We start from the raw sequence: 53,798 nt of genomic DNA, 5'->3' as shown, positions 1-53,798 counted from the left end.
TGGCAAGTCCCGCGTCGAGGCCCGCACCGGGCCGCGCCCCACCGGCCGGCCGCCCGGACCACCCCTTCCCGTCGGATGCGCACACGGTACGTTTTCATTTGCTTCTCAGTGACGCCGGCAGCAGCACCGGGCAGGCCAGAGGCGCGATGCCAACCCCTCCCAGCCCCGGCAGCATCTCCTCTCTCGGTAGCAGTCCCCAGCCGCCCCGGGCGCTCTTGGCATCCTCTCTCGGGGGTCCTTTCCAAGAGGTTTTCACGTGCAGTCGATTCAAGCTAGGATCTTGCTAAGATGATGGTACCGCATTGATTGATCCATCTCTGAAGTCTCTTCATCCATAACAATCCCTTCGCCCTCTTTTGCGCCCCCGTCTTGGCTGGGGAGCGGGGTTGTCTGTCCAATGGGATGTTTTCATGGTATTTTGTAATATGCCCGTTTTGCCCCGTCCCATCCGTCACCTGGTCTTTGGGTCTGAGGCTAGGTTTGCTTTAGTCCAGTGGTTCAGGCAGGCCTGCTAACAGAGCGCTGTGGGCTTCCTCCGCCGCCCCTCAGGAGGCCCAGAAGGTCAAGTCAATCACTTTGGGTGATGCCCAGCCCCACTCAGGGGCTTGAGGGCTACCTGCTCTCCTTCTCAGGGTCACGAGCCATCTCTTCTTTCCTTAGGACTGTACAGCATGGTTCCCTTCTTTCATCATTTCTTTTGTACTTATTTTCTGTGGTTCTATCAACAATGACTTTCCCTTACTCGGTTCTCCTAAAATACTGCCAACCTAGGACACAAAGGCAGGTGGGTTGGTGCTTCATTCTTTGCCTTCAATTGTTGGTTTACAGAAAAATGAATCCATACCTTAACTACCTCCAAAGGGACTGGTAAGGGTTTTTCTCCTTCTTCTTTTGAAAGTCATTATGCACACATGGAATATTACAATTTTACAGTCATTCTTTTTGATGTTCAAGTTGTCCTAGATTTGGCCAGTGGGAGCCTCAGGACAGGTTTCTACATCCTTCCAACCTTCTCTCAGACTTTTAGCACTTCCTTCATTTCTGAGACTAAAGAAAGAGGCCCAGGTCTGGATTTGGGGAGATGGAATGTTCTTGAGTATATGAGTTCTGGGAAGACAACATCAGCTGTGCTCTGGTTATCTGTTAGCTTGTGTTGTTATTCCTCCCGTTTTTCACCTTTTAATTTGTGATCCCTCCCCCCCCCTCTTTGAGACCACGACTTGAACTTGCTGTCACTTACTTTCACTTATTGACTAGCACTCTACCACCTGAGCCTTGCCTCAAACCCAGCATCATACACATATTGCAAATCATTTATCCTCTCTTCTCCATAGAAAATCAAGACCTACAAGGCCTTGCTTTTGTTCTTAGCTGTATCTCTGGGCTGACACACAGAAGGTGCTTAATATGTCTGAATGAGTAAATAGCCTGTGCTGTACCTCCACCTAACAGGAAATATAACAGTGCCCCCTCTCCCTTCCCCCACTCCCCCCGCAATCCCCAGTCCTGATCTTCAGAGACAGCCTTGAAAGCCTGGGTCTCATTTAGATCAGTAGCACCGGGCAGCAGAAATGTCATATTGGGCCCATAGTGGGAAGCAAAGGCTAGGAAGATTAAAGGAAAAGGATCTTTAATGAGATGCTAATTTGTTTCAGGAAGCAGGTGGGGGTAGCAGCAACCCAGAGCCCCTGGAGGCTGCATGAGGCTAAGACAGGAATGGAAGAAAGAGAATCATGGAGGCTTCCCTGGACCTCTTGAGATTGTTTTCCTTGTTTCAACCCATCTTGTGGCTCTGTACAGCTCTTCCGTGTGTGTGTGTGTGTGTGTGTGTGTGTGTGTGTGTTTGTGTTTCTGGGCCTCAAACTAAGGGCCTGTACTTGCTAAACAGGTATTCTATCATTCCAGCCCCTCTTTATACTGACTGTTTTTTGATAGGATCTCATTTTATGCCCTGGTCAGCCTGACTGTGAGCCTTTATTTTGGGTCTGTTGTAGGGCTTGAACTCAGTGCCTGGGTGCTGTACCTGAGCCCTTTGGCTAAAGGCTAGCACCCTGCTACTTTGAGCCCCAGCTCCACTTCAGTTTTCTGAAGGTAATTGGAGATGAGTCTCACGGACTTTGCTGCCCAGTCTGGCTTTGAACCATGATCCTCAGATATCAGCCTCCTGAGAGCTAGAATTACTGGTGGGAGCCATTGGCACTGGGCTGGTGAGTCTTTTATTTGTGGCTGGGATGACAGGCATAGACCAGTGGCACAGCCATTGGTTGAGATGGAGTCTTCAGAACTTTTATGCCTGGGCTGGCCTCGAACCATGATCCTCTGATCTCTACCTCCAAGTACCTAGGATTGTAGGCTTGATCTACCATGCTCCACTTGTGGCTCATTTTTAAGGGGAATCACATGGCCCTGTGTTTGAATCCTTATTTGATTGTGTGATCTCAGACAACAGGAAGAGCACCTCTAGGCCTCAGGACACAGGAAATAAGAATATGATCGGGCATATAAATGCTGCTTAGTGATCTCAGTGTACAGCCATTGCAGCCAGAGAACAGCAAATACTTTCTTGAAACCACACCTCTGGCTGGGCCCTGAACTCCAGCAAGACCGGGCTTATCTGCTCCTGCTTTAGCCCAGCTGGTCAGCCTGCAGTATCTCAGGGCCTCATCTCCCTTGAGAGATTCCCTGCTCCCTCCTACGCTCACTGGGGCTGCCTTCTCTGCAGAAAGAAGGCTGCATAAACCTATGGAGCCTGGGGGCCTGGCGTGGGGGACCAGCAGGCCTGCGATAGCTGGAAGGCAGAGCCCCAAGTCCTCCTCCTGTGCTGACTCTGCTTCTGCAGGGTCTGCTGCTGCCACTGCAGAGTCAGGGCTTCTGCGCCAGCAGCAAATCATTGGGGGCTCTGGCCTCCTCCCACCCAGGTGGAGAAGGAAGGAGTTGTCGAAGTCTGCTTTTCATTCATTCACCCACTCTTTCATTCATTCATTCATTTTGTCTTTGCTGAGGTCTGTGCTGTGCACAGAAATCTGGGACTGTGGGACAAGGACAATGCTAGATTTGTACGAAAGAAAGCAACCTGAAGCCAGGAACTGGTGGCATACACCTGTCATCTTGGCTACTCAGGAAGCTGAGATCTAAGGATCGAGACTCTTATCTCCAGTTAGCCACCAAAAAGCCAGAAGTAGAGCTCCCTGTGGCTCAAGCAGTAGAGTGCTAGCCTCAAATGAAAAAGCTAAAGGACCACACTCACGTCCCGATTTCAAAGCCTTGTACCACACAAAAAAGAAAAAGGAAAGAAGGGAGGGAGGGAAGAAGGAAGGAAGGAAGGAAGGAAGGGAAAGAAAGGAAAGGGAAGGAAGGGAAAGAAAGGAAAGGGAAGAGAAGGCAAGGGAAAACCCAACTTGAACTAAGTTAAGCAAAACAGGGAATGTATTGGTTTGAAAACCTGAAAAGAAAAAAGAAAATGGAGGGACAAAGGGTGAACAAAGGCAGCAGTGGTACTCAGCAGATACTGTGTGGAAAATGAACTGTACAACTTGTGGGTAGGGACAGGAGGGAAAAACTGGAAGAGAGCAAAGGAAGGGGCAGCATTGCCCAGAAAGAAATGTACTCATTACCTGACTTAAGAAATTGTAACCCAGGCCAGGCACTGGCAGCTCATGCCTGTCATCCTAGCTGCTCAGGAGGCTAAGATCTGAGGATCAAGGTTCAAAGCCACCCCAGGCAAGAAAGCCCATGAGACTCATCTCCAATTAACCACCAGAAAACTGGAAGTGGTGCTGTGGTTCAAGAGGTAGAGCTCTCACCTTGAGCTGAAGAGCTCAGGGACAGCGGCCAGGCCTGGAATTTAAGCCCCACAACCGACAAAAAGAGAGAGAGAGAGAGAGAAAGAGAAGAGAGGGAGGGACGGAGGGAGGGATGGAGGGAGAGAGGAGGGAAGGAAGGAAGAAAGGAAGGGAGGGAGGGAAGGAGGGAGGAAAAGAAAAGACAGACCCCTGTGTACATCACCTTCATAATAACAATAAAGAATATTTTTAAATAATTAAAAAGGGACGCAGGAATATGTGGCCCCAGCTCTGCCCTTAGTCAGCGGTCACCGTGAACAAGGCAGGCTGTGCTCCGGGCTGAGCTGGCAGGACACACGGCACAGGAGGACATCCACAGGGCTTGCTCCCCTGGGTCAGGTCTGGCCGTGTCTGAGAGACTTTGCTCTGCCGCATTTGAGCTGTGTGGCCCTGGTGGAATCCCGCACCTCTCATTTGTAAAGTGAGGATGCCTGAGGACCACTGGGGACGGCAGGAGGATGCGGTGGGGTCGTCACTGGTGGGGTCGTCGCTGGTGGGGTCGTCGCTGGTGAGGTCATTGTGGAAAGCAGCAGCGTCCTGGTGTTCCAGCCCCCACCTGCCATTCCCATTCACACATACGGAGTGGGCTTCATGAATGGCCACCGCAGGAGCAGCCGTTACCTGCCAGGTGCAGGAAGTTTGCTCACCTTACTCATGGGTGGATTGCACAAGACTTTTTTTTTTTTTTTTTTTGTCGGCCGTGGGGCTTGAACTCTGGGCCTGGGCACTGTCCCTCAGCTCTTCAGCTCAAGGCGAGCACTCTACCACTTGAGCTACAGCGCCACTTCCGGTTTTTCTGGTGGTTTATTGGAGATAGGAGTCTCACGGTCTCTCCTGCCCGGGCTGGTTTTGAACCGCGATCCTCAGATCTCAGCCTCCTGAGTAGCTAGGATTACAGGCATGAGCCACCAGCACCCAGCTGATTGCACAAGATTTTGGCCAAGCATGATCTACAATTTCAGAACAAATTTATGTATGTATTTGGTGTCAGTCCTAGGGCTTGAGCTCAGGGCCTGGAAGTCGTCCCTGAGCTTTTTGCTTTCGGCTGGTGCTCTACCATTTGAGCCAAAGCTCCATGAATGGCTTCTCTTTTTTTGGTGGTTAATTAGAGATTAAGAGTCTCATGGACTTTCCTACCTGGGCTAAGCTTGAATGCCATCCTCAGATCTGAGCCTCTTGAGTAGCTAGGATTACAGGCACTTGGCTCAGAACAAATACTCTAAAGTACAGCGTGTGGCTATGTTGCTCAGGTGATGTCAAGAATCTGCCTGTCGGTCAGTCAGTCGGTCGGTCCTGCACTGTAATGAGCTGCGTTAAAATGGTGTCATCTGCCCTTCGTTTTGTGAAAATACAGCCTGCATCCCCAAAAAGCAAAGGGTGCTCCCCCAAATCAAGGTCAAGGAGGATGTGCTTAATCAAAATGGTAAATGCTGGGCTCCAGTGGTTCACACCTGTAAGCCAGCTACTCAGGAGAGAGAAAATCTGCGCTTGGTTGAAAGGTGGCATGTCTAGCGGAAGCCAGATGATGTTAAGACAAAGGTGGATCACACATGCGCACTACAGTGCTGAACTCTGCACCCCAAGCCCCTGCCACCTCCCCCACAGCAGCCTCCTTGGGACCACATACCCACAGACCTACAGACCCGCCATCCTGAGCATCTACTGCGTGCCAGACTCAACCAAGTGCACCACACACCACTCATCCTGCTCTGGCCACGTCACACACAGGAAGGAACTGCCAGCCCCTCAAACCGACGAGGAAACTGAGGCTGAGACTAGCCAAACTGAGATTTGAACTCAGGCCTGCCCGTCCCCTAAGACCTTTGTTCCGTGATCTGTCCTCTCGACTTGCGAGGCTAAGCCAGTCAAAGGCCAGCGGGAGGCCAGAGCCTCTGCTCCTCTGGGGGTGGCCGGGGCGGGGGCCGCAGGGCCGCTGCCTGTCCCCACATGTCCGGAGTGAGACGGGCGGTCTGGAGCCAGTGCCCAACTCCAGCCAGGTGGCAAGGCTCTGCCAGCCGCGCCTCCTCCCACAGAGGAAAGGACAGCATGCCCTGGAGGAGTGAGGATGGAGGCGCTAGCAGCGTGGAGGCTGTGGCTGGATTCCCATAGAAGTCATTGGGGGGGTCTCCCTGAACCCCAGAGTCTGCCGCAAGGACCTATGACAGGTATCCACTTGCCTGGGACCTGCTCTCTTATTGCATGGTGGGGTGGGGAATCATTACCTCAGGGAGGCATTAAAGGCTAGAGAGCCAAAGGGAAGCCCTGCCTGGGCTGAACGGGGCAGGAAGTCCCCTGGGAAGATGGGGGTGTTCCCCCGTTGCTCTGCACCCCACTGTAGTAGGAATCCCGCACCTTGCAGAGCACGGTGTGAGGGCTGGCAGGAGGGCTGCATGCGGGGGACCCCTGGTTGCATTTCCCCGAGAAGCCCCCTGCTGCGAAAGTCTCATTTCTGGGGCAGCTGTCTGTGACTCCCCAGGGCTGTGGGCCTGGTCTTCCCGGCGAGCATGTGTTCAGTGCCCAGATCAGGCCCAGGGCTTAGCGGTTTGGGGAGAGGCTGGAAGGAGCAAGGGTCTCAGGCCACAGCCTGCTCTGCTAGCAGAGAAGGTGGCTGCCCCTCTGCCTCAGTCTCCCAAGGACAGCACTGCACGCCCTGCCAGGCTCAGGAGCCAGAGTGGAACATTAGACAGGAGGTAACAGAGTGAGACAGCATGGCAGTGTGTGTGTGTGTGTGTGTGTGTGTGTGATTAATGGATTCTCACTGCAAAGCTGGATCTTACATACAGCCCTGGCAGGGTGTGTGTGTGCGTGTCTGTGTGTGTGTGTGTGTGTCTGTGTGTGTGTGTGTCTATGTGTGATTAACAGGTTCTCACTGCAAAGCTGGATCTTACAGCCCTAGCAGTGTGTGTGTGTGTGTGTGTGTGTGTCTGTCTGTCTGTGTGTGTCTGTGTCTGTGTGTGTGTGATTAACGGGTTCTCGCTGCGAAGCTGGATCTTACATACAGCCCTGCAGATTCCACCCAGTATCTAAATGTGACAAGCAAGAGCATTTGTGGAGATAAGGACTAGAGCTGGGTCTTCCGTGTCATCCTTCTACTTTGCCAACCCCACTAGATACCCAGCCCTGTGCTATCTGCTTGAGGACACCGGACTAGGGCCTCTGACTTTGTCCCAACAAGTCTTGGGGGCAGTCAGACAATCTCAACTTAGTATGAGCTGCATTACAGCAGTGCCTTCTCGTCTGTGGTTTGTCTAGAGATTTTCCCCTCTGTGGTCACCTGTGGTCTGAAATTATTAAATGGAAAGAAATATCATGTATTGATAGTTTTGGGGGAGTTGGAGGCATAGCTCAGGTCATGGAGCACCAGCCAATGAGCAAAAGCAAGATAATGAATTTGAGTCCCAGTGTTGTGCCAAAAAAAAAAAAATTAAGGAAAGCAAAAAAGAAGAAATTTCAGGGGTGCCAGTGGCTCACACCTGCAATCCTAGCTACTCAGAAGGCTGAGATCTGAGAATCAAGGTTTAAAGCCAATCTTGGCTGTCCCCACCCCCCCCCAAAAAAAAAGAGCCAGAAGCTATGGCTCAACTGATACAGCACTAGCCTTGAGCAAAAAAAAAAAAAAAATGTTCAGGATCAGCACTCTGGCCCATAGTTCAAACCCCAGAACCAGCATTTTGAAAACATTCACACTTGTGTTATCTGTTTATTGTGGAAATAATTTACAAGTTCTGTAGTGCACTCGGCGTGGCATCGTGCGATCTCATAATGCTTGGTTCCATTCTTCTCAGAGCTGAGATCCAACAGATCCACTCTGTGTACGTGGTGTGCCTGTCCGCAGCTTCGTAGCCGTCTTGGTTATCAGATCCACTGTCTGGGGTTACAGTAACTAAGATGACCGACTAATCAATGCTGCATGTCAGGAAAGTGTGGGGCAAGGAGTCCTAGTCTGCCTGGTCATTAGATAAGGTAGGATCAGCAGGCAGATGGGCCGGCAACTCTGGGAAGTTCTCATGGAGCCCATTCCAGGTTGGCGGGGCCTGCTGGCCAGTGCCAAGATCCAGGGGTCACCTGGCAGGCTTTGGGAGGTGGACTGAGGGGAGTTCTTTGTGGGAAAGGAGCTTGCAGGGTAGGGGATGCCCAGTGAAAGCTCGTCACTCCAGGGTGCTGGGGCTGAGCTTTGCCAGTGCTGGTGACGGCTTGCTGCCTCCGTGCCACCACACGCGGGCTCTGGGGAGGATTATCTATTTTAGCAACTCTGGGAGGGAGGGAGGAGGAGGCAGGGAGCGCCCGGCCTCTGCCAGCCAGGCAGCTCTGCGCGGTGGAAAGCAGCGGGACTCCAGGCTGCGGTGGGGCTGCACGGTCCCCGGTGCCCCAGGGTGCGATGCTGGCTGTGTCACTCAAGTGGCGGCTGGGTGTGGTGAGGCGACGGCCCAAAGGTACCTGCGGGGCGAGGACGCGGGTGGACCGGGTGGGCTCGGGGTGCTGCTTGGAGGAGACGGCCGGGGCTTTCCCTGCTGCGTTTGCAGGGATCTGGGTCTCTTCTCCCACATCTCCCTGTGCCCCACCCGCCCCTTGCTCCTCTCCCCACCCCTCCCCTCTGCACCCTTCTCTCTCTTTCCATCTCTTGTCTGAGGCTGACACTCTGCCGTCTCCTCTCCATCTCCACCCAGCTCTCTCTCTCTTTGTCCGGTCCTCCTCTAGGTCTCCCTGTCTCCCTGCCTGCTGTGTGGCCCTTCGTGCCCCAGCTCTGCTCTTCCCTCTCTTCCCATCGTCCTCCTCCAGGGCCTGGTCCCCGTGCAGGTCCCTCCCCCGCCTTCCCCCCTCCCCCGGCTCTTCTAGGGTCCCACTGTCTTGGGGCATGTCTCTTTCTCCCCGCTGCTTACCCCCAGGGGCAGGCTGGCGGGGCCCAGGTATGGAGGCGCTGGGTGGGGAACTTTGGGGTGACAAGCCCACCCAGGACAGGGCTGCTGTGTCTCCTTGGGTGGTCCCATCCCTGGGCAAACACCCAAGAAGAACAGAGGAAGGGGCCCAGTGCGGGCAGGGTTGGAGTGGGGGTGGGGAGGGGAGGAGCTGGGCCTTACCCTCCCCCTCCCAGACTTTACCTCTCCATGTGCAACACACCGGTGACGGGGCAGGGGTAGGGGGTGTTCACAGTGGTCAGACTGCAGCAGGCATTAATTCAGTGCTGCTGAGTACCAGGGAGTGCATGTGCTCTTTTGTTCTTCAGTGTGCCCGCCAACACTGTGCCCATTGCTGTCCAGACTATGCAGAGGGAAACTGAGGCACGGAAAGGGTAAAGTGCTGGCCCAAGGCCACACAGCCGCTGTGGGAGCTCTGTCCAGCTGGCTCTCCTACCTGCTATGAGCATGTTCTAGCCTCGGAGGGCTCTACAGACAGGGGAGGGCAAGGAGGGGGCCTCTGTGGGGCGGCAGAGCGCTCTCGGCCCCTCCGCTAGCTAGATGGCTGGAGTCTGATGCCCCAGCCATCTCCGGTAGCCCATGCTTTAGGACTTGAGTGGCCACTGGTGGGACAGGGGGTCAAAAACAGGGTTTCCCCTGGGGCTGTCCAGGGGTTCCTGTGTTGGGACACACCAGAGGAGATGCCAGCTCCTCCCTGGGGAGCCATGGGACAGTCCCGGCTTGGGGAACAGGGGGACGCATCCTGGGGCTGCTCTAAATTGGAGCTCCCCTGGCAGGTGGAGCTGAACAGCAGCTGATGATGAGCGTTGGGTTCTGTGCCTTGGAGCGTCCCGGTCGGCAACAAAACAGGTGCTCCGCGGCGCCCCTTTCTTTGCTGAGGGGTCTCAGGAACTTATCTGCCCAGGCTGGCCTTGCTCCTCTCTGGTAGCTAACATTACCCATGGGAGCCACCAGCTCCTGGCTCGAGGTACGTTTTGCTTGTGAATGCAGGCTCTCAGAATCTAAAGGAGAAGCAGACGTTTGTCAGGTAGAGAAGGGCCCTGTTTGTGCAGGTGTCTGAGGCTGGCCAGATGTTCCCTAGAGGACTGGGAGAATCTGGGGAGGGGGGAGCACGGTGAGGAGGGGAGTCAGTGGAGGAGGGAGAGAGAGGAGGGTTGGTCTGGGAGACAGAAGGTTCCGGTAGAGGACGGCTTTGAGTGTGGAAGTAGATTTCGGTCTATAGATCACCAAGTAGGCCGCGGGGAGGGCGCTGAGGTGGGGTCCAGGCAAACGTGAGGGACCCCAGGACACAGCCAGCCGAAGGAGTTGCGGCAGAATCCACCGTGCCGTTCTCTCATTCAAAAATGAGTTATGAAGATGTGTATTGTGCCGGGCACTGTTCTAGGTCATGGGGTACAACATGGAATAAGACAGACAAAAATCAAACCTCTCCACGCCATCCGGAGCCACGTCCGGCTGTGCCCCTCCTCGCCACCCGTCTTCGTGAGTCACTGTGTCCCTCCTGGTCCTCTGGAGGGAGGCTTCCCCTGAGCCCCCACCCAATTCCAGCTCCAGGCATCTCGCACCCTGGGGGCAGCAGCAGCAGCAGGAGCTGAGCTCTGCCTTTCTCCCTCCAGGGCGTTCAGTGCCCGCTCCTGGGTCTCCCTCTGCCTCCCAGCTCTGGGCACCAGGACTGCAGAGGGAGGAGTCTGCCCAGCCTTCCCAGGGCCGACCTGATGTCGGGGGCGCTTCCCTCACCAAAGTGCCCGCGATCGCCGAGTTGCACTGGGCAACATCCGGTCCTGGATCCTGAGGCACTGCTCTGGTCTGCTTCTTTGTTCTCCTGAGCAATTCTTGGGTGCCGACCGCATGCCAGGTGCTCTGAAAGGCACTTCACATGCCATCTCAGAATTGTGAATCAAATGGCTGACCAGGCAGCTGGGGAAACTGAGACTCCAGAGGAGGAAGTAGCTTTTCAAGGCCACACCCCTAGAAGGAAGTGATGGAGCCAGAGCCCTAGCAAGTCCCCTCCCTGGTGGTGGGAAGGACGGACGGTCCTCACTGGTCAGTTTACCCAGCATCCCTTGCTCACAGGGACTTGCACTCTGCTGTGCGTGCTCAGCATGTGCTCCTGGCCTGGCTCCCCCAGCCCTTCCCTTCCCCCCACCCCATGCCCCCCTCTCTCTGGTCCTCTGGCATAGCCTGACAGTGACAGCAATGGGCCCCCCAGGAGCCTCTGCTCCAGGCAGAGTGGCCCCCTCAGCCCCTCCACACCCAGCCACCATGGCTGCCCGTGGTCCTTTATCAGAGCAGTTGGAACTAAAGTCTGAGCCGGCGAAGCGGGCAGAGCAGCCCAAGCCCCCTGCTTGTCCGGACACACTGGGTGTGAGCCTGCGCATCCGCTCGCCGGAACCTGGGCCGATCTTGTCAGCGAACACGCCAGTGCCTTCCCGGTTGTCGGCTTGAATGCCCAGCCTGCAGGACCATCTGCCCACCCTAATTGCCCTGATCATGGTGAAGGCTGCCTGCGCAGCCCAGCTGCCCGCCTGGGAAGACAGCCTGGTGGGGCAGAAAGAACACCCATCCATCAGGCCGGGACCTGGGCCGACCCCGACTCCTGGTGGGAGTAGATCCTGCTCCCCCCAGCCTCCGTTTCCCCTCTGTGCCCCAGCCCTGCTTTCCTAGGGCTCAGAACCTCCTATTCACCACCCTCTGCCCTTGGGGTGACCTTGTCTCTGCAGCCCCCGCATCTTGCCGTCTTGGCCGAGGTGTTGGTGACTCACGAGCAGATGTGGTGGGCAGGTGGGCGGATGCAACCGGGCCCGGAGCCAGAGCCCTACCCGCCGCATCACTGGCGGCTGGGGCCCTGCGGGGTGACCTTGAGCAAGGTCTCTGCACCAGGCCCCCCAGCCTCAAAGCCCTGCCAGACTGTGTGTGTGAGGGACGTTCGGTTCCCTCCCCTAAAATGGGGGTCTCGGAGCAGCCTCATGGGGTCAGGTGAAGGCTGCTGGAGGTGGGGGCAGTCTGAGGTCTGGGGGGCCCTGCAGAGGCCAGCTGGGGTGGTCACCCAGCTGGGGTGGTCTCGAGGACTGGCTGTGCCTACTGTCACAGCGTGGCTTTTCCCCGTGGACCACGAGGCACTGCGGAGGCGAGGGGGAGGTCTGCCCCGCACAGTAAGCTGCTGTGGTTAGGGAAGATGGTTTGTCCCAGGGAGAGGGTAGCTCCTCAGGAGGAAGCCCCGGACATAGATCAAAGGCCCCCCACCCCATCCAGCCACGTACCGGGTCCTCACCAAAGCCACATGCAGGGTCTGAGCCATGGCTTCTGCTCGGGTTCAGAAGTCATGGAGTTGGGGGGACGCGTAACCAGGGCTGTGGCATGACACCCCTCCGCGCCTGCTCCTCACAGTTGCTGAGGAACAAGTGTGGTGTTTGCAGCTTGGGGGGCTAGCTCCCCATCTGCAGCGGTGAGCAAGTGGAAGCAAGCGGCCGCAGGCGGGACTCCTGGTCCAGCAGGATGAGCGGCTTCCTTCTGATTCAGGAACTTCATCATTTCTCAGTCACTCAGCCAATGCACGGCTTGCCATACACACAGGGCTGCGAGACGTAGCCAAGTGAGAGAGTACAGGGCGACACTTGAAGGAGAGGCTGGGGGTGAGGACGGCTTGCAGGCAGGCAGGGGGAGGAGGTGGAGACTGGGCGCCAAGGGCAAATGGGGACCAAGGGTGAGGATGGAGAGAGGATCCTGTGCACAGGATCAAAGGGCTCACCCGACGCAGCCTGGGACACATCCCTTTCTCTCTCTGGGCAGCAATTTTTCCTCTTTTGCAAAAGGGGCTACAGTGCCCACCTCCTGAGACTCCTGAAAGAATCTTCACAAAAAGCACAAGGTGCTGACTAGGTGCTCAGTACATGGCTATGCCGTCCCCCCGCCTCGGGCATTTGCATTCGGACAGAAGGGAGCACTTGTTCCTGGGTGGGAGGTGGGATCCAGGCTGACTCAGCCTGAAATAGGAAGCATCGTCCCGACTCTTCCCCTGCCCTCCTGTGTGGACCTGCACCTCAGCTGCTCTGACTCCTGCCTGTCCCCAGACTGCCCTCATATAGTCTGCCATCTGCCTAGAACCTCTCCCCTTGTTCCTCCTTCTTTGTCTCAGCTCAAAGGTCGCCTCCTCCCAGGGGCTCTCGCTGCTTCCAGCGCTGTCCTGTGTCTCCTTCATCTCCAAGCTCATATTTGCCTCTGTATGGGTCCCTGGTTTCCTCTCTGCCCTTCTCCTGGCTGGGAAGTTGCAGGAGAGCTGGGTCTGTTTGCTTTCTTCGATGCTTAGTTCCTGGCAGGTACTGAGAGAGAATGAGTGACCAGAGAGGGAGGAGGGCCTTGGACCCGCTAACCACATCTGGGTGTCTGTGCTCCGTCTCCATCATTGAGCTTCTCAACAAACACCCCACAGGAGCAAACTGCTTCCTGGTGTAAATCTTTAAGTTATTATTATTTTTAACTATGATTTTTGTTTTTTCTTTTTTGGTACTGGGTCTGAACTCAGGACTTGCCTAGCAAGTGCTGTGCCAGTGAGCTCCCTCCCAGCCCTCATTGTGTGTATTTTAGAGGAGGGGCTTGAGGCCTGTGATTGATTGGTTTTCCACAAGTGCACCTGCTCTGGCCGGGGTGGCAATGGTGGCGGAGTCGTGGTGGTGGAAAGGGTGGTGCTGGAAAGGGCAGAGCTGAGCTGTTGGAAACGACCGCGGCTGGGACGGTGCCTTCCCGAGCCGGAGCTCTGCTCGGCAGCGAGCAGCTGTGGTTGCCGCGCAGCCTCCTCGGGGTCTCCGGAGGTTCGGGGAGGCCGGGCTGCGGTGAGGCGTCCACCGCGGGGCGCCGGGCCTCAGTCCTCCGCTGGAGGCAGCAGGAAAAGTCTAACTGCTGTCAGTGAGGGCACAAATCGCTGCCCTCACAGCTCAGCTTCTTTAAAGGAAAAATGAACATTGAAAGGGACGCTGGGCCCTAAGGGCCTTTGAACTATGCGGAACATTAGGAGTACTTAACTGTACTTAACTGTGCCCCAGGGAAGGTGGGTCCCTGTCCTCCACCTCAGCCTCCTGAGGCCGAGGCCGAGGCTCTGCATCTAGTCCTGGAATGGCAGCTCTGTGGTCTTCAGGTGGCACTCTGCCTGAAGTGATTCCCAGGGGATGGGAAAGACATGGGGTGAGAACAAGACCACCAGCTCGCCCGTGCCTCCCCTGTGACTGGTGGAATCGCAGACGGAGCCTCAGTTTCTCCATCTGTACAGTGAGGATCGGTCATGCCAACTATATGGAAATGTTCAACATGGATATACAAGCTCTGAGGAGGTCCACGCAGGAGGGAGCCAGGGTCTAGGCCTGGCCCTTGGGCTGGGGGAGGGGACGGAGGGAGGAAGGTGGCCGGCAGCCCACAGCATGAGGGGGTTTCTCTTGCACTTCCTGAGGTCGCGTTGCCTCTGCCCTGCTCCCTGCCAGCCTCCATGCCCGGCTGCCACACTCAGCCGGACACGGCTGTCTGGGGCGGTGACGGGCTCTGCTCTAGAGGCCTGGGTCCGGGCCCGGCTCTGTGCTGTCCGCGTCTCTGGCATAGCATCTCTGAGCCTCAGGCTCCCTCGGGGTACTGTGGCACTGGCTCCCAGCTGCTGCGGTCCCAGTGCGGCCCAGGACACCCCAACCGCAGGGCCAGGCACCCCATCTGCAGCAGGGCCCGCCCATCCTCAGGGCCTTTCCACACAGGAGGGAACCGCACAGATCGCGGTGACTGGCCCAACGTGCGCTCTCGCCAGAGGCTGCTCCCCTCCTGCGCTCCCACTTCCCTTTGGAACCCTTGAACCCTGAGTGCTGGAGCACAGGCATCTGGGGTACAAACTTGGCTTCACTATCACAGGCTGGGTGACCTCAGGCAAGTTGCTTCACCTCCCTGGGCCCAAGGATGTATGTCCTGCATTGTTACAAAATGGACCAACAGCCATTTCAAGCTCACACTTCCATAAAAGCAAGTAAAGATGTGCTTTGTGGGGCTCATGGTGAACCAGAGCTTTAGACCCCAGGCTGAAACTCCTGGGCTTCTACAACTCCTGTTTGGTGCCTCTGCCCTGGATGACAGATGACCAAAGGCTGTGGTGGAGGCGGGGGAGGATTTATCCTGTGGCTCTGACATCCAGGCCAAGTCAGAGCTTGAGTTCATCCTCGGCTGTCTTCTGGGTTCAGACATGAGCTGTAGGTTCAAATAGACAAAGGATCGGGGGGCCGTGGCGTGCGGTGTGCAGATTGTTTAGGAGTCCGGGTGAAAACTCGGCTTGCTTGCTCATTATCCCGTCGTTCTTGGTGTTTTGGGGGAAGGGGCTCTGGAGAAGTTGCTTGTCATCCCTGTGTCCTGAGGGGGTGCTACGGTTCCCTGGGGTCCTTCCCATCTCTTGTCATAAAGATATTCTGGATCAGCCCTGTCCTTCCCGGAACCCAAGGTGACTGCAGAGTGACTGCGGTGAGGATGGTTTACACGAAGACAGAGGCAAAATGGAGACAGGGCTGCCAGCTCTCTCGTTCATCCGTGGGTCCGAGAATTAGGGAGTGGGTGCTTCTCAGCAATGGCGTCTCTGAGACACCTGTTCCGACGGGGGCGGAGGACAGGCGCAAGGCCCTGTTTTCCTCCCAGTCTCGCCCGGGTCCCCCAGGGCCTGGCGGTGGAGGCGTCTGGAGAAAGGCTGAGCGGAAGCCTTGCGGTAATCCACGGCATGACCTTTCCAGGGCTTCGCATCCACAAAGGTAAATTCCAAAGGCCGAGTGAGAGAGAGACGGAAACGCGGCCGCTCGCACGCACCTGTGCAGAGCAAATGTTTCCCTAGCAGAAAGGGCAGGTGTCTGGGAGAGAGCGAGGAAAGGGGCGACGTGGTCCAAAAAGAAATGACTTTCGTCACTGGAACCCCTGTGTACATCACCTTTGTAATAACGATTGAACAACCTAAATAAGAAAGGGTGGACGTGAAGCTGAAGACACACACACACACACACACTGTCCTCTGGTGGGGGCGCAGGCAGGAGGCTGGAGCAGTTGGGTGCCCCCCCTTCCTGTCTGATGAGCTGATGAGCCAGGGCTCTGGGCCCCCCCTCTTCCTGGCAAAGATCAAAGTCTTCTTTGCCAGCACTGCCCCCCCCCATGGCCACAGGGAGCCCTCCTCCCCGCGGCGCTCTCCTGAGAGCCGCTGGCTGCACCAGTGCCTGTGGCTCGGGTCTTTGGCCTCCCTGGTGGTTGGGGGAACCATGCCTAGCAGCCAGCCCCAGCCCCCCGGACACACACGACGTCACCAAGGAAAGAAGGCCGCGGGGAGGGGCCGCCGGGGAGGGGCTGCCGGGGGAGACTTGGACCCGCAGATTCCTGAGGGCTGGCCACGCGTGGGAGGCGGGGTGTGGCAGCTGAGCTCCGCGGCGGCCCTCACCGCTCTGGAAGGTCCCTAGCCACAGGCGTGCTCTCTGAGGACCCTCGGGACACGAGGACGTGGGCCTGACTCGCTCACAGGCAGCACACCGCGCGTCAGGCCTCACCGCGTCTGGCTGGGCGCCCCGCACGCGCGCACCGCTTGCGGACACCCCCATTCTCAGCACCTTGTGGCAACTCTCACTCTGCCCTTCTCCCTGGCACCCGCCCAGGCGGTGATTGCCCTGGGGTGGCGGGGTGGGATGTGAGTACAGCCGGCACTCCTCTCATGGACAGATGGCGGGGTGTCCATGAGCACCTGCCTGGTCAGCCCTGAGCCGCCATGGTGGGGGGGGGGGCAGGGAGGCGGGCGCCCAGCCAGGGCAGGCCGGGGGCAGCCTGCCATCTGTGCCCGGAGCCTGGGACCAGCTGCGCCCGCCCGTCAAGCCCAGGGGTGGGCGGACTCCCTCCTCGCACGGCACGAGGGCCTTCCCAAAGTACTGGTGAGAGTCCACGCCGCAAACGGGGCCATGTTCCCCAGTCCTGACGCGAGGGGACAGAGCCTCACTACCGGGAGGGGGTGGGGGGCGCTGCTGTGAGCCTCCGGGCCCCCGGGCCCTGCCTGGCCGGGACCCTGCATTCCGTGCCACCTTGCTGAGATCTGGGGTTGTTCAGTGATAGGGGATTTGAACTCAGGGCCTCACTCAGGACAAGGCAGCCACTCTGCTGCTGAACCACACCTCCAGCCCTGTTTTTCCCTGGCCATTCCGGGAGCCACTGTCTCATCTCCCTCGGGTGTGTGTATCTGGGCCGCATTCCGCCTATTTTAGACTTCCTGTCCTTGTTGGCATGAGGAGCTGCCGCCACTGTGGCCAGCTTCCCTCGGTGGAGACGGAGGCTTGCTGGCTTTTCCGCTTGGGCTGGCCTTGAACTGCCATCCTCCCTTCTCAGCCTCCCAGCTGGGATTCTAGGTGTGAGCCACCGGTGCCAAAGTAACCTTAGACTTAAGCACTATTTCCAGACTGAAACCAAAGGTCTAGGAGGGCAATGGGTCTGAGTCCCAGGGCAGCCAGGAGCAGCCCTGGGTGTAGGCTGTGTGTCTGTAGGCGCCCCGGGGAGGGCTGAGCAGAGAAGCCACCCTCTGAGAGCCCTGTCCAGCCACAGACTACGGGGCTGGGGCCTTGGACCTCGTGTGGAGCCAACAGCCAGCGCCAGCTGTGTCTCCTTTAAGTGCAGAGCCCTGGGCAGCACAGGGCGGCGGTGCCGGCCAGTGGGTGGGGGCTCACCTCTGGCTCCTCCCAGGGAGCCAGGCGGGCCGTGGAGTGGCTCCAGTTGGTGGGCAGCCGGCAGGACAGCGGCCACATGCTGTGCGGGCTCAGCCCTGGAGAAGCAGGTATGGCCGGGCTGGGGGCTGTGCCCACTGGACAGAGAGGTGGGGGGGGGCATTGAGGATCAGGACGGCCACGGCATCGCTGTGGGTCTGGGGAGCAGGAGTGGGAAGGGGCCAGGGCACCCGGGCCAGGCGGACGCTCTGTGCCCCCGCCTCTGGAAGGTTGTAGCCTGGGCCACAGGAGGGCTTGGGGCTTGCGGGGCTGCGCCGTGCCGGGCTCAGCCCCCTCCTCCCTCCGGCATGGATAGGCCAGTCCCGGCCCCACACCGGGCAGGAGGCCTGGAGATCCAGGAATTCAGCGGAGGGGTGGGGAGCTAAGGCCAGGCCAGGGCAGAGGTGGTTATTATGGGGTGATTCCCCGCCCTGTGCATCTGGCTGCTCATCCGTCTGTCCATCTCCCCAGCCTCAGCCTTCTGGAGCAGCCTGCCTGTCTTTGGGAGAGGCTGTTTTCTAAGTTCTCTCTGTGTATTTTTTTCACTTTCTCCTTACAATGGCACTGTGTGTGTATGGGGGGGGGGACCAGAATCCTCATTTTACCGTTGGGGAAACTGAGGCACTGTGCTGGGTGAGTGGCGTGCATGGTTACACAGTACACACAGGGACTGCCGCCGTCCCCTCTCCTGTCCAAATCCACCGTCCAGCCCGAGTCCAGCGGGGGTCACGGTGGCCGCGTCTGTGGAGCCGGGCCTCCGCCGGGGCCCATGGAGGGAGCGGCCCACACTCCCGGCCCGGCACCCAGGACCTTTCCCCACCTCCTCGCTGGGTGCCCCTGCAGCCCCCGGGTCTCCTCCCTAACACCTGCCTCCGCGGGCATCAGCTCCCGAGACTGCTTTTTATTTCAGTCCACACATGGAGCTCGGGGGCAGCAGGCCCCGGGTGCTCACCCAGCAGGAGGAATCGGGGGCTCCGCCGGCCTTCATTTCCAGGCGGCTCCTCAAGCGCGGGGTGGTCAAGGCCGCCAGCCCGGAGGGAAGAGCTCGGTGCTTACACTTACTCGCGGGGGCTGGCTGCCATTGGCTCGGCGTGAGACACGCACACCCGTCATTGGCCGGGCCTGTGTCCTCCCCTAGGGCTGGGGAGGACGGCGGCCCTGTCAGGTGCCCACTGCCCACCTCCACGCCACACCCAGGAAGACAGGCCGGGAGAAGTGGGCCACCCGCGTGTTCCTCCGTGAGGCCTGGGGTCTGTCCGCGCTGTCTTTCTGCCCGGGCTGGATGTGGCCAGGCCCCTCCTGGGAGCTCACTCACCTCTGCTGCGCAGGGGCATTGTGGGACAGGACGGTGATCCTCCTGGTTGGCTGGGGCTGGGACCTGCACGGTGGGCAGGAAGTCCCACCCCACCCTCCGCTCTCCTGCCCCTGGCGGGCCGGGCCTCCTCCCACTCCCCAGTCACAAGGATGTCTTTGTCCCCTCCCCCCCCCCTCAGGCCGCTGAGCCATCAGGCAGCGAGGACCTAGGGAGCTCAGACAGGGTGTGTCCCCCCAAATCCGCCCCTCCTCCACCCACAGCACCTGCCCAGGTCTGGGCCGCCCCGGGATCCCTCAGAGGCCACACACTCAGGGCTTAACAGCCGGGAGCCCAGGACCAGGGAGGTGTGGGTTCAAATCCAGGCTGTGCCTCTTCCTATTGTTTGGATTTGGAGCACCCCATTCCAGCGCCCGGATCCCCGTCCTGCTCATCTGTAATGGGAATTGAGTCCAAGAAAGATTTGCTGGGCACTTGCTGTGTGCCACCAATGTTCTGGGTGCTCACGTCGGTGGGAGCAGACGGACCACTCCGCCCCTCTGACGTCCTAGAAGCACAGGCGGATAGAACATAAGATCAGGGAGAGTGCAGAGGTGTGGGGTGCTGATGGATGGTGAGTCCATTCACACAGTCACCCCCAGTGCAAAGGCCCTGGGGCAGGCACGTAGAAGGGTCCAGAGTAGAAGTGGGAAGCGGGCATCTGGAGTGGCACAGGAGGGGGGAGAGCGCGGTGAGGGGTGAGGTGGGATCATGAGGCGGGACGCCATTCTGTCCCATGGGGACTTCTGCTCTCCTCCCCCTGCTGCGGGCCGCCACCTTGGAAAACAGTAATTGCCTGTTTTAGGGAGAGGCGAGAGAGCGCGGACCCAGCACGCAGCCTGTCCGGCCTGTGCCCCTCCTGTGAGGTGTGGGCCGCCCTGGCCCTGGTGAGGAGAGGGTGTTGGCAGGGTAGGGGCTCCGGGCTGCCAGGCAGGCCCCACTGCAGCGGCTGGGAGGGAGGGACGCTCTAGGGGTAGAGGAGAGGAGGAGCAGGAGCAGGCCTCCATTTTCCTCAGCCCCCAGAGCCCTGTGTGCTGCTTGGACTGAGGCAGAAGCTGTGTGTCCCTAGGTAGTTCCCTTAACCTCTCTGTGCCTCCATTTCTGCATCTGTTGCATGGGGATGCTGATGGCAGGCGCCATCATAAGGTTATCATAAGGATTAAGTGGTCTAGTATTAGGTTCTTAGAACAACCTCTGCCCCTTACCATGGGCTATTACTTAGCCTGTCTGTGTCAGCTTCTTCTGTACCTCTCAGAATGCCAGGTTGTCCTGGCTCTCTTTGCTGATGACCAGTGACAGCTGCCACCCCAGGGGAGGTGGCACAGGCTCCCCTGGGAATCTCAATGCCCACCCATGCCCGGGAAGGGCGGGGTGGGGCTGAGGGCGGGTCAGCACCCGGTCCTGGGGCGGCCCTCCTCGCAGGCCAGGGGTCCCATGCAGCCTGTCCACGCTGGGCTGCGGACCCCTGTGAACTCTGTGGGCTCTCTCATGCGCTGAGAGCCCCTCTTCAGTCCCACCCAGCGCCTCGCCGCTTTTCCCGGGCACCCGGCTCAGGCGGGGGCTTGGCAAAGCAGCCTGGCAGGGGACTGACTTCCTTCCTCTTTGTCAAAGCTCAATGGCTTCCCAGGGCTGCTGCAGGAGCGGGGAGGAGGGTGCAAGTTAGCGAGAATCTCAAGAGAATTCAGATGGGGAGCGACCCCTCCCCGGCCCAGCCGTCCACAGCGGGCAGGGCCGGCCTGCAGGCCCAGTGGTGTGGGTCCTGTGCCCTCCAACCCCGCGTCCTGACGCTGTCTGGAATGGCTGCAGAAGCAAATTCCCCTCTGAAGCGAGTTCTTTCGGCACGGGGTGAATGAAGACAGCGTGTACCATTGCCCATTACAGGAAGGAGGAGACCAAAAAAAAAAGAACTGGATAAAAATATCTCTGTTTTTGGTGCACGTTTCCAGCTGAAAATTGGGGGAAAGATGTTTTTGAAAAGCCTTCATCTCTAAGCATGTAATTACTAAGTCCCAGAACAAAAACCGAGAGTGGGAGAGGGCTCATATTTGCTGAGGGGGGCCCTGGGGTCTGCACCCCACAGGGATTACATACAAGCCAAGTGTCCCCCCCCAAGCTCCAGCCACCTGTCCTCAGCGAGAGGAGAGACCCCTCCATCTTACAGAGAGAGGAACAGAGACGCAGGTCACACAGGCAGCCATGCAACTAGGTGAGGATTGAATGTGGAAAAATGGGGGCCACCATCCGATGCCCAGGGAAGGGGTGTCGTCCTTCAACAGCCGTTTGTCCAGCCTCAGTGGCCAGCCTTGGGGGGGTCCCATCGCCTCGGTCTAGGTTTACAGTTCCTTTGTGTTCATTATCGGGAGCAGAAGTCCGCCTCCACGCGCCTGCCCAGTCACACTGCACTCTGTTCTTTGCTCTCTGCATTTGGCCAGTGGGGTCCTCAGTTCCTTGACCTTTCCCTGGAAGTTAGCCCCCAAGCCCCCCTCCCTTATCCGCACCTCTTCCGGGGCCCATCCCGGGCTGGTCTGGGGTGGGAGGGATTTGCCTGTGGCAGAAGCTCATTTACATGGTAGAAGATGTTTAATTTCCGAGTGGCCCTCGGAAACGCGGTCACGCAGCCTTTCTCATTTTATTGGCTCAGAATCATCTTGTTGAATCTGGAGGAAGGGCGTATTAAGGAACTGTGATGGGAGCATTATACTTAATAGGGTGTTGCCTGAATTGGCAGCTGATCAGAACCAGGATCTGGAAAAAGGACCCTACCCCAGGGGGCCTGGAAAGGATTCTGAGCTCAACTGCTATTTGTTTGGCTATTTAGCAGCTCAGGACGGGCAAAGGGAGCCAGTGACTGGCTGTGGCAGAGCGGCTGGGGAGCTGGGGGCCGCAGGCAGTGGTCAAAGGGAAATTCTCATAGCCCCTGGCTGAGCCACGCCCATTCTCAGGCCAAGCCACGCCCATTTCCCCAGGCCCAAAAGGAGCCCTTCCCCAGGCAGGCCCTGCCCCTGGCTCACAGTCCAGGCAGTGCTCCCCAGGGAGCACTTGGCAATGTCTGGGGCCACTGGGGTTTAGAAGCCGGGGCACTGCCTACGTTCCCACCATGAAGAGAACCGTCAGCCCTCAGAGCAAGGAATCGGCCAGCAAAAAAACCCACAAAAACCCTCGGTAGCTGGCATTGGGGGCTCACACCTGAGATCCTAGCTACTCAGGAGGCTGAGATCTGAGGATCAAGGTTCAAAGTCAGCCCAGGCAGGAAAGTCTGAGACTCTTATCTCCAATTAACCAGGAAAAATGAGAAAGCCAAAGCCAGAAGTGGAAGCGCTCAGGGACAGCACCCAGATGCTGCCTTCCAGTTTCAGGTCCAGCAAAAAAGTAAAAGTAAAAATAAAACATAATCATAACTGCACTTGCAGTGGAGCAGCCTGCTGTGGACAGAGCCCCGTCCTGAGGGTGGCCGAGCCCCAGCGGTGACCCTCAGCCCTAACCGATCCCACCCCTCATGGACAGGCCTGGCCTCTGCCACCTGCCAGCTGGGGCAGTCCTAGCGGCCAGTGGGCCTCGGGGTTGGGATGGACAGAGCAATGGGCCAGACGGCAGACCTCCACAGCTGGCCCAGCCCACGTGTGGTCCATCTCTGAGCCACAGCCTTGTATCTGTGAAGTGCAGTGATACCACCCCTGATTAATGATGTCACACTCACGGCAATGGAGCTGCCCAGCCGCCGGGCGCCGGTGGCCCACGCCTGTAATCCTAGCTACTGGGGAGGCTGAGGCCTGAGGACCAAGGTTTGAAGGCAGCCTGGGCCAAAAAATCCATGGGACTGCATCTCAATTAAACAGCCAAAAGCTGGGTGGGAGGCATAACTCCGTTGGTAGAGCCCCAGCCGAGTGAGTGCAAACCCCAGGATCAGCCCAAAACAAAAAGAAAGGAGACCACCGTGTCACACAGCGCTGGCGCACGGCGGGCGCCGAGCCCGAGGGACTCTGCCCCGAGAGGCAGGGAGGACGCCGGGCAGAGGACGGGGCTGGGACCAGCCACCCCGCAGAAGCGCCCACACGGAGGCGTCGGAGGAAGGGCAGGTGGCTCAGGCCGTGCCCCTCTATCCCCACAGACGATGGGCCTTACTCCAAAGGAAGCAAGGACGCGGGAGGGGACGCGGCCCTGGCCAGCCGGCGGCAGAGCATTCCAGGTACCCAGGCCCCCTCCCTCCCTCTGGCTGTGCGGTCAGGCAGCCGGGTCCCGTGACCCCGCGCGGTCGCGGGTGACCACGGGGCAGGCAGGCTGACCGCTGGCCCTCCCTCTGTCTGCCGCAGAGGAGTTCCGGGGGGTCACCGTGGTGGAGCTGCTCAAGAGGGAGGGCAGCACGCTGGGCCTCACCATCTCGGGGGGCACGGACAAGGACGGCAAGCCCAGAGTCTCCAGCCTGAGGCCCGGGGGGCTGGCAGCCAGGTGAGAGGCGCGGGGAAGATGGGCGGTTAGGTGGTGTTTTCAGGATGCGCTTTCTAGGGCCCGGCCCCTCCCGCCCCCTTAGGCCAAGCATCTCCCCGCCCACCCTCTCCCGCTGCCCTTTCCTCAAGCCCAGCCGGCCCCAGACGCCCGTGCACCCAGAGACCCCCGCCTCGGGGAAGCCCGCGGACGCCCGTCGCAGTCGGCGTGGCGCTGTGTGCACACAGCCTCGTGGGTAGCTCTGGGGCCGCCTTCCGCAGTCCCTGCCTTTCGTTTCTGCACTTCCCTTTGCCCCCGAGGCCGGGAGCCTGGCTCTGCCCAGCACGGCCTCTCTGAGCAGCCGAACCCGGCAGAGGATTCCAGGAATGGCGGGAGGGAAGACCACAGGCCAGGCCATTCTCCAGGCTAGCCCCGGGTGCCCAGAGCCATCACTAGAAAGTGAGGGTCCCCCCCACCCCCCACCCCGGTCACCACATGTGCTCCGCTCGCTCCAGGAGCGACCTGCTGAACGTGGGCGACTACATCCGCTCGGTGAACGGGATCCACGTGACCAGGCTGAGCCACGATGACATCATCACCCTGCTCAAGAACGTGGGCGAGCGCGTGGTGCTGGAGGTGGAGTATGAGCTGCCCCCGCCCGGTGGGTGCCCGCGGACGGGGAACTGCCTCCACTGCCCGCTCCTGGGGGGACACAGCCGCCTCCCCACTGGGGTCTGGGTGACGGGACCACGCCAGCCAGGGTGGGCCGTGCCCGGCGTCCCTACCCTGCCGAGGGCACCCGGCAGGGACCCCCATCCCGGACCTCCTGTCGTCTGTGTAGTTAGAAGCCCCTCCCCCGGCCTGGGGCCCCCACACCCTACTCTGAGGACGTAGGCTGGGTTACCCTGAGCCCCGAGTTCAAAGTTAGCCTAATGTCAAGCTCTGAGTGACTCTGGAACTGATCTTGGGCCCAAGTACCCCCCACCCCCAACCCCCCCAAGCCACAAGCCCGGCCTGGGCCATCTTCTGTCTGAGTGAGGACCAGGTGGGCCCTGGGGAAGAGGGGCGCTCTGAGCCTCACCACCCGGCCGTGAAGTGGAGAGAGGGTCTCCTCCTCGGAGTCCCGGGCCCATCCCTCCGCCCTCCTGGAATGAGCTTTGGGTTCCTCGGAGTCCCGGGCCCATTCCTCCGCCCTCCTGGAATGAGCTTTGGGTTCCTCTGCGGGCTTGGACAGGCGGCAGGGGCTCAAGGGAGGCCTCCGTCTCTCCACAGCACCCGAGAACAACCCGAGGATCGTCTCCAAGACCGCGGACGTCGCCCTCCACAAGGAGGGCAGCAGCTTCGGCTTCGTCCTCAGAGGTCAGTGGGGACGCCCGTGGAACCCAAGGGCGGGAGGGAGGCGGGGGGGGGGAGGCCGGGGCTCGTTTCCTGGGTGCCTGGTTCCCACGCAAACGAGCACAGCGTAGATCTGATCACTTCTGACCTTGAAGGCCCGTGCCAGGCCACGAGCGAGGCTGCAGGGAGTGAGATGAGGAGGCCCGGAGCGACGGGGAGGAGCGGAGAGGATGGGGGGGTTCTCACTCACACAGGTGTTACTGAGGGAGGCTGCTTGGGCTGCTCGGGCTGTCGGGGGCGGGGCCGGCAGGTAGACGCGCCCCACCACCCCACCGCCCCACCACCCCACCTCTGTTGACTTCTGGCCAGGAGGCGCTCACGAAGATGTGCACAAATCCCGGCCGCTCGTCCTGACCTACGTGCGGCCAGGCGGCCCCGCAGACAGGTGAGCTGACCGCCCCCCCCCCGTGCCCCCCAGGGCAGCCATGGGCAGAGCCTGGTGAGGCCGGGCCTGGAGGACAGGATGTGGGGAAGGCATGTGTCAGAGTCCCACCCCTGACCCCTGACCCCCTGAGGGACAGTCCTCCTGGCCCAGGCTTGTCCCAGACCTAAATCTGTCCCTGGGATAGGGCCTGAGTGAGCTATTCCTAGAAGCTTCTAAAATAGCGCTGGCACCTGTCGCTGGCGTTCCGGGGCTGGGCTGGCCCACGCGGGGGAGAGGCCAGTGTGTTCCCAGGCCGGTCTCCTGGGCCCGGGAAGCAGGGAGGGGCCGGAGTGCCCTCCACCCCTCCCAGTGCTGTGTGTGGCCCCACCAGGCCGCCACCCTCTCTGGACCCTGTCCCCCGCTCGCTCTGTGCTTGGCGTGAGGTGGGTGGTCCTGAAGGAGCTCTGTCCTCCTTCGTCCTCTGAGCCCGGCCCCCGCCCCACAGGGAAGGCTCCTTGAAGGTGGGCGACAGGCTGCTCGGTGTGGACGGGACCCCCCTGCACGGGGCTAGCCACGCCGCTGCCCTGGCCGCGCTCCGCCAGTGCGGCCACGAGGCCCTCTTCCAGGTGGAGTACGACGTGGTCACCCCGGGTACGTCAGCGCCCGGAGGGGAGGGCCGAGCGGGATGAGCGGGGGCTGCGCGGCCTTGGCCCAGTCGCTCGGCCTTTCTGAGCCTCTCTAAGCCACAGACACTACGTGCTGGGCATTGTTTAAGGCCCTGGGGACCAGAGCAGGCCCCTAGTCCCCTGGAGTGGACACCTGCAGGGGAGAAGATCCCTTAGCAGAATCTATGTCCCAGGGCCGCGGGAAAGAGCAAGAAAGGCTGGGGGACAGCGGCCCTGAGGTAGATGAATGGGGAGCGCAAAGGCCCTGAGGTAGGAGACGGGCCGGCACGTCTGGTGTGCCAGCGAGGAGGCCGGCAGCAGATGGAGCGGTGGGGGGGAAATCACAGCTGAGGACAGGGCCGGCCGGGCTGCCGCCGCAAGGCGGAGACGCGGGGTGCCAACACGGAAGGCCGGGGCTGGCGGGAGCACCCCGCGTGCTGTCAGAGGGTGGAGGGTGGTGCCGGCACATGAGTGTCTGCCCATCAAAGCCCGGGGGTTCCGACCCCCATGTCCGGCCCCCTGGGCGTCTCCCGGCTGCCTCGAGACGTCCGAGCCCTGGGCATGCCCGGAGAACCAGGACGGCCGCCCTCCAACCCTCCTCCTGTCCGCGGTGCCAGACACGGTGGCGCAGGCTTCGGGGCCCTTGGTGGTGGAGATCGCCAAGACACCGGGGTCCACGCTGGGGCTCTCCCTCACCACCGGCTCCCACCGGAACAAGCCGGTCATCACCGTGGACCGCATCAAGCCGGCCAGCGTGGTGGACAGGTAAGAGGGCTCTGCGGCGGCGCGCAGGCGCGCACCGGGAAACGGCGGCGGGGGCTCGGGCTCCTCAGCCGGCCCCACCCCTGCTCGGTCCCCTGCCCGGCCAGGAGCGGTGCCCTGCACGCCGGAGACCTCATCCTGTCCATCGACGGCGCCAGCACGGAGCACTGCTCGCTGCCTGAGGCCACCAAGCTCCTGGCGGGCGTGTCTGAGAAAGTGAGGCTGGAGATCTTGCCCGCGCCCCATGGCCGGTGGCCCCCAAGGCCCCTGGAGGCAGGTGCGGCCCTCAGCTGGGTCAGGGCCCCAAGCCAAGGCCAGCGGGGGAGGGGACGAGGCCGAGCGGGCCCGAGGGACTGTGGCTACCGCTAGTACACACTGCATGGAGAAGTGGAGGCAGCAGCGGTCGGGAGGCCGGGAGGAATGGAGTCCATGTGGCCAGAAGCTGGGGCTCCTTAGATGCAAGACCCCAAGGCCGAGGCCCTGCTGTCAGCACATCGTCCTCATCCATTCAACTGGTGTTAAGTCTCGCATGACCCCGGGAGGCCACTCCTCTCTGGGTCCTATTTATGAATGAGGCACAGAGAGGTCAAGTGACTAGTGCAGGTCACACAGCAGGTCAGCAATGGCGCAGGATCTCTGCCCCAGTTGGCTCCAGAGCTGCCCACGTCCCACAGGAGGGAGAGGAGAGGGCAGGGAAGCTGAGTCCTTCTGCTGCTGTCCCAGAATGCCCTGGGCCAGACAGAGAGGAGCAGAACAGGCAGGACAGGCCTGGAGGAGGGGTGTGCAGGTCCTGGCAGGGGGAGAGAGGGGTCCCCGGAGGGCCCGGAGAGCAGACACCGGGGTGCAGCAGGGGTGCGGGCATGGAGGACGCAGCCCGGCCGGGCCTCCACCCCCTCCCGTTCCCCTGTGCACACAGTGCGGGTGCAGAGGAGCGAGTGGGGCTGGGACCCCGGCCGGCCCTCCTGCCCCAGCCCGAGGCCCGGACCCTGCCGCACACCACCGCCCTGGGCCGCGCCCCTGGGCCAGGACCACAGCCGGTGTAAGTCTCTTGCTCCCCACGGCCCCGCACCCTTCCTGGGGGAGGGGGAGGGGGAGCTGTGCCTTGGAGGACACCGGGGCTGAAAACGCCGCCCTGATACGGCACGGGGCCGGGGCAGAGGGTCCCGCTGGAGGGCACGGGGCGCCCGCTCTGTCCCGGGCCTGGGCAGGCTGGAGCTCTGTGGGGTTCACCGGCTGTGCCCCTTCCTCTCCCCAGCCTTGTCTTCCACCCCCTTTTCCTCACCCACCATGAACCACACCTTTCCCTGCGCCAATGCCAGCACCCTGGCCCGCGGGGCCCAGCCCGCCAGCCCCCGGCCGGCGGCCGCGCGGAGGAGGCCGCGGAGGAGGGAGCACAGGAGCTCGCGTAAGCGGCCGCGCCCCCCTGCACTGGCGTCGGGGGTCTCGCCTCCCCGCCCGGAACCCAAACCCCATTGTAGAGGTGGGGAAACCGAGGCAGGGAGCGCGGGGACCCGTCCATCCCCAGGCCGCACGGAGTCAGGATGCTCCAGACCGTGGCGGGCAGCTCTGTCTGTCCGTCCGCAGTGTCGCTGGCCTCCACGGTGGGGCCGGGCGGGCAGATCGTGCATGCTGAGACCACGGAGGTGGTGCTGTGCGGAGACCCCCTCAGCGGCTTCGGCCTGCAGCTGCAAGGCGGCGTCTTCACCACCGAGACCCTGTCCTCGCCACCCCTGGTCCGCTTCATCGAGCCCGACAGCCCGGCCGAGAGGTGAGCCGGCCCCACCCGCCCCGGCCAGGGAAACGCTCGCATCCCCAGCCCCGCCGCCAGCACCTCGGGGCAGCTAAGGCCCTCAGGCTTCAACCCCTTGAAGTCTGTACACCTTGTGAAGTCACCGCTCTCCCCCAGTGGGCAGACAGAGACTGAGGCAGAGTCACACCCTCGGATAGGTGTCGGGGCGGAGCTGGGCCTGCGCTGAGCCCCGCCCTGCTCTGCGGTGCGCTGGCCTCCTGACGGTGCTGCCCCGGCCTCCCTGGGGCAGGTGTGGGCTGCTGCAGGTGGGGGATCGCGTCCTGTCCATCAATGGCGTTGCCACCGAGGACGGGACCATGGAGGAAGCCAACCAGCTGCTCCGGGACGCCGCGCTGGCCCGAAAGGTGCTACTGGAGGTGGAGTTCGACGTGGCGGGTGAGTGGGAAGAGCCCTTCCCTGCTGCGGCCCCCTCTGCGCGCACCGATTGCTTCCTCCCACTCTCTCAGTTTCCCCGTCTGTGAAATAGCAGCTAGAATTCCCTACGGCCCTCAGGCCAGGCCTGGCAAACCTGCGCCGAGTTGATTTGGCGGTAGCCCTCCCCCTCCCCCCTCCCCCCACACTCGCCGCGCTGGGCAGCACATCTTGGGTCTGGGGTCCAGTGCTGACTCTGCCCTGTGGGATTCACCTCCCTCACCTGCTGGGGAGTGCTGGGCCCGGGGCGGCCATCTGGGGCCCTCTGGCCGGGCCAGCACCGCCACAGCTGTCCCTCCTTGTCCCCGCGGTCTGCAGAGTCTGTCACCCCCAGCAGCGGGACCTTCCATGTGAAGCTGCACAAGAGGCGTGGGGTGGAGCTGGGCATCACCATCAGCGGTGAGTTCCCGCCCTGGCCCCGCGGGCACTGCCCGGCTCCCGGGCCTTTCCAGGGGCCCCAACACCCGCGTGCTGGGGAGAGGCTCCAGGGAGGGAGTGGCCGCCTTTACCAGTCCTTCCACCCGTGGGGCCCTTTGGGATGTGCTCAGGCAAGCCCAGGACTCTTGATGCCTCAGTTTCCCCATTGTGCACTGTGCGGGGGAGGAGCGGAGGGAGTCTCCCGGCCTCACCCCTCCCAGGTGAGGGTAACCGGTTTGTCAGGACCAAACATGGGGCCAGGCTGGGGTCCTGTCTCCCTGAGTGCCAGAGCCAAAGGACTGACATGAAGATATGCAAAGAAATGGTGAACTCACAAGCTTTCCCACAAAGCGGGGACTGAGGGCACGCTGCGTCCTCACTGGCCAGGAAGGCTGAGGGCCTGGAGCACACCCAGCTCCTTCCTGCCCCGGGGCCTTTGTACCGGCTGCTGGCTCGGCTCGCTCCCCCTTCATTCAAGTCTTTGTTCAGATGCCACCTACAAGTCTGGAGAATGTAGTACACTGCAAGAACACTTGTCTAGTCTCAGGTTTGCACAAGCGCCCACACTCACACACACACACACTCACACACACACACACACACACACACACCCTTGATAAGGAATTTGTGCCTCAGCACAGGCCCTCTTTAAGTTATTCATGTTTCCTGCCCTGCCGGCGTCAGCCCCTGAGGAAGTGCGGATCGCACGGTGGCTGCTCATGATGCTGAGGCCCCACGCACGAATTCACCGGCTCCTCCTGCCTGTGCCCTGCCCCGCTGTGTCCTCCATGCCCGGCACACAGCAGGGCTCCGGGGCCTGGGGCCGAGCCACCAGCCCACTCCAGGCCTTGCTGGGACAGCTCGGGGAGCGGCCAGGTGGACAGGAAGGGCTGCTGGTCACCGGCCCAGAGCCCTTGTGGGGCCTGTGATGGCCACGGCCCCATCTGATGTGATCACCATCTCCATTTTTCAGAAGGGAAACTGAGGCATGGGGAGGCAAGCCACTGGCTGGCCATCCCCCCACCAGGAGGTAGGGGTCCCCTGTCCTGACTGCCGGCCTCCACCGCCCACCCCCGGGGCTGAGGCCGTCCGGGATCGGGCTCGCTCATGGCTCCTCTCTCTGCAGCGGCCAGCAGGAAGCGGGGGGACCCCCTGATCATCTCGGACATCAAGAAGGGCAGCGTGGCACACAGGTAGGTGTGCCCCAGACCACTGGCACCCTGCGGCTCGCGGCACCCCCCTACACACGTCTCCTGCCCTGCCCCGTGCACGCAGGACCGGCACCCTGGAGCCCGGTGACAAGCTGCTGGCCATCGACAACATCCGCCTGGACCACTGCCCCCTGCAGGACGCCATGCAGATGCTGCGGCAGTGCGAGGACCTGGTGAAGCTCAAGATCCAGAAAGATGAGGACAACTCGGGTGCGCCGCCCCCCACCCCCCTCCACGCCACGCCTGTCCCCCACCCCCCGTCTGGTGGACACCCAACCAATGCCTGCAGGGCCTCGGGCTCTCCCGAGCTCTCAGGGAGCTTGAGCCGCTGCCTTTGGCATGGGGCCTGGCGAAAGAGGAGCCACTGCTGAGTGGGGGTGGGGCTGTGTGTGCTGGTGAGGGCTGAGAACGCCAGCCCCTGCCCCCCCCCACAGGCGCCCCCTGTGACAGTGGAACAGGGGAGTGAAGCAGGGAACTGCAGAGGCTGGAGAGGGGCGAAGCAGGGCGGACCTGAGGTCCGGCAGCGGCCGCTCCCGCCCCCGTGGACGAGCCTCTCACGGGCAGATTCTTCTTCCTTTTTAAAAAAGCTAGAAACCTGGTTTCTTCCAACCACCATCTTCTTGTTCTTAGGGATGATGCACAAAATCAGTTGCTTTAAGCATTTCCCACACCTGTCATCCTAGCTACTCAGGGGGCTGAGATCGGAGGATCTCAGACTGAAGCCAACTCAAGCAGGAAAGTCTGTGACTCTGACCTCCAACGAACCACCAAAAAGCTGGAGGTGGAGGTGTGGTTCAAGTAGTAGAGCTCCAACCTTGAGAAAAAAAAAAGCGTCCAGGGACAGCGCCCAGGCCCTGAGTCTCTGCATTTCATCTCTTCTATGTCTTTTTTTTTCTTGTAATGGCAAGCGGGCAGCAGGCTGGGGTGGAAGGGAGACTCAGGGCCCCGGGCTGTGCGAGCGGTGGCTGTGTGTGGATGGGTGTGAATGCCACGGCTGCGCCAGGACCCCGTGACGGAGCCCAGCTCCTTCCTCGCCTGCTGACCCTCGCCGCTGTCCCTCACTGCTGTCCCCACCCTGACCCTTGCCACGACCCCTTGCAGATGACCAGGAGGGCTCGGGTGCAGTCAGCTACACGGTGGAGCTCAAACGCTATGGCGGCCCCCTGGGCATCACCATCTCTGGTACAGAGGAGCCTTTCGACCCCATTGTCATCTCCGGCCTCACCAAACGTGGCCTGGCCGAGAGGTGAGCCGGGACCCGTGGGGATGGATGGGGGGGTCTGTCCCCCCCACCCGGAACCAGATGAGGGCTTTGGGCCCAGCTAGATTCTGCCTTCTGTTCTGAGTCCATGCTGAGTGATACTGAGCAAGGCCCTGGCCCCCGGTGAGCAGCCACCCCCCATCCTTACAATGAAAATGTCAGTCCAGCCTCCCAGGGGAAGGGGCCGGTCAGGCTGGGGGGTGGAGGGGGCGGCCGGCAGACCCAGCCCAGGAAAGTGCTGGGCCACTCTGTCCCCTCCTGAAGTGAGCTTCGATGCCGCTCTGGCAGCGCCTCTGTGCTCCTGAATTTGGGGGTGGCAACGGCACCCCGGTGCTGGGACCAGCCCAGATGGGGAAATCGAGGCCTTGGGGCTTTCTTGTTAGCCTTCCCCTAGGAAGTGCCCCCCCAAAGCACGAGGGGCCGTTAAGAAGGGGACCCCACTTCCCCAGAGAGGGTGAGTCTCGGCTTTCTCCTCTGGCAGCAAGGTGTTAGGTGAGCTTTGGGGCAGGGAGGCCCTGGCTGATAAGGGGACCCCCCTCTGCCGCACCCCCCCCCCCCGCCCCCCCCCGCTCAGGGACAGGCCCCCCCCGCTCAGGGACAGGGCCCCCCTCCCCCGACAGGCCACTCCCTGGAGAAGCACTTGTCCTTGCTAGGCATTTGAAAGGAGGGTAGGATCTGCGGGAAGGCGAGGCATGGCGCCCCCTGCTGGGCTCCAGGCAGATTACGTGGCCGTGGGGGCCATCCTCCGGCAGAGGCCAGGTCAGCTGCAGCGGTACACCGGTGGTGCCGCCCAGCATGGATAGGCCAGGACGGACCCCTGCCCGTCCAGGGTGAGGCCCCAGCAGGGTCCAGATACAATGCAATGTGTCAGCTTCAAGTGGCTGCATTCTAAAAGGACAAAGAAACCAAAGGAGACTGAAATGGATTGATGTCAAACTATTAACCAAGGATCCGAACAGCCACCCAATACGCGTGGACTTTACATTACCCGCTAATCTTGGTTGGGACCAGTCAGTAACCCCTTCCTGAAGGTGTTATCCGGCCCGCCCCTTCCCCGGCCTCCAGAGCAAGGGCTTTCTGGGCAAGACCAGGGCTCTGCCCTCCTGAGCCCCCACTGAAGGTGTCCAGTGTTCAGTTCTCGCTCCTGGACCCCAGCCCTCCCCCAGCTACCCCTGCCAAAGCTCCCGGGCACTGTACCCCTGTACTTCTCCACTCCTCCCCCCTCCCCCCCCCAGATCACAGAATAGGTGGGGCACGTGGCCAGGTTTCTGCATTTTTCAAAAAGCTCTTGGGGGTAATTTGAATCAATGACCCCTTCGAAAACTGCTGGGCCAAATGGGGCCTGCTCTGTCAGCCCTCCACGAGGCTGGCCTGCCCCGGGGCTTGTGATCATGCTGCAGCCAGGGAAAGTGAGGCTCGGGAAGAAGAAAGGCTAGAGACTCTCTTCTGGGGAGAATGAATCCACTCCATATATTTCACCCCTCAATTAGAATTGGAAAATAAGCATCAGGGATTCCCCCATGGTAAAGGGGGGCCCTGCCCAGGACCCTGTACTTAGTGTTTGGCAGCTAGTGTGGGGGGCTCCATCATTCTCAGAGCACCTGCTGGACGGTCCCCTCGCGATGGGCTTGAGCCCTCTGCTCTTGGGGCCCTCGATCGTCAGCACCTCCCATTCTTTGTCTTCTCTGCGGTAGGAGGTCAGCCAGGCCTGGCCCCGGGGCGTCCCGCGCCGAGCCTCCGCCTGGCTCACCCCGTGCCCTCGTCCCTCCTCAGGACTGGCGCCATCCACATCGGCGACCGCATCCTGGCCATCAACAGCGTCAGCCTCAAGGGCCGGCCCCTGAGCGAGGCCATCCACCTCCTGCAGATGGCCGGCGAGACAGTCACGCTGAAGATCAAGAAGCAGCCAGACTGTGAGCCTCGCTCCATCCCTGGGCCGTCCCTCCACGCCTGCCCGGCCTCCGGGCCGAGCTGCGTCCTGGCCACGGGCCCTGGGAGTGGGAAAGGGAGGATGGCTCAGAAAACGGAACGGGACACTCCCGGGGGGGGGGTTCCAGAGTGTGCAGCCCCTGCGGCCCCCGTCCTTAATGCTGTGCGCTTCCGTTTCCCCTGGATTTGGAGGGTCTTCCTTCTAACTTGGGGTACCACTACTGCTCCCTGTTTGACCTTGTGCAAGTTGTTCAGCTTCCTGAGCCTCCGTTTCCCCAGCTACAAAAGAGCATTGCCCCCTTGGCTGCCCCACCCACACGGTAGCAGCCCCGGGAACTGCCAGCCACGCTTGGGTGGGGAAACTGACTGAAGCTTGCTCGAGGTCAGAGGTCATGCCCCCTCCTCCTAGGTGCCCCCTCGCCCCGCAAGTCAGGCAGTCTCAGCGAGGCCAGTGATGCGGGCGAGGATACGCCTGACGCCCTCGGTGGGGGCCTGCTGGCCGCCCGCTGCCCGCCAGCTGTGCCCGGCGTGGACAGTGCCCTGGAGTCCTGGGGCAGCGCGGCCATGGAGAGGGGCTTCAGGGGTTCAGGTAACTTGGGCTCCTGGACAGGCCTTTGTGGGGGCCGGTCCCCTCAGCTGCCCCCGCCCTGCCCCTCTCCAGCTCTACTCTCCAGGGTGCAGAGCTGAGCGGGCCCAGCCCCCATCCTGGGCCCGTGGCCGCGAGTGTGGAGCGGGGCCTGTTTGGTCCAGATTTCCTCACCATGAGCTCTCGGACTGAGCCGGCTCCTGTTCGCGCCCCTGTGTCTGGACATAGTAGGTGCTCAGTCAGTGCACTCTGCATCCACTGGAAGACGGGGGTGGGGAGGCAGAAAGCGCCCTCCCGGCCCATCCTGTAGGACAGGCCCCCATGCCACCGCCAGGCCACCCCCTCTGCCCCTGTGCGGAGGCCTGTGACCTGCGGTTGAGTCCCTGGAGCTCCCCAGCTCCTCCTCCAGTAGCAAGGCCAGTTCTCCCTGGAGGCCCTTGCCTGCTAGGTGTCTGCTTCCCCAAGCCCAGCTCTAGATGGTTCAAGGCAGGAGCATCAGAGCAGGACCACCAGAGGCTGAAAGAGGAGGCATCAGTATAGGGCCTCCCTTCCTGGCTGGAGCCCCAGCAAGAGCTCTCTGTTAGACGGGCAGCATAGCTGTGGAGGATGCTGGCTGACATGCACAGAGAGCGGCCGCTACGGTCCTGGTCCCTTGAGGTGGCTGGGCATGAGTCGGGACGGGGGCGTGGCGGGGATGGACGGGACCGACGCGGCTGCCCCCCTCTCCGCTCGCCAGCGCGCGCCCCGCAGGCAGCAGGCCGGGCTGGGATCCCTCAGGCGTGGCAGCAGCCTGGCAGGCTGAGGAGCCCCCCACCCGTCGAGCCCCGCAGGGCCAGCTATCCCCGGGCGTCCTGTGAGTTCCCCGAAGAGGAGGAGGAGGAGGAGGACGGGGCCTGGAATCCTCCCACGAGGTCTGTAGTGGGACACCATGGCCGGGGCGGGGGGGGGGGGGATGGGGGGTGGAGGGGGTACATGGGCAGATCTGGCAGCCAGGCCAGAGGAAAGGCCCAGGAGAAGGTGAGGGGTGGCGGAAGGGACTCAAGGGCAGAGGTGGGGGTGGGGGGTGGCCTGGCCGGCTCTCCTGTTCTGGCAAGTTCCTGTGCTCACGGGAGCCGTGGTAGACCAGAACTCACACCCGTGCCTGGTCCCTGTCAGGCCCAGGCCCCTGGGCTTCAGGCATGCGGCCTTCGGGCTTAGTGGAGGCGAGCGCTGGCAGGCCCCGGTGCCCAGGGCCATGGGGGCTTTGCACGTGACCTCCCTGCGGCTGACCGCTTCCTGGGGCAGTCCTCCTGTCCCCTCCATCTGTCTGTGTCCTGACGGACTCCAGCTCTGCCCCACCCCCATCCTACAGCACCCCATGTCTAGGGAGGGGGCAGCCCGCGGCCCTTCCTCTGGGCTGTTCCACAGATCTCCTCTGTCTTTCTGTCCATCTCTCTGTCGGTCTGTCTCTCTTCCCAGGCGTCCTGTGTCAGCGTTCTCCACCCCATCCCAGCTGCCCCTGTTCTAATTGGTCACCAACAGTCCTGGTCCTCCCTAACTGCGTCCCTCCCATTCTGTGTCACCCACCACTGCCCTGGGGTCCCAGCACTGCCACCAAAGACACACGCCTGCCCGCCTGCCCGCCCCATGGCCCACGAGCCAGCCCTGAAGACTGAGGCCCAGCCCGCAGTCCACCCACCGGCCGGCCAGGAGCTGATGCTGTGGTTCCTACGTTACAGCCCAGGCCCCGGCCCTGCCCGAGACGAGGGGCTGTGGAGAGTGCTGGGGGAGGCATTGGAAGACCTTGAGTCCTGCGGCCAGTCAGAGCTGCTCAGGGGACTAGAGGTATGGGGTAGGGGCCGCTGGCCGCAGGCCAGTGCATCTGGGCACACTGGGTGACGTGTGTGTGTGTGTGTGTGTGTGCACGCTCTCACATGGGTATCAGGGTCCAATGAGGCCTTAACACAGCCATATATTATACATATATAAAACTTTGCATATACATATATATGTATATATTGCACATATACATGTATATGTATATGCACAGTTTTATATATGTATTTATATAGCCATGCAATATAGCCATGGAATATATATATATATACACACACATATAAAACCGTGCAATATATATATATATAACCCTGCAATATATAGACATATATGTATATGTGTGTGTGTGTGTGTGTATGTATGTATGTGTTTTGTTACTGGGGATTGAACCCAGGACATTGCACTTGCTAGGCAAGTTCTTTGCCACTGAGCTACATCCCAACCCCTTATTCCATTTTGTTTTTGTGTGCCAGGACTGGGACCTGAACTCAGGGCCTGGGGGGCTATCATTTAGCTTTTTTGCTCAGGGCTAGCGCTCCATCTTCAAGTCCTAGATTTTGGGGGCTTCTTTTGGTGGTTAATTGGAGATAAGGATCTCACAGACCTGCCCCCAGGCTGACTTCAAACCAGGATCCTCAGATCTCAGCTTCCCCGTAGCTAGGATGACAGGCGTGACTCGCTGGCTCTCAGACACCTTTACTTCTTGTTCTATGAAAGCAATGCCTGCCACTGCTGTGCACTTGGTGCTGTCTCCTTTACTTTGTCTCTGGTAGGAGGCGGAGGCACCCCTGGGCCTGTGCACAGCTGTCCCCTCAGCCGGGACCCTCTCTTCTGTCTCTTCCCACTGTCCTGGGCGCTTCCTTCTTCTGTCCAGCTCACCATTTTCTTATTTGTGTTTATGATTAGCAAGAGCATAGGGGTTAGGAGCCCTGACTTTGCAGCAAGACTCTGGGTTCAAATCTTACCTTGCTCATGAATAAAGTGGGGGAAAATGCTAAGGTGTGCAGAGGAGAAAACGAGTTCAGTGTGGATGGAGAGATGAACCCATGGCAGCTGCAGGGCTCTCCTCTGGCTTGATTGGGGAATGACGCTCCACCCCGCCTAGGGCTCAGGGCCACCACAGTGACCCCAGAATACAGTGCCCGGGGTGGGGGGGCGGGGCGGGGGGTGCTGACTGACTGGTGGAGCAGGTGAGAGGCACCTGAGAAGTGGCCCTGTCCCCTCACAGAACTCCATCATGACGGGCACTGTGCCCAGCGTGGCCCTGGAGGGCAGACCCGGTCCCCGGCCCTGGCGGAGGGCCCGGGGCATCCGAGAGTCCCACGAAGACCTGCAGGAGCTGCTGCTGCCAACACCCTTGGAGATGCACAAGGTGGGCACTGAGGGCGGGCACGGGGGCAGGGGGGCTCTGAGGGCCACGAGCACCGGCCGTGGACTCGCAGCCCTGCCCCGTGGGCCTCTCCTCCACCACACAGGAGGGGTGTTACTAGGCTGGTCTCCCGCAACCTCATGTGGAGTGAGCGCACCCGCACACGCACATACACGTGCCCGTGACACTCAGCGGGCCACTACTCACATGTGGTTTTCTATAGGCAGCTTGTGAACCCTGCTCGGTGGTGTTTTCCTGGGATCTCAGTACTCCGACGATTATGAATTCCAGGCCAGCCTGGGCTACACAATGGAACCCGGGTTCAGAAAACGGAAGATGGGCACCAGGCTCACACCTGTCACCCTAGCTACTCAGGAGGCTGAGACCTGAAACCAGCCCAGGCAGAAAAGCCCCTGTGAGACTCTTATCTCCAATTAACCACCAGAAAACTAGAATTGGAGCTGTGAATTCAAGTGATAGAGTGGTAGCCTTGAGCAAAAAAGAGCTCAGGAATAGCACCCAGGCCCTGAGTTCAAGCCCCACAACTGACAGGGGGGGGGGGTAAGAGGAGAGAGAGGAGTAAAACCTTGTTTTTTTTAATTCCTGCTTGTATATACATATACAAGATATATATATATACACACACACACATACATGCACATACATAAAGATTTATAGAGCACACATATCGCTGTGCACATGTGCACGTGATCAGCCTTCCTCATCTGCCAATTCTGCAATCAGATATTAACCAACTACCTATCTAACATACATATAGGGGGAAAAACCTTTTGTGGTGTGCTGGGGCTCGAATCCAGGGCCTGAGCGCTGTCCCTGAGCTTTTTTGCAGAAGGCCAGCGCTCTACCACTTGAGCCATAGCTCCACCTCTGGCTTTTTTTTCTTTTTTTTGGTAATTAATTGGAAGTAAGAGTCTCATGGACTTAGCTGCCTAGGTGGGCTTGGAACTGTGGGCCAACCAAACATCAGTTTCTCCCACATCTTTCCACAACTACCTGGCCAGAAGCTGGCACCTGCCGGCACTTTGGGTCCCCGTATAGGAACACTACTGACCGGAGACCCCTGCGGGCCACGGCCGCCCACAGCCTGTGGGTGGCAGGCAGCGTTGCCCTTAAGGACCACAGGTGTCCGGGTGGCGGGATGCCCGGGGCCTCTCAGGTTCCGCAGGTCCGGAGGAAGCGGGAAAGGGGGCCTCCAGCTAAGGCCCCAGGGGTGCGGGGTACTGTGACGTGGGGGGCCGGGGCGCATGGGGGCCTGGCGTGGGCTCAGCAGGCTGCTGCATGTGGGAGTGAGCTGGCCAACAGCCTGGACATGGACCCCAGGGGGCACCTAATGCCAGCCCAAGGGGTGAGCTGCAGCAGGCCACAGTTCCAGGGCCGGTGTCGCCTCCTGTCCCCAGGTGACGCTGCACAAGGACCCACTGCGGAATGACTTTGGCTTCAGCGTCTCGGACGGTCTCTTGGAGAAGGGCGTCTATGTGCACACGGTACGCGCTGACGGGCCGGCTCAGCGTGGGGGCCTGCGGCCCTTCGACAGGCTCCTGCAGGTAAGGTGGGCCGCGGCAATGACAGGGACCAGGCCAGACCCCCGCTTGTGAAAAGTGGGAAGGGCAGGTAGGAGCGATGCCCAGCACCAACACCTCCACCTGCAGCACCGGCATTGGCAACAAGGAGGCAAGGCCCTGCGCCCACCTCCTGGGGGTCCCCATTTCCCATGCAGCCTACACAGACACCTCCACAGGAGAAATGATTCAGTTTTTTTGGCAGTACTGGGGATTGAACCCAGGGCCTCATGCTAGCTGAGCAGATGCTCCGACCCCTTTTCCAAGATAGGGTCTGTTTACCACTGCAAGCCTGGGTCCAGACCCTGTGTGCTGTGATGCCAGGCGAGCACCCCTGGGCCCTGCCGTCTGTGGAGACGGAGTCTCCTGAACTCTTCTGTCCCCAGTGGCCTTCCACAGCCATGCCTCGGCTTCTGGAGGAGCCGGGATGACAGGCTTGGTTCCCACTGAATTCACCTGTCTTCTTCCTTCACAATCTATTGGCCAGAGCCAGTCATGTGACCTACCTTACTTTCCCAAGGGAGCCTGGGCTGTGTGGCCATCTAGGCTATCCTGGACCACCCAGGACCACCTCAGAACTACCCTTGCCCCCTGCCTTAGCTGATTATGTTCCTTTACTTGTTTTAGCCATTTTTATTTTCAATGTACTCATGTTTTCTCTAAATCAATGAGCCTTTTTCAATTTATGTATTTTTATATCTTTTTTTTTCTCTTTTTTTTTGGTCCATAGTGGGGCTTGATCTCTGTGCCTGGGCGCTGTCCCTCAGCTCTTCAGCTCAAGGCTAGCATTCTACCACTTGAATCACAGCGCCACTCCCAGTTTTCTGGTGGTTAATTGGAGATAAGAGTCTCACAGATTTTCCTGCCCAGGCTGGCTTTGAGCCACTATCCTCAGATCTCAGCCTCCTGAGTAGCCAGGATGACAGGCGTGAGCCACCGACACCTGGCTAATTTACATTTATTTTTGAAAGGGAATTATCTCAAGAATGAAAAGTCAGTATCCCTTGTCTAAGATAGACATTCAAGGTAAAATATAAACAAAACAGAAACAAGGACTGTCACCAAACAGTAGGCAAGAGGCTGTGTGTGTGTGTGTGCGTGCGCGCGCGCGCGCGCGTGTGTGTGTGTGTGTGTATGTTGCTGATGCTGAGTATGGACCCCAGACCCTTGAGCTCCATCTACCCTGCCTTCCATATACCCTGCCTTTTATGTTGAAAAGAGAGAAAGCTGGCTGCCCAGAGCTCACGCCTGTATTCCTAGCCACTCAGGAGGCTGTGATCTGAAATCCAGATAAATCTGAAATCCAGGCAGATAAATTGGAGTAACTCTTAATCTCCAGTTAACCAGCAAAGAGTTGGAAATGGAGCTGTGGCTCAGATGACTAGTGCCAGCCTTGAGCGAAAAAGCTAAGCAAAGGTGTGAGGCCCTGAGGTTAAGTCCTAGTGTGACCCCCTCACATGCACACACACACGCACACACACACACACACACACACACACACACACACAGAGGAGCAAAGTGTGCAGGTGTCTCCCTAGAACATTCTCTTTGCTGCCTAACCAGAAGAACTGAGTTAATGGCGAGCAGCTTCCTCTGTATACACAGGAACTTAACCAAGGCTGGGGCAGGTCCCTATTTCAGGAAATCATACAATTCCCACCTCTTCAGCCACTCAACACATCCCCTGCCCTGTCCCCTGCTTGTGTCCCTTGCAGGTCAACCATGTCCGCACGCGGGACTTCGACTGCTGCCTGGCAGTGCCACTCCTGGCAGAGGCAGGCGACATCTTGGAGCTGGTCATCAGCCGCAACCCCCTGGCCCAGAGCCGCCGGACGCCCCGCACGCCAGCCCCCAACAGCCCCCAGATGCTCTGAAGGTCTTCTGTGGTCCGAACATGGCAGGGCTGGGCTAGAGAAGGGCACACCTTGCTCGTCTGTGTGCCTGGAGGTTCCGAGCCAGGGCTGGGCCTTGGTCTCTGTGCCCCACTTCTGTGGTCCCAGGCAGCGAGGTCCCAGCCTTAACTGGAGCTACATCTGGGTCTTCACCAAGTTCAGTCTCTGAGATGCCCAGAGAAGCCCCTTCCGAAGGGGCTGGGATGGCTGTGCAGCCAGGGAGAGAGGTGTAGGTGGGGGGAATGGGAGGATCCCCAGGCCCTGCCAGGAGCGAGCTCCCTGTCAGGAGAGGTAAGCAACGCAGGCTGAGGCCCTCCCTGAGTCAGGGACTGAAGCGCCAGGCGAGCAGGTGATGCTCCGCTTCCTGATGGGCGGAGGCTCAGGAAGGAGCCAGCACCTTCCCTGGGCCGGATCCTGGCCTTGGGGCTGGCTGGCATGAGGACCTCTAATTCTGCGCACCTTCTCAGGACGCCCCAAGCCGGGCGTCTGGTGTCCCAGCCACTGGAGGGCAGCGGCTTGTCCGTGGGCAGCCCAGTGTCAGCGGTGGGCGGTCACGTGTCCTGGCCCATACGCCCCCTTGCTGCGTTTGGGGGACAGAAGGCCCAGGAAGTACGGCTGGCCTGCCACTCCCACCGAGAACCCCGGGGCAGGAGCAGAGGGCGACGTCCCACCGTGGAGGGGGAGAGGAGCTGGCGGGGGGGGAGGCCCGCAGGGACAGCCTCCGGGGTCCTGAGGTGGAGTCTGTCTCTCTTGCAACCTGGAAGCCCCGGCGGCCCCACACCATTGCCTCCAGTTTCACAATGCTGCGAGAACCGTTTGGTGTTGAGCACGGCCCGGGTGCGGTCTGGCCGTGGGTTTGGAGGGCTGCTGGGGGTTCAGCCGATCCCTGTTTCCCTCCCACAGGGCTCTGAGATGGGTTTCAAACCAGGGGCCTCTCCTCCCCCCCGCCCTGCTGTGTGCTCCACTCCTGGGCCCCCCAGAGGCCAGGAAAAGGCTCTTCCACCCAAGACCAGTTGCAGGAAGGAGCCAGGTTTCTCGGCCCTGGCTCCCTGTTGGCTGACCCCTGCGGGCTCGTGCTCCTCTGGGAAGCTGGGGTGGACAGTGGGAGCAGGTGCAGGTCTCCTGGCTGAGTCCAGGCCCTGCCCTCAGAGCCTCTGCGGTCACACTAGGGAGAAAGGCACTAGCCCCCCAGGCAGGGGCATCGAGTAAAAGCGGAGCTCTGCTTGGAGGGCTGAGGATAGCAGAGATGGCTCCTGGGCTGCCAGCAGCCACAAGCTGTGTGACCTTGGGCAGGCTTCTTGGCCTCTCGGGGCCTGTTAGGTAACATGGCTGGACCGGACACTCTCAGGGTCCCTCCCCTTAGGAAAGCCACATGACTCCAGGATTCCAGGACTCCAGGCAAGAGAAAGCACATCCAGGCTGGCCGTCCTCGGGCTGGGGCTCTGCTATTCTCCCACACATATGCAATTGGGCCTGGCTGGGGGGGGGGGGCGCCCTGGCCAGGCCTCCTCATATGCAATAGTCCCTCTGTCGTCCCCCACGCATCCACCCAGACCTGACCCTCGCCAACCCCGGAGTCCCCCCCACCCCTGCATTTTGGGTGACATTCCCCTACCCCTAAAGCTGTATTTTCTCTGGCTGAGAGCCTGTTCTGTGTAAATTATTTTTCTACTGGGAGTTCTCGGGGCTCTCTGGAAGCACAAGCCAGCAGGCCAAAAGCTGCCTGTGATGTTTGGGGCCCACGTGTAACTCTGTCCTGCCGGGGCTGCAGCTGGGGGCGGGGCGGCAGCTCACTGTTGGGATGAATTTTTAATAAATATTAAAATGCACTTAAGAGTAGGCTATTTGTTTTAAAAAAAAATTCCTGGGCTTACCAGGGTCAGTTTGTGTGTCAATCTTGTGTGATCTCACTTGCTTTCTAGAGCATTCATCTACTCAAAACCTCCGTTATGTCAGGCACTGGTGGCTCCCACCTGTAATCCTGGCTATTCAGGAGGCTGAGGGCTGAGGATCATAGTTCAAAGCCAGCCCAGGCAGGAAAGCCAGTGAGAGTCTTAGCTCCAATTAACTAGGAAAAAAAAAAAAAAAAACAACCAGAAGGGGAGCTGTAACTCAAGTGGCAGAGCAAAGAAGCTCAGGGACAGCACCCAGGCCGAGTTAAAGCTTCAAGACACAAACACACACATTCACCCCTCTACCATTTCCTGGGCTTCAGGTGGTCTGAGATAGAGTGCACATTATAGTGACATCAGCAAGCCAGTAAGCAGCACAGGGATTCATCTCAGGAGGCTACCTTACACCTTTGTTCAGAGTAGCTGAGATGATAGGCTGAGTCACCAGTGCCTGGCAAAAGATCTGAAATGGTGTGTGTGTGTGTGTGAATTCTAGGCCGGGGTGCCGTCCCTGAGCTGTTTTTGCACAAGGCTAGTGCTCTACTGCTTGAGCTACAGCTTTATTTCCAGCTTTTTGGTGCTTCACTGGAAATTAAAGTCTTGTGGACTTTCCTTCCAGGCTGGCTTTGAACAGTGATCCTCAGATCTTAGCCTCCTGAGTAGCTAGGATGACAGGAGTCAGCCATCAGCACCCAGGTGCTGAAACTTTTTGAGCATCAACCCAGCACCACCTCTGCCTGGCTCATGGGCCTACCATCCCCCCTGCTCCTGCATCCCAAGGTCGCAGTCAAATCGTGGGAGCCCTTGAATACTGTATAAAATGGTCTTCAGGCTGTGTGGATTATAAAAAGTCCTATCCCAAGGTATCTCATTATGATATACAACTATTCCCAACCGACAGCCTTCTGCTGGAGAGCAGGCCTGAGCCCGCAAGGTGCTTGCCAAATACACCACACCTGTTGAATTTTAAAAAGGAAATGTTTATTGTCATGTTATAAGGTGATTACAAACTCCTCTAAAAAAAGCAAAGATGAATTTAAAATATTGATATACATATTTATCTAAAAAGCAAAAGAGGGAAAAAAACCCTGCAAAATACAGGGATCCATATCATAAAACATTTATACACAAAAGCTCGTATACTGCGAGACTGGAGACTGACTCGCGCACCAGGGTCTTGCTCAGATACAAATTCCTCCTCTCGTTGGTTGATTTCAGTTTTTTTGGTTTTTATTTTTTACAAAAGTTTAAAATACCTTAAAAATATTTTGAAGTTTTTTAAAAAATGTCCTGATGAGCCAGACATATTTCTGGAAGGAGGCAAACCCACGTTCTTGGCTTTTTCTTGTGCTAAATAGAGTCACAGTTGTTAGGGATTGGGAAGATTAATTGGGTAAAAAAAATAATAATAATGGAGTAACCATCTCAGATTGAAGCCAGATATATAATAAGACGCCCCGCGTCCTCCTTGCGGAAGGAGAGCGAGCCTGCGGAGACGGCCCAGAGAACTAGGGCAGCCAGCTTTCTCTGAAGACGCCATGTTTCTGAGGGAAGGCCTGGAGGGGGGAGGGGGGGCTCTCCCTTCTGCTCCCTGGGTTTAATCTTGTGGCTTTGCACTGGATGGGGGTTCGCAGACAGAGGTATTTACAGCACCCGCGCGACGGGTCGAGGGCTAGGTGAGACCTTGAGGGGCCTTCGCTCTGGGGTGCCTTCCTGGCTTGTGTGTCTTGGGGGAGCAGTAGGGGGCTCTGCTCTCGGACCGGCTGCCTGGAGCGCGTCTGGTGGAGAGCTGCAGTGCGGGCCAGGCTGGTGCTGTGCTGGGAGAGCCGTGGAAGCCGAGGGGTGCCTCCTGCTCTCTCCCGGGGACCAAGGGCTCCTCCGAGGAAGCCTTGGGCCTGGGCTGCTTTCCTGCTGTGCGGGGGTCTCAGTCCTCCCCATCTCCTAGCCAGGAGATGGAGGGTCAGTGGGGTGGTGGTCAGAGCTCCTTTCTCCTCCAGGCTGGGGCCTGGGGTCCACGGGTCGGGGAAGGTGTGTGTTCCCTATGGTGGAAGCCGGCCACGCCCACCTCACATGCACACCTTGCAGATAGTACAGCAGTCAAATCCCCCCCTCCCCTGTCTGCTCTGGGCCTTGGTTTCCCCATGTACAATGAGGACATTGGATCAGGGACCTTGGCGCCCTTCCCCCACTGACCATGGCCCAGGACCACCAATGACGTGTCCCCCGGGGCAGCTCAGCCATGTTTCCTTATGGTGACAAGGCGCACTGGTGCCTCCGCGCTTGCTGTCTGGCCCTGGCAGGCTGGGCGACGTGCGGTCAGAATGTCTGACCATCCCAAGCAGAGAGCTACTTGGCAAGACACAGGTGGACCGGAGTCACGAGCTCTAATGAAAAAATGTCACTCATACGGCGACACGAAGACAATCGTCACTGCACATGGGACAGAGCCCGGGAGCGGGCGCGGGGACTGGAACTGGAGACAGGTGCCCGGGAGGCCGGGGACGGGCGGGAGGAGGCGACCTTTCATCCAGGCAGCGCTGGAGACTTGGTCTGCTTGTGTCTTTGGTCTAGAATTTGGTCTGGGAATCTTATGAGAAGAGACCTTCTTCAGGCCTTTCCAGAATGTTGCAATTTGTCTACCAACCCAGAATACTGACGCCTTGCACGCGGGGTACCAGGGAGGGACGGGAAGACGGAAGTGACCACAAGGCCCGCCCCGCTCTCCCATCACCTGTCTTCACCCATCAGTGGTTAGTTTACTAAAGTTCCGTAAGACAGAAGAACACAGGTCACATAGCTACTCAGTAAGATAACGACAAAACAACCACACACACTCGATCAGACACCACGGCAACCATAAGTACACAGAAAAATAGGAACATGGTAGAACTGGTTGATGTTTGGAAAGGACTCGGCGTGGTTTGGCAGAGTACATAGCTTTGGAAACAGAGAAATGTATACACTTGTCAGAGACACGAGGTCCAGACTTGCCCCCGGGGGGGCGGGGGGAGTCCTGACTCTTGGATTTGAGGAGAACGCCGCTCTCCAAGCTGCCAGCAGCCTTGTGGCTGTGCGTGTGATGATGTGTCGTCGGGACCATCGCCGGGCAGGCGGAGGTGTGTCTGCCCGTGTGCCCTGCTCCTGGCCCTGGCCTGGCCTGCCAGCTCAGGGGGGCCAGCCCCCTGCAATTCCAACCTGCTGCCAACCTTGCCTTCTGTCCTCCATCCCCACACAGTGAATGTCTAGTAGCAGCTCCTGCGAGGCTTAGCGTGGAAGGCTCACGGCCAGCCAGCTCACCACCACCAAGCTGCCCCCCCCCCCCCGCATCCAAGATCCAGCCTCAAAAGTCACTCTGGGCTCTACTCAAAGGTAGCTAGCTCCTTGCTGGCTGGGGTGGCCCCGGGGTGGTGTTCTGAGCGAGCATGTGGCGAGTCTCCCAGCCCAGGGCAGTGAGGTCAGAGCCAAGGGGGCCGGGAGGCCAGGAGGGGCAACTCTCCGGGGACACTGCCGTCCTCACGCTGGGGCCACATGGCTTGGTCCACTCGCCTCCCCTTTCCTCCTCTCCTGTAGCCCTCAACAAATCCATGGGGCCTGGGGAACACCTAGCTCTAAGTGTCTTATGCCCACACTTCTGAGCTGGCTTCAGGCCCAAGCATGGAACGGCCCAGGACTGCCAGCATCGCCAGACACACGGGCCTCTGCCGGACCCCCGGCCCAGGGAGCCCCTTCATGCTACACCTCTCCCTCCCTCGCCCTCTTTCTCTCTCTCCCTCTCCCTCTTTCCCCTGCCGAGGCTCCTGGTGGCTCTGAGAGCCCTACTGATTGTTCTCCCCAGCAACCGTTTCTGCTGGACGCCTCAGCTGTAAGCTCCGTCAGTTGCTCTAGTCTTGAGAGTTGGCTCATTATTTTGGCATCTATCTTCCTAAGACAAACAACGAAGCAGGTCTCCGAGTCCTCCTGCCCCCGGGCCTCTGCGGCTGGTGGGTCCTTTCCTACCTGACCCAGGCAACAGAAGGGCTACACATCTTAGATGTGCCTGCCATCCCAGGCAAACTGCACCCAGTGCGGCTCTGTTGCTTCCTGTTGTTTTCTGGGGTGGGGCCGGAGGGAGCAGAACTTTCTGCCAGCTACATAAGCACCGAAGGACTGCTTTTGAGAAATTGAGATGTATTGCTGGCAAGAAAATCAATTCAAGTGGTAAAAGTGTATGACAGTCTCTTAAGTGTCTGTATAGTTACATGTTTAAAAAAATTACAAAGGAAGATTTTACCAAGTTCCCATCTAATTCAGTATGAAAGCTTGGCCTCCCCCGGGACATCTGCCCACAGGTTGTCTTTTTATACAAAATATCCCGAAATCAAAACAAGAGACACACATACACACACAATGAACACGCACGCACACACACACACCCACCCACCCACACACACATACACATTTAACATTAACATTTTCTGTGACAATTAAAAAAAAATCCTAGTGCAAATGTAAAGCTCTGTAAACCTGGTCCTATGAGAATCTAATGTTAGTAAACAGCAGGAAAGCGGCCGGCCCCGGGCGAGCTCACATCATGGTCTCCACGATGATGTGTGTTGGTTTCACCAGGGCGCCGTTCATGGTGGTGGTGGTGTTGAAGGGCATGGCCCCCTCCCGCTCCACAGCCCAGCGGTTGGGCTCCCTGGGGGTCAGCAGGTACTTGACTCTCTGCAGAAGCAAGCCGGGGGGAGAGGAGCCGTGAGCGGCCGGCTGGCCGACGCACGGATTCACCATTCCTGGCACGGCTGTGCCTGCAGCTGGGTGGGCCGTGTGGCAGGTCTCTACCCGCGCCCCCACCTCCTGCTCTTGGTCTCTCTGGGAAGGAAGGAGTGGGGCTATGGAGTTTGCTGGTCCCCTGAGTTGGAGAGCTGGCCCGGGGCCTGGGACTCCTGTCTCTCAGAGTTCAGGCCCACAACCGGACCCCCCCACCAAAAAAAATAAAAACGTTAAGACAATGCAGCGCATGCGTGGTAGGTGTGAGCTAGGAAGCCTCATTTAAGGTGCCGCTCTTCCATTTCTTTTCTTTTTTTTTTTGTCGGTCGTGGGGCTTGAACTGGGCCTGGGCGCTGTCCCTCAGCTCTTCAGCTGAAGGCTAGCGCTCTACCACTTGAGCCACAGCACCACTATTGGTTTGCTGAGTGGTTTATTTTTCTTATTTTTTTATTTTTTTGGGTCCAGTCGTGGGGCCTAAACTCTGGGCCTGGGCGCTGTCCCTCAGCTCTTCAGCTCAAGGCTAGCGCTCTACCACTTGAGCTACAACGCCACTTCTGGCTTTTTTCTTTTTGCTTATGTGGTGCTAAGGAATCGAACCCAGGGCCTCAGGCATGCAAGGCAAGCGCTCTACCACTGAGCCACCTTCCCAGCTCCTCTGAGTGGTCATTAGAGAGACCTCTCATGGACTTTCCTGCCCAGGCTGGCTTTGAACCGTGATCCTCAGATCTCAGCCTCCTGAGTAGCTAGGATGACAGGCGTGAGCCACTGGTGCCCGGCCGCCCCCTTCCATTCTTAAGACCTGGTAGCTCTTGGCCCGTGGCCCGCCTGGCTGCCAGCTTGGACTTGGTCTTTGCCCGGCTCCAGCCCGGCCGCCTGGCAGCTGCCGGGGCCCGCTGCTTCCTGCTGGTTGGGGGGCTGTCCACACTATGGGCAGTACACAGCGCTGCAGGCCACCAGCGGGGGCCCGGGGTGGGGCCCGGCCAGGCATCCCGAGAACCCTCCTCACACACCGCAGCCATGCTTCTGCCCTCCCTCCAGTGCCAGCCAAACTCTGCGCGCAGGCGGGACCAGTACTTTAAAATCAGGCTTGGAAAGGGCAACAGGTGAGTGACCGCTAGGTGTCCCCACCCCGGCAGTGGGTCTCTAGAGACCCACCCCGCCCCCAGCACCACTGTGCCCACCCGGCACTCTGGGGGGCCTGGGTGTCCAGGGTGGGGCCCTGGTTTGGCTCAGAGCCACGGCCTCCTGTCCCCAGGCCGGTGTTCCACACGAACTGCCCAGTACGTCAACTCCTCAGAACCTACACCAGGTCCAACCCTGTGGGATACCCAGGAGGCCTTGCTGCCTCAGACCCGGTGCCTGCCCCCCTCAGCCCCACCTCCGCCCCACACCTTCCCCCTGCTATCAACAGCCCCTCTGGGCGACTCCTGGCCCAAAGGAAACACAAGCCGCCTGTGGGGGAGGCAGAGCCCGGGACATCCTGGCTCCAGATTTTTTTTTGAAGAGAATAACAATAAAAAAGGTCCCAGAACAAAACAGTGCAGACTTGGAACCAGCCCAGACCCAAAGGTTAAAAGAGATTCTGAGAAGAGAAGTTCTTGGAAAGAGCCCTGGCCCTGCTGGCCTGGAGCACTGTGGGAGGAATCTGCGGGGGAGCTGGGGAAGCAGGGGGGGGCCCAGGCAGAGGGGGCCCGCCAAGGTCGGGCCGCACAGCCCCAGGTCTGGGCTTCCCCTCAGCTGGCTCCTGGGGGGGGGAGGGGGAGGGGTTCCTGTCTCCCTCCTGGGATGAGGGATCTGCAGGACCACTGTGTCCCCCTCAGCCCGGCTGTCCCCCTCAGTGTCCGATGCGGAGACACCTTCCCCCACCCACAGCCCACAATGCACCTCTGCCCATGGTCAATCTCAACCCAGGACTCATAAAAGGGCAGCCATCTTGCCTAAGGCCACCCAGAAAACCGGCAGAGAGCTGCCCTGGGCGCCACCCCCCTTACCCCCCCACTCACCACGAGGAACGGCCCCTCGGTCTGGCAGAGGCGGATGATGACGACCAGAGGGATGCACACCATGGAGGCCAGGGCCAGGCTCCAGCCCAGCCCGATGGCCCAGGTCGGGTACACATAGACTTTGTTGTAGGTCAGGGGTACATACTTGACCAGGGAGAAGACGAAACACCCCTGTGGAGAAGCAGACGGGGCTGTCAGAGGGTCCCAGGCTGCTGGAGCTGGGGCAGGCCTCAGCCCCGGGTGGATCCTTCCTAGGGGCCGCCTCACACCTGCCCTGTGGCCTCACACCTGCCCTGCGGCCTCACACCTGCACTGCGGCCTCACACCTGCCCTGCCTCCTCACACCCGCCCTGGGGCCGCCTGCCCTGGGTCCTCACACCCGCCCTGGGGCCTCACACCTGCCCTGGGGCCTCACACCTGCCCTGCCACCTCACACCCGCCCTCTGCTGCCTCACACCTGTCTGCCTCCTCACACTTGCCCTGCCTCCTCACACCCGCCCTGCCGCCTCACACCTGTCTGCCTCCTCACACTTGCCCTGCCTCCTCACATCTGCCCTGCCGCCTCACACCCGCCCTGGGGCCGCCTGCCCTGGGTCCTCACACCCGCCCTGGGGCCTCACACCTGCCCTGGGTCCTCACACCTGCCCTGGGTCCTCACAGCCTGCCCTGGGGCCGCCTGCTCTGCCACCTTAAGGGTCTTGCTGGTGCCAGTCTGACAAAGCTGCCGGGTGCCTCCTGGTGCAGGAAGGCTGCACTCTTCAGCGCAGCCGCCCTGGTCAGCCCGTGCACCCTCCCCTTACCTCTCCCCTGCCCCCACCTGTGCGATCTGGCCATCCTGGACTCCTCCCAGTTCCTGAGCCACTTATGCCGGAGCCTTAGTTCGGGCTGTTCCCTCTGCCCAGCCCTCTTTTCCCTCAACTCACCCCACTCTCTCCAATGCCCCCCTGCTCACCTAGGCCCATTCAGACTGCACGCGGCAGGTGCACAGTAATGTGGGGGCAGGGGTGAATGCCTGCGTCTCCCCTACCCCTGCCAGCCTCCCCCTCCAAGCCAAGCCAGGGGCCCAGGCTCCAGGCTGGGATTTGGTTGTGAGATTCCAAGTGGGGTGGGGTTGGCCCTGAGGGCCCCAATACTGCGCACCTCGGCCTGGCAAAGAGGCTGGGAGGAGCCCCGCTCCTGAATGAGGTGCCTCATAGGTGGTCATAGGCCATCTACAACTGGGCCCAACTCCATCCTGTGACCAATTCTGCAGGGCACAGCATGGTGGGAGGGCGCCCAGCCCTGCCCACTTTCTCATGGTTTCTGCCTGTGGGGCTCTGGCCCTGGGGCGGGGGGAGGGGGGGAGGAGTAGACAGGGGTCAGAGTGGTAAGAGGGGCGGGGGGCAAACACAATGGAAGATCAGACCCAGAGAAGCGAGTGTGTGCTGGCCAAGTGTGCCCACTGCTAGTGCTGCTGGTGTTCCCCGCTGCAGGGGGGAGGGGCACATGTTAACCAGTGATGGGGAAAAGGTGAAGTTGTGAGGTGCCCCCTGCAGGCCTTGCTTTAGAGGTAAGGAAACTGAGGCCCAGTGAAGTGGTGTGCTTGAGGCTGCAACTCCAATTGCCTACATTAGCAGCAGTTTGGCCCCGCCTGGGAGCAGAGGTCACTGGGGGAGGGGGCCTGTTTACTCCCCATGCTGATTCCTAAATGCTAGGAGTGTCTCCGCCATCTGTGTTCCCTGTGGTGTGACAACGGGGTGCAGACAAGGTTTCCCACAAGCATCTAGGGTCTGGGCTGGACTTGGACATGGACAGGGCAGCAGCTTTTGTGATAGAGGAACAGCCACTTGCCAGTGGTTGAAGAACATCACCACAGGCTGAAAGGTACATACCAAGGTCAAGCCTAAGATGGCGGCCGGGAAGGGAGAGCTCAGAACAGCCTGCTGCCACACCCCCTCCTCCATGGACAACTAACGGGCAGAACTCCTGACTCAACACGCCGCGGCCTCAGCTTGACCACTCACCCCTCCACGCCCCCCCGCAGCTCCTCACCAAACACACCGCAACCAGCCCAACAACCAGCGCTTGCAGAATGGAATACTGGCTAGCCGGTAAACATGCTGAGCCAGAGCCTTGTGGAACTCACCACACACAGGACTGGAGTGATGATAGCCCAGCTGTACTTCATCCAGGGCCCGGGCCGATAGCCGATCATGTCCTCAATCCCGTCATAGAAGCTGTTACCGCCTGCAAGACACAGTGGAGGGCACGGGTGATTGGGATCCAAGGCCGGCGCCGCCCTGGGGCTGGGGTGGCAGGGCTGGGGTGTGGCCTCTGGGGTCATCAGGCCTCTGTCTCCACACAGGTGTGGCATAACCAAAATGGTATGGAGCACAAACACATCGGGCATCCTGCATCTTTTTGTTCTTGGTCGGCGTTAGGCAGAGCCCAGATCCCGGTATGGCAAACTTAAGCCTTAGGAGGTCAGCATGGGCCCTTTAGGGATGCTAGGTGATCACACACAGACCCTCAGTCATCCAGGTTCTCTATTGGTCAAAGCACCTGCTCACACCCGGCACCCAGCATGGGCTGTCTGTGATGTGACTACAGGGCGAGGCTTGCCCTGGAAAGGGCCCGGGAGGGCAAGGCCTTCCAGCCAAAGCCCCTCACACTTCAGTGAAAAGAAGCCCCAGGGAGAAGCCTGAGAAAGGATCTGCACAATTCCGTACTCACCATATATCCAGGCAATAACAAAACATTCAAAGAATGCAACCCACAAAAGGCATACACCGCTAGCTGCATAGTAGTCAAAGAGTTGAAACACATACATGCCACCCTGTGGAGGAGACAGCAGAGAGGGGGGTTGATTATTTGGTCTCTTACTGATCGTATATAAAAATCTCTGGCAAAGAAGCTAGAAAACACCAAAGGAAAATGCTTAGCATGCCTAGCAGCACGTGTACATACATGCATGTATTATTTTAAGTGCTCGGCTTGACTCACGTCTGTACTCCTAGCTATTCAGGAGGCTGATGCCCGAAAGATCATGGTTCAAAGCCAACCTGGGCAATTAATCATCAAAAAACTGGATGGGAGGCATGCTTCAAATGGTAGCATGCCAGCCTAGCAAGTTCAAACCCTAGTACTGCTAAAAAAAAAAAAAAAGTAAAAATGATCCAACTTTAGGTTTGACAAATTTCATTAAAACACAGGAAGAGAAAAACTGGAGGCAAATGACATGTCTTAGCAAAAGAGGGGGCCCATCTGAACAATGGGCCGTCTGTATCCACAGGAGACACTGCTGCTCCCCAGCGGCCCCAGCTGCTCGGTCGGGGGGGTGTGGAGCGTGCCCTCGGTGGTGCTGGACGTCCATCTTCTCCTACATGCGCATCTCCTGCTGCCGCTCCTGCTCCCTCTACCCCATAGGAGATCCCCCGCCTGATGCACCCCCACTGTCCGGACGCCTGTACAGTGGAAGACCACTTGCTGAGCATGTGCCTGGCCCTGGGGTCTATCTCAGCATTCAAAAGTAGGGTAGCCAGAAGCTGGTGGCTTACGCCCATCATCCTGGCTTCTTGGGAGGCTGAGATTGGGAGGATCGAGGTTTCAGGCCAGCTCGGGAAGAAAAAGTTCATGAGCCCGATAAGCTGAATGAGGAAGGTGTCCCGCATCTACCATGCCCGCTATTCCAGGAATCCTAAGCTAAGAAGATTGCAGTCTGGGTGCTTGGCCTGGGAGGGAAATGAGATCCATTAAAAAATAAATATAAAAACAGCTGGAGAGCTGGGTGCTGGTGGCTCACGCCTGTAATCCTAACTACTCAGGAGGCTGAGATCTGAGGATCATGGTTCAAAGCCACCCAGGGCAAGAAACTCCCTGAGACTCTTATCTCCAATAAACCACTAGAAAACCAGAAGCGGCGCTGTGGTTCAAGCAGTAGAGCGCTCACCTTGAGCTGAAGCGCTGAGGGACAGTGCCTAGGCCCAGAGTTCAAGCCCCACAACCAGAAAAAACAAAACAAAAAAAAAGGCTGGAGAGCTAGACACCAGTGGTTCACACTGTCATCCTAGATACTTAGAAGGCTAAAAGCAAAGGAACGTGCTTCAAAGCCAGCCTGGACAGGAAAGTCTGTGAGACGCTTATTTCCAATTAAACACCCCCCCCCCACACACACCCACACACACCCACGGAGGTGGGGCATGAGTCAAATAGTAGCAAGTGTGAGACCCTGAAATCAAACCCAAGTAATCCCTCCCTCCAAGAGCAGGACAGTTTGGCCGTGGAACAGAACAGCTGTGGTCAGCTGTGGTCAGCTGTGGTCAGCTGCTGGGGCCTGAACCTCTGCTTGCTGCCCTCACAGGGCCTGGGGCACAGCACACCCTGAAGAGGGCATGAGGGAGGTGAGCTGCACTGGGGTGCGCTGGGGTGGGAGGGGGTGGGAGGGC

At 59.6% G+C, this 53,798-nt stretch overlaps 2 protein-coding genes across 3 annotated transcripts in view; one reads left to right on the top strand and one right to left on the bottom strand.

Moving 5' to 3' along the window:
* Positions 1–17,530: 17,530 nt before the first annotated feature.
* On the top strand, positions 17,531–40,712 carry Grip2 (glutamate receptor interacting protein 2). Its single transcript, XM_013010429.1, has 24 exons — positions 17,531–17,561; positions 22,950–23,027; positions 23,152–23,287; positions 23,779–23,924; positions 24,536–24,622; positions 24,968–25,043; positions 25,528–25,673; positions 26,305–26,452; positions 26,557–26,726; positions 27,366–27,488; positions 27,705–27,854; positions 28,034–28,217; positions 28,489–28,634; positions 28,989–29,069; positions 30,214–30,280; positions 30,363–30,508; positions 31,400–31,544; positions 33,333–33,472; positions 33,898–34,084; positions 34,815–34,985; positions 35,793–35,898; positions 37,118–37,261; positions 38,677–38,823; positions 40,554–40,712. The coding sequence occupies exons 1-24, from the start codon at positions 17,531–17,533 to the stop codon at positions 40,710–40,712; spliced, it is 3,114 nt and encodes a 1,037-aa protein (XP_012865883.1).
* Positions 40,713–46,705: 5,993 nt separating this feature from the next.
* Slc6a6 (solute carrier family 6 (neurotransmitter transporter), member 6) overlaps positions 46,706–53,798 on the bottom strand; it is a 52,067-nt gene continuing 44,974 nt past the window's right edge. For both annotated transcript variants that reach the window (XM_013010472.1, XM_013010473.1), the window contains exons 11-14: positions 52,087–52,189; positions 51,500–51,600; positions 49,375–49,545; positions 46,706–47,326 (exon numbers count right to left, since the gene is read on the bottom strand). In XM_013010472.1, the coding sequence (XP_012865926.1) occupies positions 47,186–47,326; positions 49,375–49,545; positions 51,500–51,600; positions 52,087–52,189 (516 nt within the window). In that variant the 3' untranslated portion in view covers positions 46,706–47,185. The remainder of the gene's footprint in view (positions 47,327–49,374; positions 49,546–51,499; positions 51,601–52,086; positions 52,190–53,798) is intronic.

The sequence above is a fragment of the Dipodomys ordii genome, unplaced genomic scaffold (genome assembly GCF_000151885.1).
Source record: "Dipodomys ordii isolate 6190 unplaced genomic scaffold, Dord_2.0 Scaffold12, whole genome shotgun sequence".
NCBI classification, from domain to species: Eukaryota; Metazoa; Chordata; class Mammalia; order Rodentia; family Heteromyidae; genus Dipodomys; species Dipodomys ordii.
The sequence above is the reverse complement of the archived record's forward strand: the minus strand, read 5'-3'. Positions and strand labels throughout refer to the sequence as shown.

What these genes read in the sequence shown, in the direction of transcription:
- Grip2 (XM_013010429.1), top strand. Translation starts at nt 17,531, where the DNA reads ATGCTGTGCGGGCTCAGCCCTGGAGAAGCAG. An exon ending in GTATGAGCTGCCCCCGCCCG is followed by an intron (nt 23,925 to 24,535) that starts GTGGGTGCCCGC and finishes GTCTCTCCACAG; the next exon opens with CACCCGAGAACAACCCGAGG. An exon ending in CCTTCGACAGGCTCCTGCAG is followed by an intron (nt 38,824 to 40,553) that starts GTAAGGTGGGCC and finishes TGTCCCTTGCAG; the next exon opens with GTCAACCATGTCCGCACGCG.